At 42.5% G+C, this 71,796-nt stretch overlaps 2 protein-coding genes across 3 annotated transcripts; one reads left to right on the top strand and one right to left on the bottom strand.

Moving 5' to 3' along the window:
- The first annotated feature begins 23,294 nt into the window (after nucleotides 1-23,294).
- On the top strand, nucleotides 23,295-53,403 carry LOC121635610 (glycoprotein hormone beta-5-like). 2 transcript variants are annotated; one of them, XM_041978886.1, is made up of 4 exons: nucleotides 23,295-23,443; nucleotides 23,770-23,968; nucleotides 25,544-25,746; nucleotides 53,299-53,403. In XM_041978886.1, exons 1-3 carry the CDS (start codon nucleotides 23,415-23,417, stop codon nucleotides 25,733-25,735), a joined length of 420 nt encoding a protein of 139 aa, XP_041834820.1. In that variant the 5' UTR covers nucleotides 23,295-23,414; the 3' UTR covers nucleotides 25,736-25,746; nucleotides 53,299-53,403. The 2 variants fall into 2 exon arrangements, with proteins under 2 accessions (XP_041834820.1, XP_041834819.1); XM_041978885.1 differs by lacking the exon at nucleotides 53,299-53,403 and having other exon boundaries at nucleotides 23,301-23,443; nucleotides 25,544-26,200.
- Nucleotides 45,505-46,901, bottom strand: LOC121635161. The gene is made up of 5 exons (XM_041978246.1): nucleotides 46,735-46,901; nucleotides 46,501-46,645; nucleotides 46,052-46,353; nucleotides 45,735-45,942; nucleotides 45,505-45,630 (listed from the first exon to the last, which is right to left on the bottom strand). Exons 1-5 carry the CDS (start codon nucleotides 46,899-46,901, stop codon nucleotides 45,505-45,507), a joined length of 948 nt encoding a protein of 315 aa, XP_041834180.1.
- Nucleotides 53,404-71,796: the final 18,393 nt, after the last annotated feature.

The following is a 71,796-nucleotide window of genomic DNA, read 5'->3' as shown; positions in this document are numbered from 1 at the left end:
TTTGCCTCACTGACGTGAAAGCGTGTATAGTGGTCCCTTGTTTATTGTGGGGGTTACGTTCTGAAAACACCCCACGATAAATTAAAGCTGCGAAATGACGACCTTATTAGTTTTTCACAATTCAAATGCATGTTAAGGCCTAATTATCCCTCCTTGGAGTGTTTATAGACATTTCCTAAACTGTAATAAACAGTTTCACCATTCTCACACATTTTATACACTCTCAAAAACATACATATATTTAACAATATGAATTTCTTAATACTTACTCACCCCATAATATATATTACAGCTTCTCTGCTGGTGCTGTGTCCCCACCCTTGTCTGTAACATCATTTTTCACAGAAGGCCCGGGTGTTGTCATTTTCAGAGTGGAGAGCATAGTTATGGGAATTTGCTGGCACTCCTTTTTTTCTGGTCGATAATTTTCTTATACACCGACATGCCACTTTCGATGACATTGGAGAACCGTAATGAGCGGAACATCAAGGGGTCCCACTCTTGTGCAACTTGCTAAAGTTCATAGCGATCAGGAATCGATATGTAACACAGTTAAAGAACACAGGACACGAAGTAGACTGACTCTGGACAGAGTCCTTTGGCCAATCAAGAAACAAAGCACAGAGCGTTGATGTTTACTGACTCAAATACGAAACAAAGCACAGTGGGCAATTCTGACAGTAAAATTGGGACATAGCATGGTTCAAATAGGATTTACATATACTTAAATATGCAGTGCTGCATACAAAATCAATCCGCGAAACAGCGAGATCGCACAAGATGAATCGCGATATGGCGAGGGACCACTGTATAGCTGACTCCTCTCAGTGAGCAGCGGGAGCTGCCGTAGGCCTCTATTCCATCTAAAACCGCTCACAGCTGCAGACAGAGCAGGACGTTATCATCTCTGCTCCATGAGCAGACTGAAAGTGAAACATGCAAAGTTTCCACTAGCTGATCCCGTCCTGTTTTATCATATTTTATATATCAGATATTAATGCCTGTTAATGAAGAGTGTGGACAAAAACATGTAGAAAGTTAAAAGTCCTGTAACATGTTGTAGAATAGCTGGAGCTCCTAGTTAAAGTACTTAAAAGTACTTTAACTTTAAGTCTGTTAAATTTTTGTCAGTGATATTTTGTATTTTTTCTGTACTGTTTAGAAGTTAAATGCATTTGTTTTGTCCAGGCGTTTCTAGAGTTTAAGTTTAGAGTATTAATATCTGTGTCTGTTATTTGATTCAGTCATTCAAACACACATGCTCACAAGAAAAAAAATCTGACTTGGTCAACTGTTGCCTGCAGTCAGGACCAGTCTTTTTTTTTTTTTTTGTAAAACCTCTAAGAACAGGTGTGTGCGGCTGAGTGATCCAAATAGTTTACACTGAATATTTATACTAAGTGTGTATTTTCTCTATTTTCAGGTCAAAGTAGACTATAATGCTTCTGCGTGTCATAGAGTCAGAAATTTTCAACATTTCCCTGCTCCAGCACACCTGACTTAAACTAATGAGTCATTGTGCAGATCCTTATAGGCTGTTGGATCATTTAATTTAATTTGAGTGAGAGAGTAGAGATAAATTTGTTTGGTTACTTCATGGATACTGAATGGGGTATAAAATAGTATAAAGGTAGCCACAGACTGGGAAGAAAACCTTCAATAGAGAAAAAAAGATGCATTAAAAATCGTGATAATTCTTTAATAATCAAATGGCACCATCCTGAATTGAAATCAGATTGTGAGGTACCTAAGATGGCCCTAATCCCCTAATATTGAGGATATTTTCAGAGCTTTATCTTCCTGATCTTTGGTGTAATACAGTATACAACAGGCACAGCAGATTGTATCATCCTGTCTCTGTGCTCTGCTTCCACAAACTGGAAGTGTGCTGTCTGCTCTCTATCAGGTAATACACTGACTGAACAGAGCTACATCATAAAAAACCTCAAAAAACTGAACTATGCCTTAAAGAGTCAGGACATACAAGACGTTAAACCTCACAATAGCATCAAGCAACTTGTAATATATCTGCCTTAGAGTAATGGCATCCTGTGCTTGTACAGAAAAATGATCTTAAATTATTTATTCTTTTTTTTAAGGCTCATGTTGAGATTCTGGGTGAAGCCATGAAGAGGATGCAGCTTGGTCTTCTGAAACTGAAGGCTGTGAAGGTGGTGAACTGGGTGCCGTTCCACACGAGGTCTTTGATGTGGCAGTTGAGGTGGAGGAGACCATTGTGCTTCACAACATTAAAGATGTGGCACATAGCTTTGCCAGGCTTATGGGTGTCATCTACTGTGTCAATCTCAAGCATCCAGATGCCATGAAGTATTCCTTTGAGTTTCTCCAGAGAGTGGTGATGAAGATCAAACCAGACCAGACCTCAGCTCGAGTACATGGATTGAGAAACCGAATCCTGAGATACAAACTGTAACATTTGCTAAGTTCCCTCCATTTCAGTTCCTCATCTGGAGAGTTCCTGTAAGAATTTTATTCACTGTTCTTTTCAATACACTAAAACCTTGAGTTTTGTGCTGATCTTATGTACTATGAAAAACATCCCTCTCCTCTCAGGGTTTTCATTTTGAGATTGCTAGAGAAAAGACTGATCTTACATTTCTTTATATCGGACTGATTATGAGAGATGATGGTATTGACAGGTCAATACAGACTTGTGATGTTAAAATGCAGGAAACTTTGTGTTAAGTTGGGACAAAAGACTTTCCTTGAATATTTTCAGACAATACAGGCCTCAGAAAGTTCCATCTTTTCAGTGGAATAGGGCCTGACTGTTGGAAGCTGGTGCATTTTCTTACTCATTACTCACATTGTTGTAATAGAGTACAATGAGTGTCACGATTCAGCAAACTGGACCACAATAATTGTCAGAACTGATGATTGGGTGATAAAAGGTTTTTATTGTAAAGATGAGAGTATATCCAGGGGAGCCGAGTCTTGTCTCGCAGTCCACTAGCCTGAGAGGGTAGGAGAACCAAGGTCAGATAAAGCGTGATCAGGCGGGAATGTGTAAGATAATTTGCTCACGTACCAGCAGAGGGGATGGAAGCCGGCCGGGAGGTTGTCAGGAACCAAGAAGGCAGCAATGGGGCTCCGCTGGGGCTGTGGAAACTGCTGAACCAAAAACAGTTAGTTGGGTCTGATAGTGACAAGAGCTGAATATCCACACTGGATAAAACCTCCGGAAAGATCCAGGTAAATCCTCCAGATTTTCCAGAAGTGAGAGAGACAGGTTCCGTAATCCAAATCCAAATCCTGGGGACAGTCCAAGGGTCAGAGTACCAGCAGAATCAAACGACAGACAGAGTTACCAGACGGGGGGCAGGCAGAGTCAGGATATACAGGTCAAAAACAGGTCAAAGATCAGAACACAGGTTTGGCAGGCAGGAGATCAGGGCTGGAAACGTGCAGGGTTAAACCAAGACGATCCGGCAGGGAAGAGTTGTCAACCACTGGTATTTAAAGCGCAGGTGGAGCGCATCAGCAATCAGAGCTGTGCTGGAGGGAGAATGCCTTCAGGGACGGCTGGGAAATCTCAGTGCCAGCTATACACTGTGACAATGAGTCTATTTTGGTTTTGTTTTATTCATCTGAAAACATTTTAGAGATCAGGCTCAGGATTTTACGCACTTGTATTGACCAGTTTTGTTAAACCAACTGAAAAGTGATGGTTTCAACTGTTATCTGCTTAGACAGTCTGGTTTTAGGTAGCATATACTGGGTTTTATAATGATAACTGCAATAATGTGAAGTTTCAGCAGCCTCAGGATTTAGAGGCACTGTTACTAAACCCTTTCATGATAAAATATGATCGTCTCAACTGATCTGTTTAGCAGAATTTGTTTCAACAAATTTGAAGTTAGTTGGCTGGACTTTTCAGTGCAACTGGTATTTAATGTGTGGTTAAAATATTCTTATTCATCAAGTTAACAAGCAGTAAGTTGAGAAATTTGTAAAATACATGTTTTTGAACATTTAAGTAGAAGCTCACTGTAATCTTTTTAAATCAAATCAAACTTTATTTATAAAGCTCTTTTCATACCAAAAGCAAAACAAAGTGCTTTACAAGATTAAGAAATTTAAATACAAATAAAACAAGTCTTTACACATCAAAACTGAATTACCTACAAGTTAAAAACACTCCTTATGATCTTTCAGTCGCGCACACACAAACACACACACACACACACACACACACACACACACACACACACACACACACACACACACACACACACACACACACACAAACACACACAAAACTCTATAACTTCTGTTTCCAAGCTGAAAGCAGGTATAAAATATTAAAAGTAATAAAGTAATAAATACCTGGCTTGATGCTGCTTTGAGGGTAACTCAGAGTATTAAGTTCAAACAACTAATAGTCATTAATTAAACAACTGGTATAATTGAATTATGTGAGTTGAAATGACATAAACTTTAAGTTTACTTGAAAGTCTTCTTCATTAACTGTAACTCTTCTTTTTCATCCGACTGTAAATCTTCTTTTTCATCTCATTGTAACTCTTGTTTTTCATCTGACAGTAACTTTTATTTTTCATCTCACTAACTCTTCTTTTTCATTTGACTGTAACTTTTCTTTTTTATCTAATAGTAACTTCTGTTTCTTCTGGTTGTAAGTACAAGAGGAATTGCAAGAACTTGGATTATTTTGTTTTTCATCACATCGATTCCGGAGTTGGACTGCTTTAGTTCTTGGAAATCCTCTTGGGAGTTTCTGAGTTTATCATCAATTGAGTTTATTATCAATGTCCTCATTTTTTATCTGCACTGGATTGAATTTGTTTTTCATCACATCAAATGCGGATTCGGAGTGCTTTCGTTTTTGCAAATCCTCTAAGTTTCTGACTTTGTTCTTTGTATTTCCTCTTCATCTGCATCTCAATTCTTCTTCATATCTTCCTCTTCATCTGGTTCTCGATTATTGTTCATGTCTTACTCTTTGTCTACTTCTCGATTCTTCATCAGGACTTTCTCTTCATCTATTTCGTGATTCTTCTTTATGGGTTGCTTTGCATATTCTTCCCCATCTGGTCCCCCATCTGCTGCTATGTTTTGCTTTTGACTGTTTCTCGATCTTTCATCATGCCTTTCTTTTTGTCTGATTGTTGTTTCTTCTTCATGACTTTCATTTATCTTATCTTGAGTCATCATCATGTCTTCATCTTCCACTGTTTCTTGATTCTTCTTCATGTCTTCCTTTCTATCTCCTTCTCCATCTGGTCCTCCGTGTGCTGCTATGTCTTGTTCTTCATCTGCTTCTCGATTCTTCTTCATGACTTTCACTTCATCTGTTCTCGATTCCTCTTCATGTCTTCTCTTCATCTACGTCTCAATTCTTCAAGTCTTCCTCTTCCTGTGCTTTTCAATTCTTCTTCATAAATTTCGGTCTGCTCTGGATTCTTCTTCATGTATTTTCTTTTCATCTGCATCTCAATACTTTTTCATGTGTTCCACATTCAGCTGTTTCTCGATTCTTCATCATGTCTTCCTCTCGTCTGCTTGTCTATCTGGTCCTTCTATTGGTCGATAATTTATGACTTTCTCTTCATCTATTCTCGATTCTCCTTCATGTGTCCCTCTTTGTCTGTTTCTCGGTTCTCTTCCATGTCTTCCTCTTCATCTGTGTCTCAGTTTGTCTTCATTTCTTACTCTTCATCTGCTTCTCAATTTTTCTTCATGAACTCCTTTTTGTTTGTTCTCAATTCTTCTTCATGTATTTTCTCTTCATCTGCGTCTCAATTCTTCTTCATGTCTACCTCATCATCTGCTTCCTGATTCTTCTTCATGTCTACCTTATCATCTGCTTCCTGATTCTTCTTCATGTCTACCTTATCATCTGCTTCCTGATTCTTCTCCATGTCTTCTCTTTCTCTTCTTCTCGATTCTCCTTCATGTCTCTTTCATCTGCTTCTCGTGTCTTCTTCATATCTTCCTCTTTATTTTCTCGATTCTTCTTCATGTCTTCCTCTTCATCTGCGTCTCAATTCTTCTTCATGTCTTCCTCTTCATCTGCTTCATGTTTCTTCTTCATGTCTTCCTTTTAATCTGTGTCTCAATTTTTCTGATGTCTTTCTCTATATCTGCTTCTCCATTCTTCTTCATGACATTTTGTCCGTCTCCTCTCGATCCTTCATAATGTATTTTTTCTCCCTCTGCGTCTTCTTCTTGTCTTCCTCTTCATCTGCTACTTGATTCTTCTTTATGACGTTCTCTTTGTTTCTGGATTCTTCTCCTTGTCTTCCTCTTCATCTGTGTCTCAATTCTTCTTCATGTCTAAATCTCCATCGTTTTGATTCTGTTTCATGATTTTCACTTTCTGTCATCGACTCTTCTTCCTAACTTTCTATTCGTCTGTTTCTCAATTTCTTTATACGACTTTCACTTTCTGTTCTCAATTCTTCTTCATGTCTTTATGTTCATCTGTTCTTTGAGTGTTTTACATGACTTTCCCTTTCTGTTTTCGATTCTTCTTCATGTCTTACTCTTCTTCTGCTTCTTGATACTTCTGTCATGTCTCTCTTTCTGTTCGTTTATCATTTCTTTTTTCACTTTCTGTTGTCGATTCTTCTTCATGACTTTTTGTCCATCTCCTCTTGATCCTTCGTAAAGTATTTTTTCTTCCTCTGCGTCCTCTTCATGTCTTCCTCTTCATCTGCTACTTGATTCTTTTTTATGACGTTCTCTTTGTTTCTGGATTCTTCTCCTTGTCTTCCTCTTCATCTATGTCTCAATTCTTCTTCATGTCTAACTCTCCATCGTTTTGATTCTATTTCATGATTTTCACTTTCTGTCATCGACTCTTCTTCCTAACTTTCTATCGTTTGTTTCTCAATTTCTTTACACGACTTTCACTTTCTGTTCTTGATTCTTCTTCTTGTCTTCCTCTTCGTTGGCTTTTCGATTCTTTTTCATTACTTTCACTTTCTGTTATCGATTCTACTTCACGTGTTTCTATTCGTCTGCTTTTCGATTCTTTTTCATGACTTTCACTTTCTGTTCTCGATTCTTCTTCATGACTTTATGTTCATCTGTTTTTTGAGTGTTTTACATGACTTTCCCTTTCTGTTTTCGATTCTTCTTCATGTCTTACTCTTCTTCTGCTTCTTGATACTTCTGTCATGTCTCCCTTTTTGTCCATTTGTCATTTCCTTTTTCACTTTCTGTTGTCGATTGTTCTTCATGACTTTATATTCGTCCGTTTCTCGATACTTTTACATGACTTTCACTTTCTGCTCTCGATTCTTCTTCATGTCTTCCTGTTTATCTGCTTTTTGATTAGTCTTCATGACTTTCACTTCGTCTGCTTCTCAGTTCCTCATGACTTTTACTTTCTGCTCTCGATTCTTCTTCATGTCTTCTTCATCGACTGCTTTTGATTCTTCTTCATAACTTTCCCTTTCTGTTTTCGATTCTTCTTCATGACTTTCTATTCATCTTTTTCTTGAATCCTTTACATGACTTACACTTTCTGTTCTTGATTCCTCTTCATGTCTTCCCATTCGTCTGCTTCTCGGTTCTTCTTCATGACTTTCACTTTCTGTTCTCTGTTTTTCTTCATGTCTTCGTCTGCTTCTCAATATTTCTTCATGTCTACCTCTTCGTCTGTTTGTCATTTCTTACCTTCATATTCGTCTGCTTCTTGATTCTACTTCATGATTTTCACTTTCTATTGGTTAATTCCTCTTCATGACTTTCTATTTTTCAGTTGTCGATTCTTCGTCATGACTTTCTATTCATCTGTTTCTCAATTCTTTTATATGACTTTCACTTTCTGTTCTCGAGTCTTCTTCAGGTTTCCCTCTTCGTCTGCGACTCGATTCTTCTTCACATCTTCCTCTTCTTCTTCTCTAGATTCTTCTTCATGTATTTCTCTTTATCTGCGTCTCAATATCTATTCATGTCTTGCTCTTCATCTGCTTCTCGATTGTTATTTATGTCTTCCTCTTCGTCTGCTTATTTATCTGGTCCTCCGTCTGCTCCAGTGTCTTCCTTTTCATTTGCTTCTCTGTTCTTCTCTGACTTTCTCTTTGTCTGTTCTCTATTCTTCTTCATTTGTTCCATTTTATCTGCATCTCGATTCTTCTTCATGACTTTCTATTTGTCTGTTTCTCAATTTTTCTTCATAGTCTTCCTCATCATCTGCTTCTCGTTTCTTCTTTTTGTCTTCTTCTTTGTCTGCTTTTCGATTATTTTTCATGGCTTCCTCTTCAACCATTTCTCGATTTTTCTTCATGTCTTCCATTTTATCTCCTTCTCCATCTGGTCCTCTGTCTGCTGAAAAAGAAGAAAAAGAAGTGTTACAGTTAGATGAAAAAGAAGAGTTAAAATCAGATAAAAAAAGAGTTACAATTAGATGAAAAAAGTACAGTCCAATGAAAAAGAAGTTACAGTCAGAAGAAAGCTTCGGTCAGGCTACTAATGTTAAGTAATCACTTACTTAAGATCAGGTAAACACTACCTAAGGAGATACACAGCACAACATTAGTAATGATTACTCAGCATTGATTATGATGTCAGTTTACATGTTAGTAAGCCCTTAAAAAACATTAACATCATAATGTGTCTGTTGTTGTTTTTTTAATAAATAATAATAAATAATGAATATAACTATATATAACTATATATGAGAATCACCATTATTATTTCTCTGAATATTGTAGAAAATATTCAGTATGCATGTGGGTGTGTGTCTGAGTATGTGTATGTGTATGATATAAATAAAAAAAAAAGGATCTGTTTCATTATAAATATGTGTAACATTTATAATAAAGCAAACTGATTGAAAATCTTTTGAAAATTCAGCCAGTTATGGTGATTTTAATCGTTGATAGACCTCTGCCTCTGTTGTTTAATGCAGTAAGTAGACGCGGCTTCCCCCGGCCCAAGATGGCGGCTGCGTTGACGCATCGTACCTATGGACAGCAGTGTCAGAGGTGGCATCTCTTTGTATATATATCTTTTATATACAGTCTATGGTATATAGCTATGGTATTAAGTCATCACTGCTTTTGCGATTGTTTTACGACAGTTGATTTACATACACTTGCAAACAGGCGGGAGAGTGAGAACGGGTTCAGTGTGCCACAGCTGCAGCAGAAAAAGACATGCGTATCAGCAAGTTGCCTCCTTGATAAGTCCGGCAATCTTAAGCCACCTGCTGTTTCTCAGATATTTTCCTGCTAGGTGAGAACATGTAACTCTGCACATGATTTCTTTTGTTGTGGTAAAGTGTAACCATGATCGAATGTAATAACTGGTTTGATGTTTATTGTAAAGTTACTTAGCTAACCGCTAATTAGCCACAATGCTAAGTGGACTTTGGAAGATAAATCAGTATTGCTAAGGGTACACATTTAAACCCACCTGGTTTGTACTGTTTCTAGATGAGTGTATGAGTGAATGTGTTCTTTGGACTGTATTGCAGTGCAGACAACTGGACTGCATATGACCACCATCTACCATTGGTGCCTGGACCGTGTATAGAATGTATTAGCTATGATAATATAGATCTCTGTCATTATTTTGTATTTTAGGAGGTGTCAGCAATACAGCTGCAAGGACAGACGAGTGAAATCTGTTTGGTATAAGTTGATTTTCACAAGATCGAAGGTTTCTCTGTTTAACTGGATGAGATTTGTGTATAGGTTTGATTAATAATACATTTATTTTGTTTGGTGTATGAATGTGTTACTCACTAAGCTTGTGTTGTCACAAAACAGAGATTGTAATATAATAAGTCAGACGGAGAATAGACAGTGTGTGTAGGAGAACATCTTTACTACCAAACCCCTCAAACTATACACGAGAACTAGAAATATCCAGGCATGTTTGACATAATGTTTCATGTTGGATGTTCATATTTTTTCAGTTCTTAAGTTGTGAGTTGGTCTGTGTATACAGTATCTGTTTTGATTACTTATAAATAAAATTTATAAAATGCTTTGTATGTGATTTCTTAAACTACGTGGTAACTAAAAATGTCTAAGTATGGACACTGTCTCTTGTCTGGTAGCTGCTGGGATAAGCTCCAACCCCCCGACCATGACCCTGCAGTGGAATAAGTAAATATGGGCAATGGATCAATCAAATTTTCTGAAGGTGGATGGTAGAGGCTGAAGGTGGAGGATGAAGGTGAGTTTTACCTGGATGTTAATGCCAGAAGGTGGAGGCTGAAGGTGAAGCTTCATGTACAAAGATAGATGGAAGATGATGGAGGCTGGAGCTGAAAAGAGGACGTTACCATGGAGACTATTCAGGAAGAGGCTCAATCTGTAGATTTGTTTGTAAATAGTGTAAGTTGGAAAGTACATGAATAGATGGAGGTGTTTTATCTCAGGGTGGTGATAGAGTCTGCAGGTGGAGGATGAAGGTGAGCTTTACCTTGAGGGTGATGCCAGAAGGTGGAGGCTGAAGGTGGTTGTAGTTTCTTGATGCCAGAGGTTACCAGTACAGAAGGAAAGTTGATTTTTCTTCCTGGAGGTGGATGCTTTGCAGGTGGGTGTCAGAGTCTGCAGGTGGAGCTGTGTCATTTTAATCTGAAAGACATTTAAAATTCTGAGTGTCAAAGCAGAAGGTGGAGGACTCCATCAGCCAGGCTGCAGGTACAGAGGAACATAAAAATACCTCAAGTTAATGGAGCTAGATGGAAGATGAGATGGAGCTGAACAGAGGATGTTACCATGGAGACAATTCAGGTGGAGGTTTAATGTGTAGTTCTTTTTGTAACAGTGTAAGTTGGATGATGGGCTGGATGGAGGTGTGGGGGTTAGTACTGTGGCCTCCCAGCAAGAAGGTTCCTGGATTGAAGCTCAGCTGGAGCCATTCTGTGTGGAGTCTGCATGTTCTCCTTGTTCATGTGTGGCTTCTCTACAGGTACTCTGGCTTCTGAGTGAGCGTGGGTGCTTGTTTGTCTCTGTGTTTGTCCTGCGATGGACTGGTGACTTGTCCAAGGTGGACACCGTCTCTTGTCTGGTAGCTGCTGAGATAACCTCCAACCCCTCCCCCCCATGACCCTGCAGTGGAATAAGTAAATATGGGCAATGGATCAATCAAATTTTTTGAAGGTGGATGGTAGAGGCTGAAGGTGGAGGATGAAGGTGAGTTTTACCTGGATGTTGATGCCAGAAGGTTGGAGGCTGAAGGTGTTTCTGGAGATGGATCGCAGAGGTTACAGATGGAGACTCTAACGATCCAGGTGGAGAAGGGAGGCTGGTGTTTAGGAAGCCGATGGTGGTGGCCGCAGGTGGAGACCGGAAGCTGGTGTTTAGTAAGCCGATGGTGGTGGCTGCAGGTGGAGACCGGAAGCTGGTGTTTAGCAAGCCGATAGTGGTGGCTGCAGGTGGAGATGGGAGGTGGATGGTGGACACTGCAGAGGGATAACATAAATAGAAAAGAAAAAAACTCACTTATGGTGTTTCAGAACTAGTTACGTATAAGAAGAAAACAAGAAAACATTAAAGAAAAATGGTGAATTATATAAAAAGTTAAACTAAATGTAAAACTTAGTGAAGTGGCTCCGATGGTGATCTCAGTCGCTGTCCCAAAGGATGGAGACTCTAACGGTCCGAGCTGGAAACTGGATGGACTCACTGAAGAGAAAAAACAAACTAAATAAATAAATGAAAGAAACTAAAGACCTTCTATCCTCTAAACATAAGTGACACTTCTTCTGTTTACCTTCAGCCATTGGCAATGTTCTCCTCAGTCAGGACGTCTTGGGCACCGGGACACCCCCCCGGCACCCGGAAAAGAAAAGAATATTACACAGTTTACTCATGTGGCACATGTTAAATGTACAAAAGTTATTGTGAAGAACATTTGATGGTGTGTGTCCATCACAGGGATGGAAGGTGGATTCTTACCTTGGGGGACAGTACTGTGCAAAAGTCTGGAGCCACTCCAGGAAAAAAAAAGTAGGAAAAAAAGCAGATTTACAGAAACACGTTGGCTGCTTTTTGTTCTGTTCTCTGTCAACATGATTCCACATTTCTTCATGATTTTCAGGTCTGGGCTCTGAGGAGGATTCATCCCTCCATCAGACCTGTTACCACTGATTTTCAGTCCGGTTCTGCCGTCACCTGGCACGCCTCAGATCCACTACCAGCTCTTTGCTGGATTTCAGATGCTGTCAATAGCTTTCAGCCCAACCACCAGTTGAGATATGTGAACTTCTTTATCAACTTGTCCAGTTAATTTGAGGACACACTGTCCACCATGCTGAGACATGGTTTTGTTGCTGTAGATTATCCATCATCACGACGCCACTCAGCTGGTGTTTGGCTGCTTTGTCCTTGGGGTGAAGCAGCCTCTGTCAGAGACTGATGTTTGGTCACTCCTGTCAGATATGGAACGACAACATTCTTCCTCCTGTTCTTTCTGTCTTCTACGTTTGTGCTGTTTCCAGAAATGTAGCTGATTTGATGAAATTCTGTTTAGATAAAACAGGCTGAAATGGATTCCTTGACGTGGTTTTGTTACGTTTTCCCTCCGTCCTCAACATACAGATTGTGATCCAGTGGGTGGTGTGAGTTAAAAACTAAACCTTCATTAAATCAGCTGAAATGTCTGGAAAAGCATCACAAACAGAGAAGAATGTTGTCATTCCATATGTGGCAAGTGTCTGAGAAACTCAGGATCTTCTCCAAACACAACATCCTGGTTCATCTCAAACCAAAACATCACTCTCATACAGAAGCAGCTTCACCCAAATGACAAAACAGCTGAGTGACGTTGTGTTGCAGAGCAGCAAGGAGTGTTCAGACCTTCATACGGGAGAGACCAAACAACCACTTCAGACACAGATGAACACAACACCTCCACATTCAGACGTCCGTCTGCATCTCAAGCCTTAAGAAGTTTACATATCTGAACCAGTGGCTTGGTGGATACCATGCTGAGATATGCCAAGATTTCTGCTGATAACTCTGGTAATCACCTTGCTGGGTCAAAATACAATTTTTATGCCTGTCAAACTACTTTATATTTGTTATTTTTTTATAATTAAGAAAGAAATCAGAATGAATAATAATATCTTTTTGGCAGGCGGCTAACAAAGAACATAAAGATCCACATTAAAATCAGTTTTAAGTTTTCTGTCGTGTCGACGTAACACTGGATCATCGTTGAGCTAGAAGCCTTTATGCACCTGAATGATTCAGAGGTCAGTGTTAAGAGGCAAACAAACATAAATATATAAACAAACTAACACATGAATAAAACAAAGACACATTCCTCTTAAACCAGTCAGGTCCAAGAACTGGATTGAAAACAAGCTAAAAAGCAGCCAAACATCTAAGGAAAAACTCCAAACATGCAGAAAGCCTGGACTACTGATGATGGAGGAAACTAGAAAAGGTTCCAGGTTTAAAATGTTTCAGGAAAAGTTGAACTTGTCTTGAGCAACAGAAACTACTGCTCAAGACAAGTTCAACGCTGGAGGTGGAAAGGAAAGGAGTGGCACGAGACTTTTGCACAGTACTGTGTTGGAGGAAGATGACGGTGGTTCCTGCAGGTGGAGAAGGGACGATGGTGTTTATCAAGAAGATGGTAGTGGCCGCAGGTGGAGACCGTAGGTTGGTGTTCAGGAAGCCGATGGTGGTGGCTTCAGGTGGAGACCGTAGGTTGGTGTTCAGGAAGCCGATGGTGGTGGCTGCAGGTGGAGTCAGGAGGGTGGTGATTTGCACGTCGGTGGTGGTGGCTGCAGGTGGAGACCGGAGGCTGGATTTTAGCAAGCCGATGGTGGTGGCTGTGGGTGTAGACAGGAGGCTGGTTTTAATCAAGCCAGTGGTGGTGGCTGCAGGTGGAGACCAGAGGCTGGTGTTTAGCAAGCCGATGGTGGTGGCTGCAGGTGGAAAGCGGAGGCTGTTCTTTAGTACGCCGATGGTGGTGGCTGCAGGTGGAGAGCGGAGGCTGGTGTTTAGTACGTCGATGGTGGTGGCTGCAGGTGGAGAGCGGAGGCTGTTGTTTAGTACGCCGATGGTGGTGGCTGCAGGCGCAGAGCGGAGGCTGGTGTTTAGTAAGCCGATGGTGGTGGCTGCAGGTGGAGACAGGAAGCTGGTGTTTAGTAAGCCAATGGTGGTGGCTGAGGGTGTAGACAGGAGGCTGGTTTAAAGCAAGCCGATGGTGGTGGCTGCAGGTGGAGACCAGAGGCTGGTGTTTAGTAAGCCGATGGTGGTGGCTGCAGGTGGAAAACGGAGGCTGGTGTTTAGCAAGCCGATGGTGGTGGCTGCAGGTGGAGACCGTAGGTTGGTGTTCAGGAAGCCGATGGTGGTGGCTGCAGGTGGAGTCAGGAGGGTGGTGTTTTGCAAGCCGATGGCTGTGGCAGCAGGTGGAGTCAGGAGGGTGGTGCTTTGTACGCTGGTGGTGGTGGCTGCAGGTGGAGACCGGAGGCTGGATTTTAGCAAGCCGATGGTGGTGGCTGCGGGTGTAGACAGGAGGCTGTTGTTTAGTACGCCGATGGTGGTGGCTGCAGGTGCAGAGCGGAGGCTGGTGCTTAGCAAGCCAATGGTGGTGGCTGCAGGTGGAGAGCGGAGGCTGGTGTTTAGCAAGCCGATGGTGGTGGCTGCAGGTGCAGAGCGGAGACTGGTGTTTAGCAAGCCGATGGTGGTGGCTGCAGGTGGAGAGCGGAGACTGGTGCTTAGCAAGCCGAGGGTGCTGGCTGCAGGTGGAGAGCGGAGGCTGGTGTTTAGCAAGCCGATGGTGGTGGCTGCAGGTGGAGAGCGGAGACTGGTGTTTAGCAAGCCGATGGTGGTGGCTGCAGGTGGAGAGCGGAGGCTGGTGTTTAGGAAGCCGATGGTGGTGGCTGCAGGTGGAGAGCGGAGTCTGGTGTTTAGCAAGCCGATGGTGGTGGCTGCAGGTGGAGAGCGGAGGCTGGTGTTTAGGAAGCCGATGGTGGTGGCTGCAGGTGGAGAGCGGAGTCTGGTGTTTAGCAAGCCGATGGTGGTGGCTGCAGGTGGAGAGCAGAGGCTGGTGTTTAGCAAGCCGATGGTGGTGGCTGCAGGTGGAGAGCGGAGGCTGCTGTTTAGCAAGCCGATGGTGGTGGCTGCAGTTGGAGAGCGGAAGCTGGTGTTTAGCAAGCCGATGGTGGTGGCTGCAGGTAGAGAGCGGAGGCTGGTGCTTAGCAAGCCAATGGTGGTGGCTGCAGGTGGAGAGCAGAGGGTGGTGCTTAGCAAGCCGATGGTGGTGGCTGCAGGTGGAGAGCGGAGTCTGGTGTTTAGCAAGCCTATGGTGGTGGCTGCAGGTCGAGAGTGGAGGCTGGTGTTTAGTACGCCGATGGTGGTGGCTGCAGGTGCAGAGCGGAGGCTGGTGTTTAGTAAGCCGATGGTGGTGGCTGCAGGTGGATAGCGGAGGCTGGTGTTTAGCAAGCCGATGGTGGTGGCTGCAGGTGGAGAGCGGAGGCTGGTGTTTTGTAAGCGGGTGGTGGTGGCTGCAGGTGGAGACAGGAGGCTGGTGTTTAGCAAGCCGATGGTGGTGGCTGCAGGTGGAGAGCGGAGGCTGGTGTTTAGCAAGCCGATGGTGGTGGCTGCAGGTGGAGAGCGGAGGCTGGTGTTTAGTAAGCGGGTGGTGGTGGCTGCAGGTGGAGAGCGGAGGCTGGTGTTTAGTAAGCGGATGGTGGTGGCTGCAGGTGGAGACAGGAGGCTGGTGTTTAGCAAGCCGATGGTGGTGGCTGCAGGTGGAGAGCGGAGTCTGGTGTTTAGCAAGCCTATGGTGGTGGCTGCAGGTCGAGAGTGGAGGCTGGTGTTTAGTACGCCGATGGTGGTGGCTGCAGGTGCAGAGCGGAGGCTGGTGTTTAGTAAGCCGATGGTGGTGGCTGCAGGTGGAGACAGGGAGCTGGTGTTTAGTAAGCCAATGGTGGTTGCTGAGGGTGTAGACAGGAGGCTGGTTTTAAGCAAGCCGATGGTGGTGGCTGCAGGTGGAGACCAGAGGCTGGTGTTTAGTAAGCCGATGGTGGTGGCTGCAGGTGGAGACCGTAGGTTGGTGTTCAGGAAGCCGATGGTGGTGGCTGCAGGTGGAGTCAGGAGGGTGGTGTTTTGCAAGCCGATGGCTGTGGCAGCAGGTGGAGTCAGGAGGGTGGTGCTTTGTACGCTGGTGGTGGTGGCTGCAGGTGGAGACCGGAGGCTGGATTTTAGCAAGCCGATGGTGGTGGCTGCGGGTGTAGACAGGAGGCTGTTGTTTAGTACGCCGATGGTGGTGGCTGCAGGTGCAGAGCGGAGGCTGGTGCTTAGAAAGCCGATGGTGGTGGCTGCAGGTGGAGAGCGGAGGCTGGTGTTTAGCAAGCCGATGGTGGTGGCTGCAGGTGGAGAGCGGAGGCTGGTGCTTAGCAAGCCGAGGGTGCTGGCTGCAGGTGGAGAGCGGAGGCTGGTGTTTAGCAAGCAGATGGTGGTGGCTGCAGGTGGAGAGCGGAGTCTGGTGTTTAGCAAGCCGATGGTGGTGGCTGCAGGTGGAGAGCAGAGGCTGGTGTTTAGCAAGCCGATGATGGTGGCTGCAGGTGGAGAGCGGAGGCTGCTGTTTAGCAAGCCGATGGTGGTGGCTGCAGGTGGAGAGCGGAAGCTGGTGTTTAGCAAGCCGATGGTGGTGGCTGCAGGTAGAGAGCGGAGGCTGGTGCTTAGCAAGCCGATGGTGGTGGCTGCAGGTGGAGAGCAGAGGGTGGTGCTTAGCAAGCCGATGGTGGTTGCTGCAGGTGGAGAGCGGAGTCTGGTGTTTAGCAAGCCGATGGTGGTGGCTGCAGGTGGATAGCGGAGGCTGGTGTTTAGCAAGCCGATGGTGGTGGCTGCAGGTGGAGAGCGGAAGCTGGTGCTTAGCAAGCCTATGGTGGTGGCTGCAGGTGGAGAGCGGAGGCTGGTGTTTTGTAAGCGGGTGGTGGTGGCTGCAGGTGGAGACAGGAGGCTGGTGTTAAGCAAGCCGATGGTGGTGGCTGCAGGTGGAGAGCGGAGGCTGGTGTTTAGCAAGCCGATGGTGGTGGCTGCAGGTGGAGAGCGGAGGCTGGTGTTTAGTAAGCGGGTGGTGGTGGCTGCAGGTGGAGAGCGGAGGCTGGTGTTTAGTAAGCGGATGGTGGTGGCTGCAGGTGGAGACAGGAGGTTGGTGTTTAGCAAGCCGATGGTGGTGGCTGCAGGTGGAGAGCGGAGGCTGCTGTTTAGCAAGCCGATGGTGGTGGCTGCAGGTGGAGAGCGGAAGCTGGTGTTTAGCAAGCCGATGGTGGTGGCTGCAGGTAGAGAGCGGAGGCTGGTGCTTAGCAAGCCGATGGTGGTGGCTGCAGGTGGAGAGCAGAGGGTGGTGCTTAGCAAGCCGATGGTGGTGGCTGCAGGTGGAGAGCGGAGTCTGGTGTTTAGCAAGCCTATGGTGGTGGCTGCAGGTCGAGAGTGGAGGCTGGTGTTTAGTACGCCGATGGTGGTGGCTGCAGGTGCAGAGCGGAGGCTGGTGTTTAGTAAGCCGATGGTGGTGGCTGCAGGTGGATAGCGGAGGCTGGTGTTTAGCAAGCCGATGGTGGTGGCTGCAGGTGGAGAGCGGAGGCTGGTGTTTTGTAAGCGGGTGGTGGTGGCTGCAGGTGGAGACAGGAGGCTGGTGTTTAGCAAGCCGATGGTGGTGGCTGCAGGTGGAGAGCGGAGGCTGGTGTTTAGCAAGCCGATGGTGGTGGCTGCAGGTGGAGAGCGGAGGCTGGTGTTTAGTAAGCGGGTGGTGGTGGCTGCAGGTGGAGAGCGGAGGCTGGTGTTTAGTAAGCGGATGGTGGTGGCTGCAGGTGGAGACAGGAGGCTGGTGTTTAGCAAGCCGATGGTGGTGGCTGCAGGTGGAGAGCGGAGGCTGGTGTTTAGTACGCCGATGGTGGTGGCTGCAGGTGCAGAGCGGAGGCTGGTGTTTAGTAAGCCGATGGTGGTGGCTGCAGGTGGAGACAGGGAGCTGGTGTTTAGTAAGCCAATGGTGGTTGCTGAGGGTGTAGACAGGAGGCTGGTTTTAAGCAAGCCGATGGTGGTGGCTGCAGGTGGAGACCAGAGGCTGGTGTTTAGTAAGCCGATGGTGGTGGCTGCAGGTGGAGACCGTAGGTTGGTGTTTAGCAAGCCGATGGTGGTGGCTGCAGGTGGAGACCGTAGGTTGGTGTTCAGGAAGCCGATGGTGGTGGCTGCAGGTGGAGTCAGGAGGGTGGTGTTTTGCAAGCCGATGGCTGTGGCAGCAGGTGGAGTCAGGAGGGTGGTGCTTTGTACGCTGGTGGTGGTGGCTGCAGGTGGAGACCGGAGGCTGGATTTTAGCAAGCCGATGGTGGTGGCTGCGGGTGTAGACAGGAGGCTGTTGTTTAGTACGCCGATGGTGGTGGCTGCAGGTGCAGAGCGGAGGCTGGTGCTTAGAAAGCCGATGGTGGTGGCTGCAGGTGGAGAGCGGAGGCTGGTGTTTAGCAAGCCGATGGTGGTGGCTGCAGGTGGAGAGCGGAGGCTGGTGCTTAGCAAGCCGAGGGTGCTGGCTGCAGGTGGAGAGCGGAGGCTGGTGTTTAGCAAGCAGATGGTGGTGGCTGCAGGTGGAGAGCGGAGTCTGGTGTTTAGCAAGCCGATGGTGGTGGCTGCAGGTGGAGAGCAGAGGCTGGTGTTTAGCAAGCCGATGATGGTGGCTGCAGGTGGAGAGCGGAGGCTGCTGTTTAGCAAGCCGATGGTGGTGGCTGCAGGTGGAGAGCGGAAGCTGGTGTTTAGCAAGCCGATGGTGGTGGCTGCAGGTAGAGAGCGGAGGCTGGTGCTTAGCAAGCCGATGGTGGTGGCTGCAGGTGGAGAGCAGAGGGTGGTGCTTAGCAAGCCGATGGTGGTTGCTGCAGGTGGAGAGCGGAGTCTGGTGTTTAGCAAGCCGATGGTGGTGGCTGCAGGTGGATAGCGGAGGCTGGTGTTTAGCAAGCCGATGGTGGTGGCTGCAGGTGGAGAGCGGAAGCTGGTGCTTAGCAAGCCTATGGTGGTGGCTGCAGGTGGAGAGCGGAGGCTGGTGTTTTGTAAGTGGGTGGTGGTGGCTGCAGGTGGAGACAGGAGGCTGGTGTTTAGCAAGCCGATGGTGGTGGCTGCAGGTGGAGAGCGGAGGCTGGTGTTTAGCAAGCCGATGGTGGTGGCTGCAGGTGGAGAGCGGAGGCTGGTGTTTAGTAAGCGGGTGGTGGTGGCTGCAGGTGGAGAGCGGAGGCTGGTGTTTAGTAAGCGGATGGTGGTGGCTGCAGGTGGAGACAGGAGGCTGGTGTTTAGCAAGCCTATGGTGGTGGCTGCAGGTGGAGAGCGGAAGCTGGTGTTTAGCAAGCCTATGGTGGTGGCTGCAGGTGGAGAGCGGAAGCTGGTGTTTAGCAAGCCGATGGTGGTGGCTGCAGGTGGAGAGCGGAGGCTGGTGTTTAGCAAGCCGATGGTGGTGGCTGCAGGTGGAGAGCGGAGGTTGGTGTTTAGCAAGCCGATGGTTGTGGCTGCAGGTGGAGAGCGGAGGCTGGTGTTTAGCAAGCCGATGGTGGTGGCTGCAGATAGGAAGAGTGGAGGCTGGTGTTTAGCAAGCCTATGGTGGTGGCTGCAGGTCGAGAGTGGAGGCTGGTGTTTAGTACGCCGATGGTGGTGGCTGCAGGTGCAGAGCGGAGGCTGGTGTTTAGCAAGCCGATGGTGGTGGCTGCAGGTGGAGAGCAGAGGCTGCTGTTTAGCAAGCCTATGGTGGTGGCTGCAGGTGGAGAGCGGAAGCTGGTGTTTAGCAAGCCTATGGTGGTGGCTGCAGGTGGAGAGCGGAAGCTGGTGTTTAGCAAGCCGATGGTGGTGGCTGCAGGTGGAGAGCGGAGGCTGGTGTTTAGCAAGCCGATGGTGGTGGCTGCAGGTGGAGAGCGGAGGTTGGTGTTTAGCAAGCCGATGGTTGTGGCTGCAGGTGGAGAGCGGAGGCTGGTGTTTAGCAAGCCGATGGTGGTGGCTGCAGATAGGAAGAGTGGAGGCTGGTGATTAGCAAGCCGATGGTGGTGGCTGCAGGTGGAGAGCGGAGGCTGGTGTTTAGCAAGCCGATGGTGGTGGCTGCAGGTGGAGAGCGGAGGCTGGTGTTTTGCAAGCCGATGGTGGTGGCTGCAGGTGGAGACCGGAGGCTGGAGCTTAGCAAGCCAATGGTGGTGGCTGTAGGTGGAGAGCGGAGGCTGGTGTTTAGCAAGCCGATGGTGGTGGCTGCAGGTGGATAGCGGAGGCTGGTGTTTAGCAAGCCGATGGTGGTGGCTGTAGGTGGAGGTGGCAGGTGGATGTTCTGCAGGTAGATGGTCCACACTGCAGAGGGACAGTTTATACAGAAAAGAAAAACTATTTTGAAATTTTCAAATTAAAATTTTAAATTTTAAATCCACGAGGGGGGTCCTACTAAGCCCCCTCGCAGAGCTCCACAGTGGGGTCTACTAAGCCCCCTCGCATAGTTCCACGATTGAACCTACTAAGCCCCCTCGCAGAGCTCCACGATGGGGCCTACTAAGTCCCCTCATGGAGCTCCATGGTGGGGCCTACTAAGCCCCCTCGCAGACTGCACACTGACCTGTGCTGACTCCAGAGTTGGCGATGACTGTGGCGTCGGTTCACTGGTCAGCACTGGAGACGGAGTAGGAGTGTTGGTGCATGCCCTCCAGGCCGCGGCTGTTGAAGGACACCAAGCTGACACCGCTCGCCATCTGGGACGCCGACGAGCTGCTAGTCACCGCACCTGAGGAGGAGGTCAACAAGGAGGTTACCATGGCACTGTCCTCTACAGGCGGGAAGAGGAACTGGAAGCACATGAATCCAAGCGCTTTTTATAAACACATGAAGCCCTACAGTAATCAGGAGGAATAGGAGGGTTTCCTGCCGTTGCTCCAAACACACAAATCTTCCTCTTCTTTGCATCCACATCTCAGCCTCACATAGGGCTCATAAAAGCAGCCTCTCACTCTGATCCCGGCAGCTGAAATCAAACGAGGCTTTGGTGGGGCACCCACTGCAAACAGGTCTTTAGGGGAGGAACCAGACAGGAGGCTAAACACCACCTGCAGGAGGGGCCATAGGGGTCGGGTGCAGTGTGAGCTGGGCGGTGGCCGAAGGCGGGGACTCTGGCGGTCTGATCCTCGGCTGCAGAAGCTAGCTCTAGGGACGTGAAACGTCACCTCTCTGGCAGGGAAGGAGCCTGAGCTGGTGCGCGAAGTTGAGCGGTTTTTGCTTCAGTGTTTGTGCTTCAGCACTGAAGAGCAGTTGAGAGTACCCACCCTTTTTGAAATCCTTGGATGGGTTGTTGCAGAGAACTCCTTCTGGGGACGCCTTAGTTCTGCTGGGGGACTTTAATGCTCACGTGGGCAATCACAGTGAGACATTGAGGGACATGTTTGGGAGGAACAGCCCCCCTGATCTGAATTCGAGTGGTGTTTTGTTATTGGACTTCTGTGCTTGTCATGGATTGTCCACAACAAACACCTTGTTCAAGCTTAAGAGTGTCCACATGTGCACTTGGCACCAGGACACTCTAGGCCGCAGCCAGCCATGTTCTAGCTACTTTCTACCTACATCACAAACATCATGTCTTGGCTGGGCTACAGTTCATGGATGAAAAAACCCAATACAACATTTCCACCATCAAACTGACAGAATTTTTGTGCGTCTACGTTCCCCTTCTGAAATATTAACCACATTAATGTTTTGAGGTATTTTCCTAATTACTGAACCCATTTTGTGGAATGTGGGTGCTAGTGTGGTCCAAAGTTCTTTAAAGAATTCTGCTGGAAAACCTTCTGGACCTGGGGCTTTATTACTGGTCATGTGTTGTAGAGCTTCATGGAGTTCACCTATTGAGATGGGTAAATCCAGAACCAATCCCTGTTCCTGTTGTAATTTCATTAGCTTTAGGTTAGTAAGGAGTGAGTGTAGTGTTTCATAGAAGTCCCTGAAAAGGTCATATTTTCTGTCAGGATTGTGGGTGACATGTCCTGCTGAATCCTTAACAGAGGAGATGGTTGTTTTCTCCTTGTTGGCCAAGAATCTTCCAGATTTGTTGCCATGTTCAAAGTTCTTAAAGTGAAGTCTTTGCAGCAAAAACTTTTCTTCTCATTTATTTTATTCATCTCAAATTTAGCTTTTCTTATATTGTTCAGCATGTGCTCTTCTGGAGAAGCCATGTGGGCATCTTCTAGAGATTTATTTTCTAAGCTCTAGTTTTTAAACTGTCCTTTTTCTTATGTGTGAAAATGATAATATTTTCCATCTCATTTTTCCCTTTCCTGCTTCCCAAAAAACACATGCTGATGTCCCTGGTAGGTCATTATTTTCTATATATAAAGACCATTCCCTTTTGAGGTGACTGATAAAATCAGGATATATAAGTAATAATGTATTAAATCTCCAGTTTCTAGAAGGTGGTTTAATTTTCATATCAAATAAAATGAATGAGACCTGTGTATGAGGGGCCGTTTGAGACATTATTCAGAATTACCCTCTCACAGACACATGTGAAATTTAAGTCATTCACACGTTATAGTAAATCCTCTCACACACTAAACTGAAATGCAGGAACCAGTGGGGGGAGGTTTGAACAGTTTGCCGTTCTGTGTGGAGTTTGCATGTTCTCCCATGCGTGTGTACAAAGACATCCCACCGTACAAAGACATGCATGTTAGGAATGGATGTGAGTGGGTGTTTGTCTCTCTGTGTTGGTTTTGTGATGGACTGGCCACCTGTTCAGGTCCATCTTCCTCTCGCCTGTTAATTCCTTATGAGCCTAACATTGCTAACCCTAACACGTCATCCGTTCTGTCTGAAGTGATAAAGTAGCCACAGCCTAAGTAACAGCTAGCTTGTAATTTCTGTGTGAATACATGCCATGAATGTCACTGACAAAAACGTGAAGCTAAATGAGAAACAGGCAATAAGTGTGGGTGAAATTGTTGCAGCTACATGTGAGAACAGGAACATGGCCGGTTTCTGGAGCCAGCTAATTGAGCTTGCATGAGTGAGAGTAGACAGGGGTAGGAACAGTGTTTGAGTGTGTTCTTCCCCTTCTTCTGTGTGAATGACTATCAACAAAAGGACAGACTCTTTCCCTAATTAAGGTAATGGAGTGGGAAGAAGCTGGTGACTAACCTGGATGTGCATTGACAGGTATGAAGGCCCTCCGGGGGGTTCATGGAGCTGGGAGAAGAGGAGGAGTGAGGTGAGGACTTAAGCTGTTGGCTGTCATGACATGAGATGATAAAAAGTCCTGGCTTGCACCGTCAGATCCATCAGCAGTTAGTTCAGGACTGAGGAACACACAGCAAGAGAGTAGCTTTGGAACAAACTCTAACATCTGAGAATTAAAAATTATCAGTGGCTGCTCATTAGACAGAAACTTCAACTACTTTTTATAGTGTTGTCAGATTATTTTTTATTTTTAATCAAACAGCAACGTGAGTTACAGCTGAGATGACCCTCCTAAGGAAAAAGCAACCTGGGTGAGTGATACAGAAAATAATGTAGCAAAGTACAGATGATTTTTACTGATTTAACACAAGTAACAACCAGGAAAACATTTACACTGAAGAAGCTCTGCAGTAAGGATTCATTGTTGTATTACCTCTGACACTTTTGTTTACTATCTAACTGATTCTTGGCCAAGTTACCAAAAATGTAAACCAATATTAATCTTAAGTTCCTTTAGAAAACTCTGTTGAGCTAAAAGATGCATTTTTCTTTTATTGTTTTAAAGACAACATATTGTAAACGTTTGATATTTGGCCTGAAGACATTAATATAACACATTTTCTCCTTCATCCCACAGGAGGTCTGGACTGATGCTCAGCTGCTTCCTGCTCTGGATGTATCTGCAGCCAGATTCCCGTAATCATGTGTCAGCAGTCAACCTGCAGCGTTTCATTGGTTGTGCAGTTCGGGAGTTTACTTTCCTGGCCAGGAAGCCCGGATGCGGCAGCCTGCACATCACCACCGATGCCTGCTGGGGGCGCTGTGAGACCTGGGAGGTGAGGAGAAGGGAGGCATTTGCTCTGCTGACCTCAGCACCCTCTGCAGGGCCCTCCAGTCACAACCAGTACTGTTCCCGTACCACTGGGTGATGTTACCAGTCAGAACACTCTCCACCACTCCAGTGTAGAGCATCCTCATGATTTTCAGACTATGAACCTCCTCAGTTGTCTGAGGTGAAAAAGGCGCTGCCTCATCTTCTTCACCTGGCTGTCTATGTGCAGAGTCCAGGAAAGATCCTCGGTGATGTGCACACCCAACACTTGAAACTGCACACCCTCTCCACCAGAGTCCCACTAATACTCAGAGGGGTGTAGTTCCTCTGCTTTCTCCAGCTCCCCTGTATACGCCCGCTCATCATTGTTGTTGATGCAACCAACCACCACAGCGTTGTCCGTGAGCCTTACCATGGTGATGGAGCTGTCCATGGCTACACAGTCATGAGTGTACGGGGAAAACAGCAGAGGGCTGAGGACACTGAGGGAGCTTGGAGTGGAGTGTGGTGGGGACTATAGTGTTGAAAGCTGAACTTAAGTCAGTGAACAACATCCTTACATAGTCCCCTGTGTCCCGTTGTCCAGGTGGGTGAGGGTGGTGTGCGGTACCTGGGACATCGTCCGTGGATCTGTTTGGCTGATAAGTGAACTAAAGTGGGTCCAGAGACTCAGGGAGGGAGGCACAGATTAGCTTCAAGATTTACATTTTTGCTTCCTCTTAGAATTGAATTCAGAATAAACTCTCTTAAAGCAGCAACAAAATTAGATGAAATACATACAGGAATATATTAACAGTTACCAGTGACTTTGCAGGTGGGTCAGAAATTCCCATGAAAAAATGATTTGATAAGAAAATGAAGGTTAGTCATGTAACTGGTCACTAAAACAAGCGGAATAAAATAATCCATAAAATGTTAAATGTGCAATAAAGTGGATTAATTTCCACTTGAAGTTTGTTTAATCTGATAGCCAGTTTGGAATTACCAAGTAAACCAATATGCATAAAGGGAAACCAGAAAATCTGGAGAGAACCCACACAGGCACATGGAGATCATGGAAACTACACAGAAAAGTTCCAGCTAAGGTCCCAGAATCAGGAGACAAAAGAGTAAAACATTTAGTTTCCCAGAGGTGAGGTCAGTGTTTTATACTCAGTGGTGGCTGCTGGTTTCCTGAGTCCTTCTCTGCTTCTGATCCTTGTAGGAGGCATCGTTGCATGATTGCACTCATCATTAAACACAACTCATTCCTGATATCTTTCTCTCTCACTAACATGCATGCTTAAACAGTCACTGTGTTGTCCTGCAGCTTTACTCGCTGATACCTACAGTCATGTTTTTCTCAGTTTGTCTTCCTCTAGGTGCTCCTGATGATTCTCTGCTCTACAGAGGCTGTAGGATGTTTTCTTTAAAGTTTCTTTTCCGGTGTATCAGCTGATTGTCTAGTTTTTGTCTTTGGCTTTTGGTTGTTTAGTTGTTGTTTTCTATCTGGTGCATCTTTGTCTCCTTCTTCTCTTCAATCTCTACTTTTCTCTTCTGTTCACTCTCCCTCTTCAAAAGATGTTATTTTTATTCCCAGAAACCGGTCCTTGAGCCTCCGTTCATCGAGTCCTACCAGCAGGTTTGTACCTACAACAGGACTCGTCTGGTCACTGTGAAACTACCCGACTGCCAGCCCCATGTGGACCCCACCTACACCTATCCTGTGGCCCTGAGATGTGACTGTGGGGTCTGTCTGACAAGCACCACTGAATGCATAACATCTGTGTGAAGAGAGGGTACATTTAGCTTTATTTACTATTTACCACAATTTAGAGCCATGTTGTTGTTTGGCTCAGTACCAGCCAAATAAATCAGTTTAAAGCCACGTGTCTTCAGAAAGTTGAATTTCATATCTTTTATAAATGAAATAAATCAGATTCCTTATCTTTCTGATTATCTTAGAAAGTGAAACAAGGGGAAAACAGTTATCTGTCCATTTCACATTTATTATTATGGCTCTGAACATTTTAATTCAAATATCAGTGTATGAAAAGTATTAAAATGGGACGTTTCTATAACAAATGAATTTGTTTTAAATTTAGATTGTTTTCCACATGGAGGTCATGTTATGTAATTGATGATCATTGTCCCTGCGATGTTCTCTGTGTAATCTTAATCTGCAGAGTTTATATGCTGAATGTGCAGTTGTGAGAGTTCATTAAACTTGCTTCACTTCACAGTTTTAAAGATCTAACCACCTTTGTTTGTATAATTTCTTTATAAATAAAGCAAAAACTGAGCATTTTAAATGTTGCAGCATTAATCAGTTTTTCCCCCGAGTGCTTGAAATGATCACTATTTAGGAGGAAAAGGTTGATGTAATCCGCCACGTAGTCACATGATTCTGAGGAGCTGCAGAACTGAGAGGGAACCAGAACTACAGGAAAGTGCATCAGTCCTTCCTGTGATAAAAGATCAACCAAAAAAGTCGTTTCTTTATATCTGAGTTACTTTCAGTTAATAAGACAACACATACTCTTTACTAAGAAACTTTTCTTTCTAATGTGTTTTCATGAGCATCTATGTGGCTGAAAAAGTTTAGTGCATCCCAGCGTTTTCAATATTAACATTTTGATGTAACATTATAGACGTTATGACCTTTAGAAAAATGTTATTTGGGGGAGGTGGGGGAGTGCACTGTAGGCCCATGTGCCACAGTTTGAGTTTTAATCTTTAATGCTATTGTTTCACCCTGGCATTACTTTTACTTTTATACTTTAAGTATTTTTAAACCAGTACTTTTACACTTTTACTTAGGTAAAAACTTTGAGTTGATACTTTTCTTCTACAGAAGTCTTTTTAAACCTGAGTAATGAATGTGCGTAACACCGGAGCAGGAGAAATCCTCCATCTGCTCCTGACTGGAGCAAGTTGCTTCCATCTTCACCTGCTGAGAGACTTTAGGAAACTCTTATTTTTGTCATATTTTCAGCTGGTGTTTTCCGACGAATGCACTCTGTCCTCTGACGGAAACCTGTGTGTGCGTGCACGTGTGTGTGCTTACTGCCATGGACACACGGAGCAGCTATGACATGTCGTCATGTAAAACAGATCAATAGCATCAGACTGTTTATGTTTTTATAAAAAGGAGGACGTGTAAACTTGTTGTAGAGGAAATGTGACTTTAAATGATCATGTCGGATTAATTTTAGAGTACATACGTGTGGTGACATTGTTATACCCCTGAATTAGGGAAGAAAAAATCACGCGAGTGATTAATACTGCTTCCCTCATGCAGTGGGTTCATTGCAATGTACAAATAAACAATATTGAACAAATATACATTGCTGTTCTTCTGCCATTACAATCAGTGGGAGAGAAAAACAAGACATATTGTATAAAAACTACAAATAAAGTTGTAAACAAAATAAGTAGGCTACTGCTATATATACAGCTATATATATATATATATATATATATATATATATATATATATATATTAGGGCTGGGCGCTTTAACGCAATGCTTCATTAATGGCATTAAAAAAATTTTTTTTTTTTTTTTTTTTCTGGCCTCATCTTTGGTGACAGAAACATGGCGTCCATGTCTCTCTTCCCTGCTGCAGCGGTGATGATGTAATCAGGAGAGAGCACGTTTATTAAAATGAAGAGACGTTTTCTTTCTGGAACTTAGGAAAGAAGAAGAACCAACGTTTCTCTTTGTCAAAACTCATACAGATGGACAGAACATCGTGATTTCTGGATGAGAAACTGCTCCCAAGAGACAATGAGAAACTGTTTATTATTATTTTAATTTTTTAATAAATGCAGTTTTAATTTATGCAAGACAGCAAATGTAAGACATGTTTTCTGTCTTTTACAAACGTAAAGCATAAATCGGGCCTTCTTCTGCCTCTGGTTCGGTGAATCTTGGTCGTCGCGAGATGAAACTTCCAGCTGTGGAATCTGTGAGATGTGAGCTTTCAGTAGAGGAGTCGTTTGTTCGTGTTCATGGGGAGACATCATCTGTGTTTACATGTTTTTCGGACTTTGTGTACCAGGTCTTTTGTTTGTTCTCTTAACTGTGTTTGTTGGTGATAGAAATGGTTTCGCTGAGCCGTTAGCTGAGATTCTGGACCTTCTGTGGATACCACACACGTTTATAGCAGCACATCTGACGCTAAACCCGGAAACAAGATGCCTTAACTCCCGGTAGCGAGGCTGCAGGTGCAGAGGTGAAGCTAAACAGTCAAGCTAAGAATGAAAGTTTAGAGAATTTATAGGCCAGAAATCTGGATATCGAAGCACTGAAGGTGCATGGATGGAAGTTATTGTGCATATTGTGAATATTTCTCTCTCCTCACCATCTAGAAGCTGTGAGATTCTAATCCTGCTTTCTGTCTGTTCACCTGATGCTGATATTCATCACATATTGTTCCTTCTGTGTTTAGAAGGAAGCAGCTTCATAGCTTTAAATTCATCCTGCTGACTTTTTACCTTTTAGTTAGTAAATGCTAAACATTTCATCCTTCTTTCTCATAAATTTTTGATTTTATAAATATATATGAAGAAACTTTTTTTAATAAGGGGCCACCATATGATATTTGTTATTTTGAAGAACCACATTTTTATTATTATAATATTTATTTTTAGGTTTTAAAATAAAGAAAAACATAAAACCTTTATGAAAAAAGAGGATAAACAGACTTTCTTCTAAGGGATGTAGATATTTGTGGAAAATGCTGTAAAAGAAAAAAAGTCCCTGGTTTCCAACCTAATGACAAGAAAGATAGATTTAAAAAAATATTTTAGCCACGTATTTAGAGGCATTGTGGAAGGTCCAGAGTCGCAGGTTGGAGACCCCTGATGTCGTGCTTGTAAACCAAAACTTACAGGACTTCTTTTAAAGGAAAGAGACATTTTGCGCGTAACAATGCGATTAATTGTGAATAAAAATTTTAATCGTTGCTCAGCATATAAATATATATATATATAATCAAGCTCCTCTAAATTTTAAATGTACATCTGGTCTGGGCTAAGCCCAGGATGTCCTCAAAAGCTGGAGACGCCCCTGGAAATATCACTGGTGATATATTTACTTTGTCATATAACAGCAGCTCCTGCATCCCAGGTGTCTGTAAAAAGGCTGGGTGGTAAGAGAACACGACTGAAATTAAGAAGAAACACTCGCCATCAGAGAATCGAACCCCAGTCTTTTTCGTGACAGGCAGAGATACTGGCCACTATACTACTGAGGAATGCCATGTGGCTCTGAAAGCTTCATGGACAGCTACTTCGTCATGGTGATGTTCAATGGTTGAGTTGCAGCAAAGTGCTGTAGCGTTTTGTTTACCTGCCGCCTGAAATAAAGATGTTTCTGTCAAAAAGGAACGGGGATCATGATAAAGTATTAAATGATGTGTGGCTATCACATTAGCCTAACAAACAAAAGGTCACCAGCTGGGCAGAAACATACCTTTACTGAACCTTTTTTTAACTGACCTTGGACCTTAGAGTTGGCTGCAAGGGGTGAAAATTCAGCATTCTCAAATTGGCACCATTTTCACACTACAGCTTCCTGCTCCCCCCTGAGGTCCCTATTTTCAATTTTGAGCCCAATTGTACAAAGTGCAGGCACCTTATGTCCTCTGTATACTTGCCCACTAAAGTTGTCCAAAGTTGTTACGGCCCCTGGCCTGTTACGCTGGAGCCGTGTATGCAAATCCTGCTGAGCTGGAGGAACTCAAGTATTGGCTGTGAAATCTGCACCGATACTCCTCCCTCCTCCATTGGCATTGGTTGACTACAGTTCCAGATCATTTCAGCTGAGTCAAGCAGATGGACTCCTCGCCCATATAAGCCTGTGAACAACTACAGTTGTGGCAGATATGTACCCTTCAGCACACAAGTAGTAGAGATGGGATTTATGGCTCTTTGAAGGGAGCTGGATCTTGAGGAGCCGTTCCTTTCAAAGAGCCATTCAAAAGACTGGCTCGTTCTCACAATATCTTACAAAGTTTCACAATATAAAAGAATGACAAACAATCAAAATATGTACCTATATGAAATCTACTATACAAGATAAAAATTTTTTAGGAAAAATATAGATAAAAAAAGGATAAACCTGAGCAGTCAGTGCAAATTCTTGTTTTGGATAGAACTCACAGTATTTGTTTCCAAACAATACTCTCTGCCCACAGATGCTTCACATGAATGGAGCGTGATGTCTATGATGTCACAAATGTTATTTATTATATTTTTATTTTACTCAACTGTACTATTTCTTATTTACTTATTCATTCATTCATTCAGTAATTTTTTGCTGGAAAGGGGGGATAGAGATATGCACTGAGATATGCATAAATATGAGATACGATAAATGTTTTTAATCATGTAAAGAACTTTGTGTTGCCTATGGCATTAAAAGCGCTTTATAAATAAAGTTTGATTTGATGAAGGCAGTGTCAAAAATTTGTATAATTTGTACATAAAAAGAATGGCTCACAAATGAACGGCTCACAGCCGTGAATCGGTTCCCATCGTTCATTTAAAAGAGTCGTTCAAAAGAATCGATTCGTTCATGAACATCACATCTCTAACAGTTAGCCAGTTTGGGATTGCTCTGAGTGTTTCAACCTGTTGTGGTGTAATAGGAGCTGTGTTTTGTAAGAGCTTTCTGTGAATTAATATTTAGTTTGGAGAAAAGACGCTATCCTTAGGTTTTGGAGTAGCTTTGGAGTTATTGTAAGTGAGTAGATAATTAATGCTATCGTTATTAAAAAGCTGGTTGAGTTGTGTTTTGTCTGTTATTAGTGTAAAGTCCCAGAGTTAGTCTGGTTGACCTTCTTTTGTTTTGTTGTATTGATTTTTAGAGTATTGCCGTAATTGGACACCTTTTGTTAACTAGGTTTTGTTTATTTGTAGTTTTTGTTGTTTGCCGGTAATGGTATAATTTTGTTTATAAGATCCTTTGTGTTAAGTGATAATTGTTCATTTTTTTTTTTTTTTTTTGCATTTATAGGAAGAGCGTGTTTAAGTTTAATTGTTAAATAATTTTTTACAATTTAGTTTTGACCCAGCCTGATTTGTTACTAACCCTTTTGTCCTAGATGTGAGTCACAATTAAAGGTCCCATATTATGCAAAATTCACTTTTTAATGGTTTTGGAACAGTCATACTGGTCCCCCCGCATGTGTAGGAGACCCGTAAGTGTGAAACTCTTTCAGGCGCTCTCTCTCCCCCCTGCTCCACCTCTAGGGAAGTAAGCGCTGAAATGAGCTTGTTTGAAAGCGTGTACGTTATGACGTCATAAGGGACAATAACCACTCCCCACAGAGCGATGGACCCGTCTACCGGCTCTCAAAGCCCGCCCTCTAAAAATCACCTAGCGCCCAGTGTTTTTCCCTCTTCGGCAACCCTCGTTAGCGGACATGGCTAAGCGACAGAAGCACTGTTCTGTTTGTGGCTGCATAAATGAACACGAAAACGTTTTTTTTACTTCCATCCACTGAACCCACGAGGACTGAGTGGATTAATTTTATTTTTGGAGGAAATGTACCCGGAAAACTTCCAAAGGTTTTGCATGTCTGTGGCCAGCATTTCAAAGAGGACTGTTTCCACAACATGGGGGCATGGAAAGCAGGCTTCGCCAACCGTTTGAAGCTGAAGCCAGGTTCAATACCAACTGTCCGTGACACAGCTGGAGAGGTAAGAGCTGGCAGTTATTTTATCGTTTCGGCCTTATTAGTCTGATAGCTTGAAAATATATTAACCTGTCAATCACCTCATGACGGGCGATGCGATGGGCGGAGCCAACAGCTGAGCTGCTCCACCGGGGTTCCGCCCACCATAAATGGCACATTTCTGAAGCTGCTAAAAAGAGGGGGGTGAAGAGAAGCCGCTGCACTCAAACTGAGGGTCGATTTGTCCATACCATGGCGGAAATATTTCATTTAGATATTAATGAATGGTCTCAGATTGGGAATAAAGTGTATAATATGGGACCTTTAAGGGTTCGTAACAGTGAAGTTGCAATCCCTTAACACTGGAAGTCAGGGAGGGCTAGTGGACGGAGGCCCAGAAAGCAGAAACTCGCTGGGTCCCTTCATCCAGGCCCAATGAGTGTATCCCAAGAATATCAGTTTGATATCTTTAAAGATGACAGAGTTTTGTCCATTAGCCCTCACTGGAGCCCAATGTCAGGCGACTGGAATTGGAGAACTTTTTTTGACCAGCCACAAGTCCTCCATAGTTTGTCCTAGAGTGCTGAAATCAGGTCGAATGTGCACTGTTTAAGTTTGGGTAAAAATATTAAAGTTTGTCCGATATGGACCATTTTGACACCACAATTTCTCAGTGCCCCAATGGAACGCCAGTTCAATTTCCAACATGATAGCATGAAGTATAGTGCAGTTATGGCTCCGTCTGTCTGCTCACCCCAAGGTTGTCCAGTGGCAATCCCTTAACATGTGAAAACAGGGCGGGCAAGTGGACAAAGTTTGCTTATCCTGCAGCATTCCTGCAGAAGATACCCAAACCTCACCCGTCTGCATTGAGCTGTGGGCAGAGTCGGTTTTGCTACTAAGCAAAAGAAGGAAGAAGGTTGTTTCAGTGAGTCGTTTATGGGCTTTGTTATGAAGAGGAATTATCCAACTGGGGCAGCAAAAAGGGAAAAAAAGGGCTGACGAGGCAGATGTGCAAGGACAAGGTAATTTCTTTTGCAGATATACTGTAAAGTAAGAAATTAGTGCGGCGATGATGAAGATTAGACATGTGACAGCACTTTTTGATTTAGCAGTAGGTGCTAACAGGTTTAGCAGCTGGTTGGGTGTTGTTAGCTAGTAAAGCAGTTGTAGCTCAAGCTAGCGGTAGGGTTGCCAACCATCCTGTAAAATATGGAATTGTTCCTTATTTGACAATTAAACATCTCCTCCCGACATTTTATTGGTTCACTGTGGACGGTATTGAACGCAATTTGTTCTGTATTTTCATAAATTCTGAACAAAACACATCTGTCACACACACACATCAACACTAAATTTAACAATTATGGACTAAATAAAACACAGGAAATACTCAGGCCAGCAGGATCTAGACAGGACCCCCACCTTGCTGCATGTGTTGCGTTCACGGTTGCCTAGAGACACATTCCGGTGCTGCTCACAACACCTGCGCCTTTTTAAAACGTCCTCTGCACCCGAAACTCCACCACGTCCTCAAAGGCGAAAATACTTTCATCCTTGGCTGGACAGCGTCAGTGGAGATGTTTACAAGACAGATTGTAAAATGTGTTGGTGCGTGTTTTCAGTGGCGCGCGGTGGGCTGTCTGACATCAGACATCATGCATCAGGAGAACAACACTGGAGGCACGAACACAGAAGACTAGAGCTCAGTGTACCAGTTTTTCATCCCCCGAATCATCTCCTGAGACTGATCTGGTATGGGACATCATGTCATGATTGATCCATGTCCGGAATTTAGGATGATGAGTTTTTAAAGTCGAAGGAATGACCATTTATTTAATATAGAGTAGTATCAGCCATCATAAATATTATATATATGTCCATTTAAAGAAAAGTCAGACTAATGGATTAACAGTTAATAAATGTTGTTCAGAGAAAACATTTATTTTTAAAATATAACTAAACTTTAACTTTAAAAATTACATTAAGTTCTCAATGTATTTAGTTTATATTTTAAAAATTCATTGCTGCACACTCCACACAAACAGATCTCCTTTAGTTGTTGGTGCTATTGTTGCATGGTAGATTATACAGTATCTCTTTAACTAAGTGCAATAACTAAGTTGTGTGCATATGGTATTTTGTTAGATATTATTTACCTCTTGTATGTTAAATGGGGATGCATGTTGCGGGAGAGAGTGAAGGCTGCTTAAGGGTGGGTGAGTGGATTCGGCTGGTGAGCCTGGGGCCGCTGTAGTGGTAGGATGGCCGGTGGCCGGCAGGAGGCCAGGGTGGATGGAGGAGGTCCTGTGAGATGCAGCTGGTTGGAGGTGAAAGACTGAAAAAAAAAAATCTGTAACTTCCCAGATGGCCAAAATGACACTTTTTGGAGAAAGATTAGGGCTTCTGGACAAAGTTAACATTACAGGCAGTGTAAATGGACAAAATGATACATTGCGGACAGTTAAGGGCCAGGAGCCCCCTCCCCAATGGGGTGAATGTCACAAAATGGCGCTTGATAGCCACACATCATCTGATAGTTTATTGTGATCTTCATTCCTTGTTGACACAAACTTACTTTATCTGTCAAAATCTTTATTTCAGGCAGCAGGGCAACAAAACACTAGAGCACTTTGCTGTGACTCAACAATTGAACATCAGCATGGAGAATGTTACGGCCCTCGCCGTTATGGATTCGCTACTGGACCTGCCCGTCAACACGACAAGCGGATGGGGGAGGTGTGATCACTCTGATCCTCCGGATTGGCTGCCGGACCCGTCAATCAGAGGGTGTGAAAGTGATGTCAATGGTCCTCCCCTTCGACTCACGGATTGGTGGCGGTGCCAGTACTGCTGCAGCTGATCCTCATCGGGATGATTGTCCTTTTTGTTTGTGTGGTGGTTAAATAGGGGAACTAACTATTCATCTGGAGCGATGTCATTAGGGCATTTGCTCATTCAGTGTGTGGTCCTCTGAGAAAGCCGTTTAAGAAAGTCAGTATTTTGACAGTGTGTAAAGCTAGAACTTGTGGGTTCAACTTTTGTATCATTTATGGTTATAATCCTGAGTGTCCAACAAAGTGGTTGGTTTTTTTCTTTTTTGTGTGTATTGGTTGTTTGTGCTTCTGGTTGTACTTTGAGAGTCAGCCAGGGGCTTCTCACTAGGAGAAGCTCCCCGCCTTTTCTTGTTAGACCTTAAAAAGAATTGTTTAGTTGGTTTTTGGTACAGTTAAGTTTCCTTTGTGTTTATAAAGCTCCACATTTTGTTCGTTGTTTGTTAATTATCCTGAACAAGGACACTTTATGTTAGTGTTGTTAATACATACTATTGTATTGTAAATAAATATTGTGAATAAATTCTTGGTTAAATTTACCCTTTTGATTTGGGTTGGTTATGTTACACGTCCCTTCACACCCCTGGACAAGAAGGGGCCGTAACAGAGAAGTAGATCTCCATACGCGGAATAAACAATATGCTACTAAATTGTATAGTTTATCTTTGGTAGCGGTTATGAAGCTTTTGGAGCTATGCAGCCTTCCTCGTTAGTATAATGACCAGTATCTCTCTCTGGCATGCAGAAGACTGGATTTGCCACCTGGATACTCCTTATACAGAGCAGGACATGACACATACTCTGTACACCACAACATTTAATGCTTTGTTTGCAGGATGTCCAAAATGCCTGATGAGAGTCTCTATTGCCCCAAAATCAACAGTACTTCCATATTGATGTCAGCACTGTTTATTTGAATGCATGGGGAAGAGACAGTCAGATAGGGTTTGATGAACCAACTGCTTTTTTTGAACATTTGTTTGCAGTGTATCTTCAGAAGCGTTACCTGTGTGTTGGCCCATCTTCTTGCTCTGAAAGATGGGTATCGTTACCAGGGAACGGTGGTGTGATCTCTGGCTCAATCTGCCCACTTCTTGTAAGAATTTCTTTTAGAATATTTCATCTGTATGTGTGTAGTGGTTTCAGAAGGACAGAATGTTTCTGCCTGGTTTCGAACTCAGTGTTGGCTGATAGATGCTACACCACAGAAACCGCTCGAAAGCTGATTCGTCGCTGGTTACTTTAACACTTTGGTCCAGCTTTCAAATAACACTGTTATAATTAGGCAATCACTGTTTGGTCTATAACAGATGAGGTGGCTTGGGTACGTCCCACTGGAAAGAGGCCCCGGGGAAGACCCAGGACACACTGGACAGACTACATCTCGCGGCTGGCCTGGGAACGCCTCAGTATCCCGCCCGGATGAGCTGGTGAATGTGGCTGGGGAGAGGGAAGTCTGGGTTTCCCTGCTTAGGCAGCTGCCCCCGCGACCCAACTCTGGTTAAGTGTCAGATAATGATGGATGTAAGGTGTAGGACGTGAGTGTGCATGCTTTAATAAATCTGAAAGTTTTTGTGCGCCACATTTCCTTTTTGTGTTTTAGATGCCACCTGTAGTTTGCTTTGCTATGGACAGTTTGATGAATGAGGCACCAGAACTGAAAGAAATAACAGACTGGAGACACAGACTTTATATCCTTCCTTGCTCTCCAGTCATCTCAATCTCTGACTGGCTAAATTCCGTACCTGTTGCACCTGTGAGTACGCTGTAAAGACAGTCTCATAGCTTCATCCGTTGAAGGTACCTGACCAAGTATCAGTTTTTGATCAAAACTTGTACACCTGACGTGGGGCTCAAACCCACGACTATGAGATTAAGAGTCTCATGCTCTACCGACTGCGCCAAGGACATAGCCTGTTAGTCGAGGTAAAACTACCATGAATGCGTGAACGTAACCCGAGATCGCGAGTTCGCGTCCCGCATTCGGCAACCCCGCAAATACGCGAAAATGACCAGATGCTGCCAGAAAAATAAACATATATACACCCATGTAAAAACGTATTCGTGTACACACTTGTCCACGTGCTTACACAACATATTACTTTCAAATATTTGTCCCTTAACCATGCCTTTTGTAGTGTTTCTAATGTTTGTTTATAATGTAATGATCTTGCAATTAAATAAAAATAAATAAATGAATAGATAACCTCTACTGCATTAATTTAAAAAGAATAGCAATGCCACATTCTTGTGACCTACATTTTTTTTATTTCTACAAATTTCTACAAACATGTACATTAGTCCTATTGCATTAGTGCTATTTATTTTCATATTTAAATATTTTTTAATATTATTTATTTTTATTCAATTTTTACTTAATGTATCATGTATTAGTCCAGGTTGCATATCACTGTTCTGTGTGTGTGTGTGTGTGTGTGTATAACATTTTTAAGAAAGAGAATAAAGAAAGAATTAAAAGAAAAATTAATATCTTTAATATACAGAAAAAACTATTTACAAATGGAGCAGAAACAATACAAATAGAAATCACAATAACAACAGTACCCATAAATTTCCCCAAAAAACAAGTATTAAATAGAATAAAAAAATAAAATGGGTATAAAATAGGATTAAATAATAAAAGTCTTTGCCACATGACAATAATAAATTAAATTAAACTGCACTGCAAATGAACTAAACAAAAAGCAGATTTGCAGCGTACTGTGTACTGAAACTGCAGTACTAAGTGTTCCTCATTTTCTGCTTTATTTTTTTTTTCTTTTGCCATACTCGCGTTTCTCCAGTAAAGCCCTCCACTCCTCATAGGACTGAGTCTCAGTCTCTTCACAGTACCAGTTACCGAAATACTGCCGATGTGTCGGTGGCTTCCTGTCCTTTTGGCACTTGCTGCAAACTATTATGGCTGTCTTCTTTTTGAAATGCCTGCCTGCTCTGCCTCCATTTTTATGCGTCTGTACTGCTGAGTGGTGTAAGGAACAGCTTGTGGTGTTGACTGTGTGGGAGATGATGGTGGTATGGATATATAAATGGGTGTGTTTGCAATATTTGACAGTTTAGGCATTGCTGGAAGCTGGGGTACCATAATGGGCAGAGGAGCAGGCGGAGCAGGCTGAATAAACACAAATTGCTGTGGAGGTGCCTGATGTTGTGGCCTCCCTTTCAGCTGGGCCTGCCCAGCAGTGTTCGGTGGCAGAACGAAAAGGTGAGGCTGAGCCAAAGTGCCAAAAGCAACAGTTTGTCCTTTCTGCAGGGCAGCCGGAAGTTTTGCTGGGGCTGCCATGGGTGCTTGTTGAGCTGGAAAACCCTGTTTAAGAATGTCTCGCTCCTGTGCCTTGCACCGCCTGCAGTACCTATGAAAACACAAAATAATGTATATGGAAAACCAAACTTTTCACATAGTATAATGTTCAAAAAAATGAGATCTTTCTTTTGATGTGATTCATATATATTTTTGCCCCAGACTGGAATATGTCATCACGTCTCAAAAAGAAAGTCTCATAATTAGTGGTCAACAAAATCACTTCTATGCAAAGCGTAAATATGTACATTTATATAAATCAAACTCACCGCTGTGAAACTGTAGCAGCATTTACTTCAGGCAGCTGGATTGTGGGCTCACTCATCAGCCTGGCATTTGTGATGACGCAGTCCCTGATGTTTTTGTAAGCGCGTACCACCACAGTGTATCTTGAGTCCCTCAGCGGACAGTGCTTGGGTATATGGCAAAGAGCTTCACAAAAACAGCCTCAACCACTCTGTTGCAGTCGGGCCGCTGTGCAGGACTGATCCCAATGAAACTCCTGTAGTAAAAAATTATATGTGCAAAAAAAGTATTAGAGTGATGTGACAATATCTTTGACTTTTTACATTATCCTAATATTGTGTTTTCTTAGTTTAACTCACCTTCTGGTGCTCTCCACACCTGGAGCCACATGGGTGGGGGCAGAGGAGGGTCCTGGGACTGCAGATGTGGATGGAGTTTCCTCCACAAAGGCAGGGGAGGGTCCTGGGGCTGGAAGAGTGGATGCAGGAGGGTGACTGACAGTGGATGAGGGCTCGGTATGTGACTGCATCAAAAATAAATCAGTAAAAGACCATTTCAGCACTCTGCTGCTTAGTTGTAATAGATGAGCAAATTATTATGTATTACAAAAAAAATTTGCAGACACTACATATACACAATGACTTACAATTAATGTATTATTTCTACTACAGTTAACTTAGAAAGGGCAAATTGTTAAAAGGTTTAGGTGCAAACCTCAAATCAATTTAAATAAGTGCTGAACTATCTATATATATTTGCCCTGTGAAGGGAAAATGTCAGAGCAATGAATGAATGAATGAATAAATGAATGAAAGAATGAATGAATAATATACACCCATCTACAAAATAAGAGTAATATATAAGTTTAGGTTAGTTGTCAAATTAACAGAGCTAATGTAAGCCCGCTAAGTTACTGTAGTAATAGTGACTGTGTCCATCCAAAAAATATACATACGTCTGTTTGTAACATTATATAACATTATATAACATTTAGGTCATTGATGAACTAAACTAGCAAAATATGCCGCCGGAAAATTTATTTTACCACTTAGCCACGAGTTCAACCACGGTAGACAGTGGATTAAAGTGCGAAAACAACCCCAGGAAAATAACCTGAGTGGGGGTTGGCCCAGGTAGTAGTCTCGTTATTACTAGCGTGGATATAATTTAAAAGCTACCGCCAGACAGTCACCCCAACAATTGATACAAAAAGTGTATAGATACGGTATGTTAAACGTACTTACCTCGTAGATGTCAGTATAAAATAGAACGATGCCGTAGAAAAATAAATGTACGCTACTTTTGCGCTCCAAGTCCGATTCCGCTAGCCAAGAATGAGGGGAGTTCTCTGATTGGTCCATTCTTGGTAGACGTGGGCGGGACTTCAGACCGCCGAGATGCGATTGGTAGATGAGTCCAATTTTTGGTCAATTCTTGGTTACAAGCCAACAGGTGATTGGCCATCACGCCAGCCTGGCTGCTTATGAGACAATATATTCAGAGTAAAGCTCATAAAACAAAATGTATAATTAGGAGGGGTTTGCTGAACGGCCTCACATGACTCTAAGTGGATTTATGGTTGTCTGCGTAACCGCCGTAGGCTCAGCATAGCTCCACAGAGGCTCGACACACACCCCTGGTAATTGATCAGTTTGGGATCACGTGTTGCCAGATATCTGGATGTTCTCGCTGAATTTGTGTGGTAACCACCATTTTCAAAAACAATAGCCAATGGAAGTGTACATCTACAAAGTGTAGCATTCACCCCATTCAGGAGGAGGCTTCCGGCCCTTACCAGTCAGCAAAATGGCATTTTGTCCATTTGCAATGCCAGCAATGTTAAATTTGTGTCCAAAAGGTGGAATTTAGTCCAAAAAGTGTCATTTTGTGTGTTTGGGAAGTTACAGCTTTTTATATGTGAGTCTTAATCATCCTGCAGACTGGATTTTCCAAGATCCAGTAAGTGGCTGGAAGATCTTTGAGTGATGAATGAGACTTCTTTAAAACGGCTATGGGCTGTGCTTTACAGGGACGTATGAGTGACCAAAATCACACTGTATATAAAGTTACAGCTTTTTTTATGAGAGGCTGGAGACCAAGCAGACATCTAGCCTGCTTGTGCATGGCTGCTGCAGGCCCACCCAACCACCAGCTTCTTTCCATGTCTGCTGGAGACCCAGCAGAACTCCAGTGGCTCTCCATGCCTGTGTGTGCCTGCTGCAGGCCCATCTGGCCCCCAGTTTCACCCCCAGTAACAGCCAGGACCCTACTCGGCCACCAGCACACCTTCAGCAGCTCCTGCATACCTGCAGGAACACCAGCACACATCCATCAACCACTGAATCCCTGTTAGACCATCAGCCTGCTTCAACCCTGCCGGACCTTGAGTACACCTTTGGCCCAGTGCATCCCTGCTGGACATACCAACCCCTTGCTGCTTCCTCTCCTACTGATTTAAATCTGAGCATTCAGCAACAAACATAAAGACGTGTGGTTCACGTTTCGAAGGCTGAGTGTAGAGGAGGCCACCAGGCTCTCTCCGAGGAGGCGGGGAGGGGAGCAGGGCAAGAGCCTTGAGGAAGAGAGGGAGATGCCCGGTCAAAGCTCTGTCTAGCATGGACTAAAACAGCACTGACAGTCCAGAAAAAATTCGGAATGAAGGAATTTTTAAACACAAAGTAGTTTTCAAAACTGCATGTTGCTAATGGATCTATTGTCTGACCCAGAGTGCAGTCATGACTGGTTCTGGCCTTTATAACAGGCAGCCACTCTCCATCTTCCTGGTACTGCTACCACCAGTGAATCTTTTAGTGGTACGCAGTACCGGACCGTACCGGCTTACGTTCACCCCGTTTATTGTTCGTTTGAAAAGTAGAAAAACTAGCGGTTCACGGTTCACACCGTCAATGTTTACTTCAAAGTATTGTGTTTGGCAGGACCTTCTCTAACACAGTAGCTGCTGGTGGTTGACAGGGTTTATACTTCACATATGCAGGGGCGGGTCTAGAAAAGTTCTGATGGGGGCCAGGCAGGAGCACATTTAAGTGTTATTTTTAATGAAAATATTGAACTAATTATTACAACTAAAGTGATCATCTAATGTAAACAAGTGAAGAAAAACTTGTAGAAAAGGTGTTTTCTTTCGGTGATGCTGCTGTAGGACTTTTATCACTGCTGCACAAACACACTTCAGTGATAAAAGAAAAACATGTTTTTATTCAGATCATCAGTTTTATCAGAGTTTCTTCACCAATGTTGGCTGTTTAACTTCAGTCGTGACATCTGCTGGTTTTATGACAGATATTATCACCATGGAGACGGTTGGTGAGACGATGATACATGAATTCTAAATTATAATATAGATCATGGTAAAGATGATTTAGAACAACAGATTAAAGTACTTTACATGCTGCATTTACTGACCATTGTACATCTGACAGTTATCCAAGGGAAGGTTAGTTAACAGTAAATATCTGTAGCATTGGCTCTTTTTGTTGATGTAAAACAGTAAAAACAGAAAGATTTCAGGCATATAAAAACTTGTGAATGGTGATTAATCATGAGCAATTTGGAAGCTGTTATTAATCTGATTAAATATTTTAATCATTTGACAGCCCTAATTATATTATATTATATTATATTATATTATATTATATTATATTATATTATATTATATTATATTATATTATATTATATTATATTATATAGATGTTTTTATAGCTGAATGGAAGACTGCTGGCCTGGATAAATTAAAACACCATTATGGATTACATAAAAAACAGCTTTCACCCCAAGCACACCTTTGCTGGATTAGTTGAATCGCAAGTATTAAGTTTCCACAGAATCTGCACACAAATGGAAGATTTTAAATTTGCCACCCAAACGCTGTTCTCCACCTTGTCCAGCAGGGGGTACTCTTGGACCTTCCTCAGGTCCTGTTTTAAAACATTTCTCCAGGTAAATCCCATCCAGGTCTCAGCTGCTCTCCCGTTTATCACCACCTTCTCAATCCGCAGTGGACTGATGCTCAGAGGAGGGCTGAGAGGGACTGGGTTGGCAGGCTGGGAACCACCTTTTCTCAGGGCCTGAACAAGTGGATGTTTCTCCATCCTTGATCTGGTCCCCTTCCTGCAGTCCCCCCTCCCTCTACCTCACTTAATCACCTGACTTACTGACAACTCTGATTATTAGGTTGTTGTGGTAAATACAGTCAGCTGATTTTATTTTATCTTACCGTCTGACCTGAATTAGGAAGTGAAAATGCTCATATATTTATTTGTGGGGAAAATAATAGTGTAATGGTTGGATACTAGACTAAATTTCTTGTTTATGTTCTGGATGCAGATGATTTGCTGGAGTCACTGACTGCATTTAGCAGCTCTGTCCTGCTTGCTTCAAATGCTGCACGAGCTCTTCGCTATCCTTACTGCTACCGAGTCAGGTGGTGTCATTAGGAGACACAAACACCTTTGGAAACCTGCCGGTTGGTGCTGAAGCTCATTTTCCCAGTGAAATCAAAGTCTGCAAATATCAGCTCATACATGACTGTAGAAGTCTCTGTTGCAGTGAGGACCCTGGTTATTTATTGAAATCTAGTGCAGTGCATAAATAAGGTGCTCTTCTTAAGCTTTGTGGAAGTGAACAAAGAAACATGAGGGCAACAATGGAAAAGTTACATTTTCTGACCAACCTTCAATTACTTGCTGCACTGACAACACAATACTTCAAAATGTTGATTCTGGATTGTTTACCAGCCGTAGGGCTGCAGTGCAGTGAGGCAGATTTCAGCCTGAGGTGTCTTATAGCAGCTAAAGCATGACGCGTTACATAATGATCGACAGACTAGAAATATATCACGTCAACTCTTTATTTGTTTGAGTCTCAATATTTTATGTACATTTTACAGCAGAATCTTGAACTTTGTTTTGTGTTGTTTATTGAAGGTTGAACTGTTGAATCCCCCACCTGAAGGATTTTTTTCCTCATCCCATAGTCAAAAAAGTAGTTCCTCATTTACTTCCAGATCCTTCATTGCTCTGAAAAAGATGACATGTGTTGTGATCCTTCGGGAAACTGCATTAAGCAGATTTCAGGCCTTATGTTTGTGTCCCATTTGGAGTGATTGATAATCCTCCCAAAAGTCTCCATGTGAGGGTGGCACGAGCATGGGACGTTGTGGGCATCAACACAGAGTTCCTTAGAGCCAGCCTTAAAGAAGAAGGAATAATCTGTGTCACTACTTCTGTTGGCCATCCTTCTTCTCCCCTCTGCGCCTGTGATGAGCTCTCCATGATAATCACACAAGATGGAGTTCTTCGGGAAGCGTTTCGTGGTTACCACTCCTGTGTGTAGGAGGCAAGAACATCAGTTTTCTTCATGTTTTTCTACGTAGCTTAACCATAAGTGCCTGGATGATGAGATTGGTTGTGGCATAAAAACAGAAGTGAAGGAGTTTTACATGCCCAGAATAAAACAGTGTTACCTTTCCCCTTCGCCAGCCCATGGCGATGGTTCAACAACAGCCAGATGTTTCCACTTCTGCGTGCGAACCAGCTTCATGAGTGAGATGCTGGACTCCACTTCCTCCTTCTTCGGTGGACTCCACTTGCTCCTGATGGCCTGAGCTGTCGGGCAGTTGGAATACCACCGTTCTTTTTGGATAATGCTGCCGATCTTTGGGATGGTGGGGGGGCGCCTTGTCCATTTTGCTGTGAAATAGATCAAATATAAATTGAATATGATAATATTCTTTTAAAAAAGTGTAGGTAATGATCATCACAGATATATATGACTTGTTTATTATTCCCCACACTGACCCAGCAGATGTTTCTCTCTCATCTTGAACTGCAGAGCTCTCCACTTGTCATACAGAACCCTGTCAGCACTGAAGCCAGCTGCAGTTCTTCTGACTTTGCTGGGTGGCTTCCCATCCAGGGTGACCGGGAACATCACTTGAAATTTAGTAAAATCTTCTTCTTCAGGGGCCTCTCTTGCTCTTTTTGATGCAGGACAACGCTGGTCATCTCTTGATTCATCAGAACTGCAGAAAGAAGAGACCTGAGTGAAAAAGCGAACATGAAGCAGCTGGGAGAGACTCTATATATTTCACCTTACTTACCTTTGTGTTAAGAAGTGTATGAAGTTGGCAGTGTTCACCATGTTTTCTGGGTCTCTCATTTGGTAGTGGTCTTTAGCAACCTTGTCCGTGTGCGCCAGATAATGGGCCAAACCAGTTTTCTGCTCATCCGTCAGCATGCTGTTGCATTCTGTTTCCACAGCCCGGCGGATTTCCTGGCTTGTGATGTTTTTCAACTTGTAACTAAAAATGGAAGAGAAATCGAAATGTCTTTAGTTCATCTCATAAACTTGGTTCAACTTTATACATCACACGCTAGAAAGAAATGTATTTAGATTCATAAACTCACTGTTCATGCAGACACCGGAGGTCGTTGGTGGCACTGTTAATCGGTCTTCCATTTCTCGCCAGAAACAGCCGATCATGTCCATCTGCGTCTTTGTCCACCACGTCTTTAATGCAGTCTGGTCGTACTGACATGTAGTACTGGTCAATTATCTGTGAGGACAAGAAGTTGAAGAAATGAATGAAAGAGAAGAAATGCAGACATAGATCCTGGTCCACATTTATGGACAGTGATGTTCATGAATCGAATCTAATTTTATTTATAGAGCACTTTTCATGCACAAAGCAACACAAAGTGCTGTACATAATAAAAACCAAATTATGCATATTAAAAACATTAATTTAAAAGCCTTCACACTCCAAAGAATAACAAAAAATAAGAAGGCACACCTCATAAAAGCTCACACATAATTGCACACAAACTCACACACATACAAACAAAGCACATGTACCCTCCCTCCACCCACCAGACCCCATTCTGTACAGACATGAACTCCCATCACTAATTACTCTCTGAACTGAAAGTAAGTATAAAAACAATGATAAAATGTAAACATCTGGTTTGAAGATGCTGTGAGGAAACGATATCTTGGGGATCCAGTCACACCAGATTCCAGCCCACCCATGACCACAGAGGTGCGCCACCACAGTAACCACCCAGGTCAGGGCAGGCCGGGGTCCACACCACAACCACATGGCTGCAGTGCAGGACCTCCTGCCATCCAGACAAGGGCAGTCTCCATGGCAACAGCCCCGCAGACAGAGCAGGCTACTGGTGTGAAGGATCCGCAGGAGGAAACACTGGAGTTAAACAGTAAAAACAAGATTAAATAAACTTAGAAACAATAACTGATAAAAGCCACAAGAATAAAAATACAGATAAAAGAGTTCAGAAAAATAATAAAAATAAAATGAAGGCCTCTATAAAAACTGTACTTGGGTAAAAATAAAATAAAACAGAAAGCCTTATAAATAGGTGGTAAAAATAATAGAAAGATATATTACTAAATAAGCAAAATTTTAAACAATAACTATTTAAATTTAACTATAAGTTAAGCTACAAAGACCAGCCTTTAATATTACTTACTGCAGCTTCTTCCTGTGTCAGGGCAAATGGAGCCACCTGATTGTTGGCCAAGACGACCCGTCCGTTGCAGTCTTCCTTCTGAAGCCATTCTGTGACCTGAGAAACAATCATGAACACATTAATGGTCTGAACAAAGTAGCTTGTCTGTTTTAAGATGTCCACTGCATGCTGAGAAAAACCTGGCCTGGAAAAGCACTTACTGTCAGTTCCTCCACTGCTCCAGGCCTCTGGAAATGACCCAGGAGGAGGATGGCTTCACAGTAATAACGGTACTGCGTCTTTTCTTCTTCTGTAACAGGTTCATGACTAAGAAGTCGCCTGTAAATTCCAAGAGCATCCTTCTTGGCCTCTCGGAGGACTTTCTGGTAGCTATGAACTGCCGTCTTCGGACCAACAAAGTAGTCATGTCTGAAAGATGAGACGGGCCAGAACACCAGTGAGAAGGAGAGGCTGAATTATTTGGATAACCTTTAAACACCAGACAGAAAATTAAGTTTGGGGGAAGTTAAAAACTCACCTTATACTGCACAGGTCTCTGTTGTGTGTCTTTGAAATTGGCTTTCTCAGAACAGTCAGAAACTCCAGGTAATGACTGCAGCTGTTTACTAAGCCTTGGTCAGATGAGCCATGCTCCAGCTTCAGGAACTTGATGAATTTGATCATGCTTTTAATGTAGTTGATCCTGGTGGCTGCTGACTGCCCCACTCTCTTCAACTCATTGAAGTAGTCCCCCAGCATTGTGGTGTCCTGGAGGAAGTCCAAGCTGACCTCATTTCCAGTTGGCTGCATGTACCTCAGCATTCTGGACACGTTGTCTACCTGTAAAGACACAGCAATTAAAAACAAATCAGGCTGCAGTTAGTGACTGAGTGAAGCCTCCATACATATGGTAATGAACATGCAGAGAGAGGAGCAGAAACCAGCCTGGTCTGCAAAAAAGAAAAAGAATAGAAAACAGACGCCTACCTCCTGCTGGCAGTTTGGAATCTGAAGCACAGAAACCAAATGATTTCTAAACTGCTGCAACACTGATGTCTCAGGAGGAAACTTGGCATACAGGTTTTCTTCCTGCATCCGGATTCTCAAAGATGTGGAGAACTGGGGAGTTGACCTGAGAAAGCACAGAGAAATGTAGTTCATACATGTCCACAGAGGAGACCACTAATTCAGTCCTGTCTGTGTGGAAGTTGATGGACTCACCTTTGCCTGGTGGGATCACTGGAGCTGCCTTCCTCTGCTTCAGAGGCTTGGATGAGGCTGCATTCACCGGTGTTGTTTTCTGCAGAGGGAAGTGGGGGAGCAGAGGTTGATGGCTGCTCAGCTACTGTTGTCTCCTCTGCTTCTGCAGAGTCTATGTCTTCGGACATGTTTGGGACAAAGAAACCTCTTCTTTTCAGCTCTTTTACAAGAGCACACCGGGAAGGACCATGAGGACACCACTGGCAGATTTGATCGTAATCCCAGGTCCTCCCCTCACGAGTCCAGGCCTTGGTTGACTCTTTGGCCTTCAGTAATTCCTGCTGCTGCTCCTCTGGTGTGTTTGTTTTCATGCAGACCCTGGCGAGGTGCACGGAGAGGGTCTCATATGGCTTAAAGCACTTCAGGCAGTGAACCACACGGCGATCGTAGCTCCTGTAACAAAGAGATGAAACACATTGTTCATGTACAGATAACTACACTGCTGTTTTCCACAGGTATGTGACTATAAAACATGTTTAACAATAAAATACAGGAAATAAGAGCAGTGAAAAGGTTTGGTCTGACTTACTTGTTGTCTTGAGCCATAGCAAAAAGCCTTGAGGAAGCAAAAGCAAAATGAGGAAAAAAATCCAGCGATGTCCAGCAGCGTACTCTGTGCCTCTCAGGAAACAATGAGCAAGGTTTATAAAATCAGACCAGTTTAAACTAAACTCTGCCATTGTGATGTACCTGGGTTACGCCCACCCATCAGAGGCCCATTTAGAGGTCTTTGTCTCAGAGCAGAGCAGCAATCTCAGGCATGGCTTCTCTAACTGAAGGTGCTTTCACTGATAGCTGGCAATAAGGAAAGGAATTTGAATCTTGGTCTTAACTGTTTCAAGTTGTGGAGAATTCAAAGTTTTACTTGCATTGAACTGTGTTTATCCAAGAGATGCTTCAGTTTTATCTGGGTAATAAAATACTCAGTCATCTGCAGCAGAAATGATTATACTTGTTTCTGAGTCTGTATCGTGGATGATTTAATTTGACAGTCAGTGAAGGCAGCTCAGCTGGTTGAAGTTTAAATACAACTTAACCCAAGTCAGAAAACAAGTTAAATGGATTTAAATATCTGTATAAATAAGTCATGTTACCTGCCTTCCTCATTGTTTCCTGAAACATTTCATGAATTTATTCCTGGTTTCAGTGTTATTGCCTCAGTTTCTTGTAATCCAAAAAGCACTTATCTGACTTATACGTTTTCCTTTGTCCTTTAAAATATCCTTGAATCAAACATTACAGGGTGGAGTTTTTTATTGGTTCGTGTAAATTAATGACCAAATGTGCTGGAAGGGAAGTTAACCCACAGAAGAGGTAGAGAAGACTTTTTCTGCTAAGATGTTTGCCATGCTGATGTGGTGACATGACACAGATCCACAATCCTAACCATATCAAGGAAATCAGACAGCATCCAGCTCAGCTAAAGCAATCCTTGATTCACTGAAAGAACATGGATTTCAGTGTGCAAGTATTTTGAGTCTTGAAGATATATTTGAACATTTATGGATGTGTGGCCTAAACTGCTGTGCAGTAAATATTTAAGAGGGTCAAGAACGAAATTATTTGAAGATACTGAAGAGATCAAAAAATCTTTGGGCTTCATGTCACAGGAAATAACTCATGTAGCAACTGGAGAAAGAAGCCTCGAGGAGCTGCTGGAGGAAATCAAATCACTTCAGAAACTGGTAAAAAAATAAAAATAAATAAGACAAGAAAATCAAAGAACTGGAAAAAAGAATTGATGGCTTGTAAAGTTATTCAAGAATGGAAGATGCCCTGATATCAGGGCTTGGAATACAACACACATGCACCGGCTACAACCGGTGGTGGGGTAGATGAAAATCTGCAAAATTAAACTCTGATTTGCTCACAATTCAACATGTAATAAAGCTTATTGACAGCAAAGACATTACAACAGGCATTAAAAACATTGCTGCTTGCCAGATTTTGCCTTCAGAAATACAGTAAAAAGCCAAACATTATGATTGGCTTTACCAACAGGAAGCACAAAATGGAGGTGCTTAGAAATGCCAGAAAGTTGAAGGGCACAGATGTTTATGTGAATTAGCACCTAACCAAGAGAAATGCCAAAATTGCAAGAGAAGTAAGGATTCTGAGAAAAGAAAGGAAGATTTAAGAAACCTGGACAAGAAACTGTAGATAGATAAATAGATAAAGTCCTGATTAATAATTAATGTGTAAGGATTTCCACAGTGTGAGATCATCCTCAACTATTTTTAGAAGCTGGACATAATTTAGCTTTGTTAGTTCTGACAACCTGGTAGAAATGTTTATTTCTAAGTATCTAATATATCCTGATTGAGCAGTATCAGGATTAATCTGGAAAGTGCAGTTAATGGGTAAAACAATGGTTTTAGGCCAATTAATGGAGTAGTCAGAGATTGATAAGAATATATTAATCAGTGTGATTCCTTGATAAAGACAAGATTGAGAGTTTTGGAGGAAGACACATGTCAAATTTAAGTCATCCACACATCATAGTAAAACCTCTCATACACTATACTGAAACTTCCTCTCATTTACTATACTGAAATGCTCTCACATAGTAAAATCTCCTCTTATATTCTATACCGAAATGCTTTTAGACACTATATTGAAATCATTCACACACTATAGTGAAATTTCTGAAATCACATTTCCCCAGTATGTATGAAAAGAATTCTACTAGTGTGTGTGAGAGCAGATTTCACTTGAAAAGAAAGTCATTTCAGTTGAAACGGAAGTCACGTGGTAGAAAACAAAACAAAACAAAACAAAAAAAAAAAAAGCAGGAGCGCCTTTTCAGTACAAACCAAAGCAGTAAGGATTCATTGTTGTATTACCTTTATCACTTTTGTTTACTATCTAACTGATTCTTGGCCAAGTTACCAAAGATGTAAACCAATATTAATCTTAAGTTCCTTTAGAAAACTTTGTTGAGTTAAAAGATGCATTTTCCTTTTATTGTTTTAAAGACAACATATTGTAAACATTTGATATTTGACCTGAAGACATTAATGGAACACATTAGTGTCCAGTTTTCACTCTGCTTTTAATTTTGTAATTATTAATGAAAATAACCAAACAAGCTCACAATGTGTTGCTATATGTTGAACTTATAGATCTGCTATTTTCTTGTGTGACATTTTTGTATGATGAAGTAGGAAATCAATTCATGAAAAAAGTTGAAATGTAGAAATAAAAGGTTTCTGCCCAACAGCAGTTAAGTAAAGCACAGCAGCATTTCATCCCTGTTGATGGGAAAGTCTCGGCTAAAGCTGGTAAAGGATCTGGTTATTATGTAAAAGCATTAAGGTTAACTTGTTTTATGAATTGCAATACTTGTTATAACCTGTCAAGCGTGATTCCACTTTTTAATATGTATTATTGACATGAATTATATTGTTAAAAAGAACCAATACCTTATTTTATTTAAATAAAACTAGACTAAAATCTTTTAAAGTTTTTGTCGACTAAAACTATCAAACTTAGAAATGACTAAAACTAATAAGCATTTTCATCCTGAAGACTAAAACTAAGACTAAAACTGAGATGCCTGCCAAAAACAACACTGTGCACCAGTGCACTAAGCAAGGTCCATAAGGACATGGATGAGCGAGTTTGGTTGGATGAACTTGATTCGCCTGCACAACCTGATAGAACACCTTTGGGATGAAGTGGAGCAGAGGCTGAGAGCCAGGCCTTCTCGTCCAACATCAGTGTCCGACCTCACAAATGTGCTTCTGGAGGAATGGAGTAGCTGCCCACCTTTTATTCATGAATGGTTCAGTTAAAATACAGAACTATGGAATAATGAATGAAGCCATGAAGTCATTGGTTCGATGTCGACTGAAGTCAAAACTCTTCTGCTGCTAATGTTAATTTCCATGATGATGTTTGCTCCCTGGTCCAGCAGCAGAAGTTAAATCTTGGTGTGATGTTAATATCAGGGTGTTGCTCATTTGATGGACAGTAAATTAGAAATTGGGGTAGAAATTGTTAGAACATCCATTTATCTGTTCATCTCTATAAAATTTAATATAAATGAACAATAAGAAACATTATCAGCTGACTGTGTTGATCAGAAGTCAGTCCCAGCATTACATTCACTCATATGTAAAATCTTCATTGTGATTCAGAAAATATAATATTTTTTTACTCCTGACATCAAGCTGGTAAGGATTTAATGTATTTACATCTAGTTTGAAGTTGTCTGAAACAACTAAAAGCTTTCTTGAAACGGCCTTTTCTCCTTCATCTTCACTCCTCTTCATCCCACAGGAGGTCTGGACTGATGCTCAGCTGCTTCCTGCTCTGGATGTATCTGCAGCCAGATTCCCGTAATCATGTGTCAGCAGTCAACCTGCAGCGTTTCATTGGTTGTGCAGTTCGGGAGTTTACTTTCCTGGCCAGGAAGCCCGGATGCGGCAGCCTGCACATCACCACCGATGCCTGCTGGGGGCGCTGTGAGACCTGGGAGGTGAGGAGAAGGGAGGCATTTGCTCTGCTGACCTCAGCACCCTCTGCAGGGCCCTCCAGTCACGACCAGTACTGTTCCCGTACCACTGGGTGATGTTACCAGTCAGAACACTCTCCACCACTCCAGTGTAGAACATCCTCATGATTTTCAGACTCTGAACTTCCTCAGTTGTCTGAGGTGAAAAAGGCGCTGCCTCGTCTTCTTCACCTGGCTGTCTATGTGCAGAGTCCAGGAAAGATCCTCGGTGATGTGCACACCCAGGTACTTGAAACTGCACACCCTCTCCACCAGAGTCCCACTAATACTCAGAGGGGTGTAGTTCCTCTGCTTTTTCCAGCTCCCCTGTATACGCCCGCTCATCATTGTTGTTGATGCAACCAACCACCACAGCGTCGTCCGTGAACTTTACTATGGTGATGGAGCTGTCCATGGCTACACAGTCATGAGTGTACGGGGAAAAGAGCAGAGGGCTGAGGACACTGAGGGAGCTTGGAGTGGAGTGTGGTGGGGACTATAGTGTTGAAAGCTGAACTAAAGTCAGTGAACAACATCCTTACATAGTCCCCTGTGTCCCGTTGTCCAGGTGGGTGAGGGTGGTGTGCGGTACCTGGGACATCGTCCGTGGATCTGTTTGGCTGATAAGTGAACTAAAGTGGGTCCAGAGACTCAGGGAGGGAGGCACAGAGTAGCTTCAAGATTTACATTTTTGCTTTCCCTTAGAAGTGGAATCAGAATAAACTCTCTTAAAGCAGCAACAAAATAAGATGAAATACATACAGGAATATATTAACAGTTACCAGTGACTTTGCAGGTGGGCCAGAAATTCCCATGAAAAAATGATTTGATAAGAAAATGAAGGTTAGTCATGTAACTGGTCACTAAAACAAGCGGAACAAAATAACCCATAAAATGTTAAACGGGAGAGAAAAACAAGACATATTGTATAAAAACTACAAATAAAGTTGTAAACAAAATAAGTAGGCTACTGTTATATTTCTTGAGACAAAGGCACATGTCGAGGTAAAGCAATTATGTCTCAAAACAGTATAAAACCTTGATTTGATTTCACCAAGCTAACATGAAACAAACTATAATATGTTTAAACACTGTAATTATCGTGAAGACATTCTTATTATTCACCATTATCTGAATTAGGGTAGAAAGAATCTGCTTCCCTCATGCGGTGGGTTTATTGAAATGAGGAAACAGCGCCGCAATTCCCTCTAGTGGTAGGTGAACCAATTGTTCCTAGAGCAGGATTTAAGGCTTATGAGCTGCTCACCCGTGCATAATGCATTATACTGAACAAAATGACAACATCCTTATAAAGGAAATATGAAATATACAAGTTTTTAACTATATTTAACTCTTAATTTACTATTATGCTTTACTATTTATTGCAAACCTTGTTACTGTTTTTAACCATTTTACCTCTTTTAAAATGAAATCACCTTATGAATTACTCCATCTTAAGAAGGTAGAAAATATGGTTGGGGGGTATGCCTGTGTTATATCAACCCATCACAACATCACTTCCTGTTGTGGAACTTGATGGCGCCTGTTAACATTAGTTGCTAATACGAGTGCCAGAGGTCTTAGCATTTACTGCTAATGTGAGCGGAAATACGACTTTATAGACAAATGTAATCCACACTGGTGCATGAAAACATTTGAGTTTGACATCATCTCGGCAAGAGAAGCTGATTTTGGACGGAGGCAACACAGGAAACCAGTTACATGCAAAGATCTCGCCGAGCCTCGATAATTCACACGAGAGTAGGATCACGGTACTGAACCAACAGCCATCCAGCATCCTACCTGTACTGTGTTGTAGAAAAATGAATTAGTCTGGTTGAGAGAAAGTGTAACAAAGTTTATTTAGGAAAATGAAAGGACAAATACTTGCAGCAAGGAGAGCGTCATCTGACTCGCATGGAGTCAGAAGAGGCTCTGAGGAAGCAGGAGAAAAACAAAAAGTTATACTTTTCTGTTGAAAGAATCCTCCCTTCCTCAAGACCTTGGGTGAGCACGTAAAGAGAGGGTACATTTAGCTTTATTTACTATTTACCACAATTTAGAGCCATGTTCTTGTTTGGCTCAGTACCAGCCAAATAAATCAGTTTAAAGCCACGTGTCTTCAGAAAGTTGAATTTCATATCTTTAATAAATGAAATAAATCAGATTCCTGATCTTTCTGATTATCTTAGAACGTGAAACAAGGGGAAAACAGTTATCTGTCCATTTCACATTTATTATTATGGCTCTGAACATTTTAATTCAAATATCAGTGTATGAAAAGTATTAAAATGGGACATTTCTATAACAAATTAATTAGTTTTAAATTTAGATTGTTTTCCACATGGAGGTCATGTTATGTAATTGATGATCATTGTCCCTGCGATGTTCTCTGTGTAATCTTAATCTGCAGAGTTTATATGCTGAATGTGCAGTTGTGAGAGTTCATTAAACTTGCTTCACTTCACAGTTTTAAAGATCTAACCACCTTTGTTTGTATAATTTCTTTATAAATAAAGCAAAAACTGAGCATTTTAAATGTTGCCGCGTTAATCAGTTTTTCCCCCGAGTGCTTGAAATTATCACTATTTAGGAGGAAAAGGTTGATGTAATCCGCCACGTAGTCACATGATTCTGAGGAGCTGCAGAACTGAGAGGGAACCAGAACTACAGGAAAGTGCATCAGTCCTTCCTGTGATAAAAGATCAACCAAAAAGTAGTTTCTTTACATCTGAGTTACTTTCAGTTAATAAGACAACACAAACTCTTTACTAAGAAACTTTTCTTTCTAATGTGTTTTTCATGAGCATCTCTGTGGCTGAAAAAGTTTAGTGCATCCCAGCTTTTTCTATATTAACATTTTGATGTAACATTATAGACGTTACGACCTTTAGAAAAATGTTATTTGGGGAGGTGGGGGAGTGCACTGTAGGCCCATGTGCCACAGTTTAAGTTTTAATCTTTAATGCTATTTTTTCACCCTGGCATTACTTTTACTTTTATACTTTAAGTATTTTTAAACCAGTACTTTTACACTTTTACTTAGGTAAAAACTTTGAGTTGATACTTTTCTTCTACAGAAGTCTTTTTAAACCTGAGTAATGAATGTGCGTAACACCGGAGCAGGAGAAATCCTCCATCTGCTCCTGACTGGAACAAGTTGCTTCCATCTTCACCTGCTGAGAGACTTTAGGAAACTCTTATTTTTGTCATATTTTCAGCTGGTGTTTTCCGACGAATGCACTCTGTCCTCTGACGGAAACCTGTGTGTGTGTGCACGTGTGTGTGCTTACTGCCATGGACATCACGGAGCAGCTATGACATGTCGTCATGTAAAACAGATCAATAGCATCAGACTGTTTATGTTTTTATAAAAAAGGAGGACGTGTAAACTTGTTGTAGAGGAAATGTGACTTTAAATGATCATGTCGGATTAATTTTAGAGTACATACGTGTGGTGACATTGTTATACCCCTGAATTAGGGAAGAAAAAATCACGCGAGTGATTAATACTGCTTCCCTCATGCAGTGGGTTCATTGCAATGTACAAATCAACAATATTGAACAAATATACATTGCTGTTCTTCTGCCATTACAATCAATGGGAGAGAAAAACAAGACATATTGTATAAAAACTACAAATAAAGTTGTAAAAAAAATAAGTAGGCTACTGTTATATTTTTTGAGACAAAGGCACATGTCGAGGTAAAGCAATTATGTCTCAAAACAGTATAAAACCTTGATTTGACTTCATCAAGCTAACATGAAACAAACTATAATATGTTTAAACACTGTAATTATCGTGAAGACATTCATATTATTCACCATTACCTGAATTAGGGTAGAAAGAATCTGCTTCCCTCATGCGGTGGGTTTATTGAAATGAGGAAACAGCTCCGTAATTCCCTCTAGTGGTAGGTGAACCAATTGTTCCTAGAGCAGGATTTAAGGCTTATGAGCTGCTCACCCGTTCATCAAAAAAACAAAAAATAGGGTTAGGGTTAGGGTTAAAAAAAATGAACAAAATGACAGCATCCTTATAAAGGAAATATGAAATTAGCATGTTCTTAACTATATTTAACTCGTAAATTTACTATTATGTTTTACTATTTATTGCAAACCTTGTTACTGTTTTTAACCATTTTACCTCTTTTAAAATGAAATCACCTTATGAATTACTCCATCTTAAGAAGGTAGAAAATATGGTTGGGGGGTATGCCTGTGTTATATTAACCCATCACAACATCACTTCCTGTTGTGGAACTTGATGGCGCCTGTTAACATTAGTTGCTAATACGAGTGCCAGCGGTCTTAGTATTTACTGCTAATGTGAGCGGAAATACGACTTTATAGACAAATGTAATCACACTGGTGCATGAAAACATTTGAGTTTGACATCATCTCAGCAAGAGAAGGTGATTTTGGACGGAGACAACACAGGAAACCAGTTACATGCAAAGATCTCGCCGAGCCTCGATAATTCACACGAGAGTAGGGTCACGGTACTGAACCAACAGCCATCCAGCATCCTACCTGTACTGTGTTGTAGAAAAATGAATTAGTCTGGTTGAGAGAAAGTGTAACAAAGTTTATTTAGGAAAATGAAAGGACAAATACTTGCAGCAAGGAGAGCGTCATCTGACTCGCATGGAGTCAGAAGAGGCTCTGAGGAAGCAGGAGAAAAACAAAAAATTATACATTTCTTTTGAAAGAATCCTCCCTTCCTCAAGACCTTGGGTGAGCACGTAAATCTCAGGACTGGCACCACAGACAACCTGTGCTGTCTTGGAGGAGTCCAGCCATAGTTGTGTCTGCACAAGAACCAGACTGCACCACATTACCAAGGTTCTGAGGAAGGACCAGATAAAGGTCATCTTACCCTCGTAGTGAACTTTTAACAGAGAAAATGTATTTGAAGAGAATAAACCTTAAAAGTGAACTAAAACATGATGAGTAAAAATCTACTATGTCTAATATGGAACAATCAATGTATAAATGAATAAATGTATATAATGGAAGAAGTAATGGAAATATATGAAGCAATAAGGGATAATATGTCAAATTTCTTCTTCAATTACACCGACGTTACGACACGGCGTTGATTTCACAGTCATGTCCTTTTTTTCTCATCCTCGACTTTTATAGCCCTTAAAAACAAATCACTTCACGGGGCTTAACTGTTTATATATACAGTCACTGGTATTAACTATCACGTTTTTCTTTTTTTGTTAGTTTGTTTTTAATAATGTGGGAAAAGGGGAGTCATCCTATAACCGATGTCCTTGATCCAGGTCAGTGTGGTAGTTCTGTCAGGTAGCCAAGCTAACTTTGTTTATAAAGCACTTTGACAGCAACCACGGACCAAAACGCTGAACATATAAAACAAACTTGGGAAAAAATAAACAAAATACAAGAACAATTTATTTTAATTTTATTTTTATTTAACCAGAAAAGCCTCACTGACATTAAAATATGTTTTCCAAGGTGTCCTGGCCAAGACAGCAGCAGAGCAGCTAAAAACTGAACTGCTCTGCTGTACTGAGACAAAACAGGGAGCTGAAGGCCTCACAAGCTTAAAAACACACTACAGACCAGATAAAAGCCAGTTTTAGTAACGTTATTATGCCAGCTGATGATTGACAGCCGGCCTGTTTGACAGAGCTGATTATCATAAAACATCATTTCACTGATTGCAGATCCCAGATCTGATGAACCAGCCTAGAGGAGATCAGATTAAGTGGCTGTACATAATATTTTATATTATTTTATATATTCATTATAGAAATTAGGTCTTTTCATTGAGCACAGTGCCTAATTATTATTGTCATATTTTATTTTTAGTATAAGCTTGATAATCTCTCATGTTGTTACCATTTAATTTAATTTAACTTTAACCAAAGGCATGAAGGTCCCACAAGGCGATGCCAGACACTGTCTGGATGGCCGCCTGAGGAGCTTCACCACCACAGGGTCATGGTCTGCAGGTGAGGCCAACAGGCCAGCAGCCAGAAGAAGAGGTGGGACGAGCTGGATCAGAGGGTTTGTGTCTATTTAACAGGTCTTTACTTTTACAGTTCTTTTGGTACCAAATGCAACAACATAAACTGTTTTTTGGGCATTGTTCTTTTTAGATTGAGAAATGTCCAATGATGCAGCAGAAGACCTTGTTTGGTGGTGGGAGGAGGTGTGTGTGTGGATTCTTCATCTAGATGGTAAGAGGCCTAACACAGTAGTTTTGTAGTATAGTAGAAATATCACCTCACAAAGTGACCAGTGATATATCTACTTTGTCATGGAACAGCTGCTCCTGCATCCCAGGCGGCTCCGACGTCGCAGGCTTCAGCTGCTGCTGCTGCCCAGTCTGCTGCACTGGGACCAGTACAGGGAGCTGAAGGCCACAAGCAGCGACCACCACTGAGTTTGTCCATGGTATTAGTTTAGTTGTTAATGCTCCTAAATTTACTATAAATATATTTAGTTCAGTAAACAGCCTCTCATTACACAGTTATTACTTTTCAGTTTACCAAACCAAGACTTGGTGGTTCACATGTTGCAGCTGCAGAGCCGAATGTCGCCATGGCCAGAAAAGTGTCTCAGGTAAACTGCAATCACACGTCAACTGTTTAAAAGTGGGTTGTTAATACAAGTTACTTAGACTCTGTTTTACAGAAACAAGTCATTGAAGGCCAGGAGATTACTGGTTCTCTGGTCAGCACTGCATCTCAGTGAGTGATGACCTTTTCAGGTAAAGCAGTGGTTCCCAACCTGGGGTCCGGGACCCACAAAGGGGGTCCCCTGCAGCAGGCACACACAGGCATGGCACAGCTGATAGAGCTCTGTTGGGTCTCCAGCACACACGGAGAGCTGCTGGCGGTCAAGCTGGAGGTCAGGTGGGACTGCAGCAGCCATGCACAAGCAGGCTGGATGTCTGCTTGGCCTCCAGCTTCGCATAAAAAGCTGTTACTTTATATAAAGTGTGATTTGGTTACTCATATGTCCCCGAAATGCCCAGCCCATTACCTTTCTAAAGAAGTCTCATTCATCACTCACAGATCTTGACATTTACTGGACTTTGGAACATCAGTTGAAAAAAGTGTTTACTTTGGGTGATGCTGCTGTAGGATATTTATCACTGCTGCAATCACATTTCAATGATAAAGGAACAAATGTGTTTTTATCCAGATCATCAGTTTTATCAGTTCCTTCATCAATGTTAGATGTTTTACTTCAATCATCACATCTGGTGGTTTTATGACAGATACGATCACCATGGAGACGGTTGGTGAGATGATTATATTATACTGCAGATGTTTCTATGATTGAACGGTGCTCTGGATAAATGTATTAAAACCACCTGAACTGTTTACAATCCGCATCTACTTTCTATGGTGAACAGCTGTAATTCAGCTGCTCGTCTGGGATTTGAACCAACGAGCTGGCGCAGCAGCATATAAGAATAAGCGGACTAGTTAAAACTCTTTTGGGAGCATAAGGAGGACACAGTCAGTATTATGTGGATTGTTAAACTCTTATGGCAGATTGGAGCCTTGTCCAGTTTTGTTGATACCCTCATTGTCACTTCTGTGCTTAACCAAGTCTTCTAGTTATGTAATGCAGGCCTTTAACGTGATTGTAATGGAATCATTGCTTCCCCAGCCCCATGTTGATACTCTTAGCTTCATGCCAACTGCAGAGATATTATTACCTCCCATTTATCCCCAAAGGCCTTGAAAACATATCTTGTATGAGCTAGCAGGTGAATTAGGAAGCAAGTGTTTGTCTTAAGAGTTTCAGTGTGGATGAAGCATGCACCATGGTAATGAAACTGTTTTAGGTGATAAGATAGTTTTGTGACAAGAAAGGTTTCTGTGTGGTGGTCCTGGAAATCTGGTCTCCTGATTATTCCCAAATCAATGAACACATGAATCCTTGACCAGGTAAAGGCCAGGATTCAACAGGGCTCATGTCACCCTTTCGGGCTGAGCCCGTCTGAGCCCCATGTGCAGAGGCCCAGTCATTAAGCACTCGCCTCTGTGCCCCACCTCCAGGCCTGGCTCCAGAGCGGGCCCCAGTGACCCACGTCCTGAGAAGGGAAACCTGTCTGGATGTGATGTCCAGATCCATGGTTTGCCGTCATCATAGGGGTGTTTCAAGCCGCACTTCATTTGGTCTCTCCCCTAGACACCTGTTTGCCATGGGTGACCCTGCCAGGGGCAGAAGGCACCTGTAAGGATTGTCAGGACGCACAAACTCCTCCATCACAGTAAGGTGGTGGCTCAGGGATAAGTGTGTGGTAACCACCATTTTTAAAGTGCAGTTAAGGGCCCTTAGCTACCCAGTGGATCAAGTTGATGAGAGGCTGATCGAATTATTTCTTCTTTTTCTTTCACAAGCTAATAAAGACACTGAACCATACTGGATGCCATTGTTGTTTTAAAACAGAAAATACCCACGAAGTGAACCATCAAAAGAACTCCAACCTGGTGAGTTTGCCAGCCAATGCCACCCCTGCTGCCATCTTTAGGTTAGGAGGAGAACTGCAACATGACACCAAAACGACACGGACCCCCTACACTTGAGTGTGAGAGTAATCTCACCAGCATCAGCTACGTCATAACTGACCACACGCAGACACCATGCGAATATAAAACTGCCTTGAGTACTGCATGGAGGTAGGGAAATGTATGTGAGAAGACAACACAGACCAAACTAAACCAAACTAATAGAACAAAACATGCCGCCTGCACAAAGCCTAGGTCAGGGGTGGCCAACGTTGGTCCTCAAGAGCCACAATCCTGCATGTTTTCCATGCATCCCTGCACCAACACACCTGATTCAAATTAAATGGATCCAACAGCTTATAAGGATCTGCACAATGACTCATTAGTTTAAGTCAGATGTGTCAGTGCAGGGATGCATGTAAAACCTGCAGGATTGTGGCTCTTGAGGACTGACGTTTGCCACTCCTGGCCTAGGTGATCTCCCAGCCCAGGCCTGGGAGACACAGTGAGCTTTGGCTGGTAAAGCTCTTAACTAGCTTGCAGACCACACTGGCCCAGGTGAGGCTCGTGTTACTTATCACCAGAGAGGCACCTGCAACACAAATTCAAAGCGGTGGTGGAACTGTCACACGAAAGCATGGACGAGTTTTTCTGTATCACTCTGAGACAGGATGTCCCTAAATTTTGCAAAATTAGGTAGGTGGAAGAAGACGGTTCTAGAAACCTGTTTTCTATGTGAGCGAAAGTCCTGGTCAAGATTCTTCACTGTAGCACTGTAAGCCACATTAATGCTATCCAGATTAATTACATAGCTAGACAACCTCAGTCTTGTCTGAGTTTAGAAGAAGAAAATTCAGTCATGCAGGTCTTTATCAAAGCAAAAAAAAAAAAAAAAAAAAATTAAAGCACTTTTCATACATAAGTAGCACAAAGTGCTTTATATAAAAACAATGTTTGCAAATAGAAAATAAAATAAAACAGCAATTAAAAATCCACACCTCCTCTTTCTCTCTATCACACCCCCCATGAATCCAGACAAGAGTCCTTTATCTGAGGCCATGAGAAGTTTACTGGTAACCTTTACCAGGTCTGTCTCTGGGCTATGATGAGCTCTAAATCCCGACTGAAACTCCTCAGATTGTTTCTACTCAAATGAGAACATAGTTGAGTTTAACCTATTTTCTCAAGAATTTTAGACTTTAAGGGGAGGTTGGATATAGGTCTATAATTAACTAATACTCCTGGATCAATGGCTGGGGATCCAGGTGGAAACTTCATTCATTCATGGTTTATCTAATCAGCCTGTCCTCAATTCAGACTATCATTTAAGTCTAACGATGACCCCGTTTTCAGCTCATTTTGACACGGACACAAAAGTTTCAGTAGCCTAAAGTTAGTGTTATTTGGCTCATGGGTTTGCATCTTTATTTTATAATTATTGCTAAGAATATTGTTCCAAGAATATAGTTAATGATCTCATCAGTCGTATTTTACATAATTCTTAAATTTGAACTCTGTAAAGCACTTGGTGTTACATTTAGTTCTGTGTTAAAAAAGTATAAAAAGTTAATTAATTTGAGTAACAAGAATTCCTTTTTCTTAATATCAAAGGGAAAATCTAATTTGCATGTTTAAATGACATCATAAATCTCTATGGTAACGGAACATTCCAAGAGCATATGACCGTGTGTTCTATAGTACAGAGTTCCATTTCAGTCAGACACCAGACCGAGAGAAAGCACTTGCTTTGTTTCAGAGCTTTTTCACCAAAGATTTTGGAAAATCATTGCGACACTCATGGATTTTCTAGGAAAAAACTTTTTCCTGCATCAGCAGAGAGTTGAGAATCAGCCTGTTTTTGACTACAATGAAAGTAACCAACTTAGTACACCGATCAGATCGTAAGATCACAAATTACAAGCACTAGTATTAACACATTAGTATAGTAGTATATAATATATTAGTGTAGTATATGTAATTATTTACAACTGGCTCAACTAACGAAATGAAAAATATAAAGTGAAAAATGTAAAAATGAAGATGTGAGGAACTGTACCAAACAATCTTTCGGCCACCATCCCAACGATTAAAGCTTAGGGAGGTGATACATTGCTTACCCGTATACACTCAGTCTGTCTCCCTCCCAGGGTATTATGTTTTAAAATTTACGTTGCTCAGTACTTTTGCCTCACTGATGTGAAAGCATGTATAGTGGTCCCTTGTTTATTGTGGGGGTTACGTTCTGAAAACACCCCGCGATAACTTAAATCTGCGAAATGACGACCTTATTAGTTTTTCACTATTCAAATGCATGTTAAGACCTAATTATCCCTCCTCGGAGTGTTTATAGACATTTCCTAAACTGTAATAAACAGTTTCACCATTCTCACACACTTTATACACTCTCAAAAACATACATATATTTAACAATGTGAATTTCTTAATACTTACTCACCCCATAATATATATTACAGCTTCTCTGCTGGTGCTGTGTCCCCACCCTCGTCTGTAACATCATTTTTCACAGAAGGCCCGGGTGTTGTCATTTTCAGAGTGGAGAGCATAGTTATGGGAATTTGCTGGCGCTCCTTTTTTTCTGGGCGATAATTTTCTTATACACCGACATGCCACTTTCGATGACATTGGAGAACTGTAATGAGCGGAACATCAAGGGGTCCCACTCTTGTGCAACTTGCTAAAGTTCATAGCGATCAGGAATCGATATGAAACACAGTTAAAGAACACAGGACACGAAGTAGACTGACTCTGGACAGAGTCCTTTGGCCAATCAAGAAACAAAGTGCAGAGCGTTGATGTTTACTGACTCAAATAAGAAACAAAGCACTGTGGGCAATTCTGACAGTAAAATTTGGACATAGCATGGTTCAAATAGCATTTACATATACTTAAATAGGCAGTGCTGCATACAAAATAAATGCGCGAAACAGCGAGATCGCACAAGATGAATCGCAATATGGCGAGGGACCACTGTATAGCTGACTCCTCTCAGTGAGCAGCGGGAGCTGCCGTAGGCCTCTATTCCATCTAAAACCGCTCACAGCTGCAGACAGAGCAGGACATTATCATCTCTGCTCCATGAGCAGACTGAAAGTGAAACATGCAAAGTTTCCACTAGCTGATCCCGTCCTGTTTTATCATATTTTATATATCAGATATTAATGCCTGTTAATGAAGAGTGTGGACAAAAACATGTAGAAAGTTAAAAGTCCTGTAACATGTTAAATCCCGACTGAAACTCTTCAGATTGTTTCTACTCAAATGAGAACATAGTTAAAAGTACTTTAACTTTAAATCTGTTAAATTTTTGTCAGTGATATTTTGTATTTTTTCTGTACTGTTTAGAAGTTAAATGCATTTGTTTTGTCCAGGCGTTTCTAGAGTTTAAGTTTAGAGTATTAATATCTGTGTCTGTTATTTTATTCAGTCATTCAAACACACATGCTCACAAGAAAAAAAAATCTGACTTGGTCAACTGTTGCTTGCAGTCAGGACCAGTTTTTTTTTTTTTTTTTGTAAAACCTCTAAGAACAGGTGTGTGCGACTGAGTGATCCAAATAGTTTACACTGAATATTTATACTAAGTGTGTATTTTCTCTATTTTCAGGTCAAAGTAGACTATAATGCTTCTGCGTGTCATACAGTCAGAAATTTTCAACATTTCCCTGCTCCAGCACACCTGACTTAAACTAATGAGTCATTGTGCAGATCATTATAGGCTGTTGGATCATTTAATTTAATTTGAGTGAGAGAGTAGAGATAAATGTGTTTGGTTACTTCATGGATACTGAATGGGGTATAAAATAGTATAAAGGTAGCCACAGACTAGGAAGAAAACCTTCAATAGAGAAAAAAAAGATGCATTAAAAATCGTGATAATTCTTTAATAATCAAATGGCACCATCCTGAATTGAAATCAAATTGTGAGGTACCTAAGCTGGCCTAATCCCCTAATATTGAGGATATTTTCAAGCTTTATCTTCCTGATCTTTGGTGTAATACAGTATACAACAGGCACAGCAGATTGTATCATCCTGTCTCTGTGCTCTGCTTCCACAAACTGGAAGTGTGCTGTCTGCTCTCTATCAGGTAATACACTGACTGAACAGAGCTACATCATAAAAAACCTCAAAAATTGAACTATGCCTTAAAGAGTCAGGACATACAAGACGTTAAACCTCACAATAGCATCAAACAACTTGTAATATATCTGCCTTAGAGTAATGGCATCCTGTGCTTGTACAGAAAAATTATCTTAAATTATTTCTTCTTCTTTTTTTTAAGGCTCATGCTGAGATTCTGGGTGAAGCCATGAAGAGGATGCAGCTTGGTCTTCTGAAACTGAAGGCTGTGAAGGTGGTGAACTGGGTGCCGTTCCACACGAGGTCTTTGATGTGGCAGTTGAGGTGGAGGAGACCATTGTGCTTCACAACATTAAAGATGTGGCACATAGCTTTGCCAGGCTTATGGGTGTCATCTACTGTGTCAATCTCAAGCATCCAGATGCCATGAAGTATTCCTTTGAGTTTCTCCAGAGAGTGGTGATGAAGATCAAACCAGACCAGACCTCGGCTCGAGTACATGGATTGAGAAACCGAATCCTGAGATACAAACTGTAACATTTGCTAAGTTCCCTCCATTTCAGTTCCTCATCTGGAGAGTTCCTGTAAGAATTTTATTCACTGTTCTTTTCAATACACTAAAACCTTGAGTTTTGTGCTGAACTTATGTACTATGAAAAACATTCCTCTCCTCTCAGGGTTTTCATTTTGAGATTGCTAGAGAAAAGACTGATCTTACATTTCTTTATATCGGACTGATTATAAGAGATGATGGTATTGACAGGTCAATACAGACTTGTGATGTTAAAATGCAGGAAACTTTGTGTTAAGTTGGGACAAAAGACTTTCCTTGAATATTTTCAGACAACACAGGCCTCAGAAAGTTCTATCTTTTCAGTGGAATAGGGACTGACTGTTGGAAGCTGGTGTATTTTCTTACTCATTACTCACATTGTTGTAATAGAGTACAATGAGTGTCACGATTCAGCAAACTGGACCACAATAATTGTCAGAACTGATGATTGGGTGATAAAAGGTTTTTATTGTAAAGATGAGAGTATATCCAGGGGAGCCGAGTCTTGTCTCGCAGTCCGTTAGCCTGAGAGGGCAGGAGAACCAAGGTCAGATAAAGTGTGATCAGGCAGGAATGTGTAAGATAATTTGTTCACGTACCAGCAGAGGGGATGGAAGCCGGCCGGGAGGTTGTCAGGAACCAAGAAGGCAGCAATGGGGCTCCGCTGGGGCTGTGGAAACTGCTGAACCAAAAACAGTTAGTTGGGTCTGATAGTGACAAGAGCTGAATATCCACACTGGATAAATCCTCCGGAGAGATCCAGGTAAATCCTCCAGATTTTCCAGAAGTGAGAGAGACAGGTTCTGTAATCCAAATCCTGGGAACAGTCCAAGGGTCAGAGTACCAGCAGAATCAAACGACAGAGTTACCAGACGAGGGGCAGGCAGAGTCAGGATATCCAGGTCAAAAACAGGTCAAAGGTCAGAACACAGGTTTGGCAGGCAGGAGATCAGGGCTGGAAACGTGCAAGGTTAAACCGAGACGAACCAGCGGGGAAGAGTTGTCAACCACTGGTATTTAAAGCGCATGGCGCAGGTGGAGCGCATCAGCAATCAGAGCTGTGCTGGAGGGAGAATGCCTTCAGGGACGGCTGGGAAATCTCAGCGCTAGCTATACACTGTGACAATGAGTCTATTTTGGTTTTGTTTTATTCATCTGAAAACAATTTAGAGATCCAGCTCAGGATTTTAAGCACTTGTATTGACCAATTTTGTTAAACCAACTGAAAAGTGATGGTTTCAACTGTTATCTGCTTAGACAGTCTGGTTTTAGGTAGCATATACTGGGTTTTATAATGATAACTGCAATAATGTGAAGTTTGAGCAGCCTCAGGATTTAGAAGCACTGTTACTAAACCCTTTCATGATAAAATATGATTGTCTCAACTGATCTGTTTAGCAGAATTTGTTTCAACAAATTTGAAGTTAATTGGCTGGACTTTTCAGTGCAACTGATATTTAATGTGTGGTTAAAATACTCTTATTCATCATGTTAACAAGCAGTAAGTTGAGAAATTTGTAAAATACATGTTTTTGAACATTTAAGTAATAATTTACTGTAATCTTTTTAAATCAAATCAAACTTTATTTATAAAGCCCTTTTCATACCAAAAGCAAAACAAAGTGCTTTACAAGATTAAGAAATTTAAATACAATTCAACTCATGCATGTTAAAAGCAAAACAAGCCTTTACACATCAAAACTGAATTACCTAAAAATTAAAAACACTCCATGTGATCTTTCAGTCGCACACACACACACACACACACACACACACACACACACACACACACACACACACACACACACACACACACACACACACACACACACACACACACACACACACCCAGACAACTCTATAACTTCTGTCTCCAAGCTGAAAGCAGGTATAAAATATTAAAAGTGATAAAGTAATAAATACCTGACTTGATGCTGCTTTGAGGGTAGCTCAGAGTATTAAGTTCAAACAACTAATAGTCATTAATTAAACAACTGGTATAACTGAATTATGTGAGTTGAAATGACATAAACTTTAAGTTTACTAGAAAGTCTTCTTCTTTTAACTGTAACCTTTATTTTTCATCTGATTGTAAATGTTCTTTCTCATCTGACAGTAACTATTTATCTTCATTCGACAGTAACTCTTCTTTTTCATCTCATTGTAACTCTTGTTTTTCATCCGACAGTAACTTTTATTTTTCATCTCTGCAAGGGGGCTCAGTAAGCCCTATCGTGAAGCTCTGCGAGAAGGCTCGGTAGGCCCCGCCGTGGAGCTCTGCGAGGAGGCTCAGTAGGCTCCATCGTGCAGCTCTGCGAGAGGGCTCAGTAGGCCCCATCGTGGAGCTCTGCGAGGAGGCTCAGTAGACCCCACCGTGGAGCTCTATTAGGGGACTTAGTAGGCCCCACCGTGGAGCTCTATTAGGGGACTTAGTAGGCCCCACCGTGGAGCTCTGCGAGGGGGCTTAGTAGGCCCCACCACGGAGCTCAGCGAGAGGGCCTAGTAGGCCCCACTGTGGAGCTCTGCAAGGGGGGCTCAGTAGGCCCCACCAAGCGGCTGTGGGAAGGGGCTTTGTAGGCCCCACTGTGGAGCTTTGCGAGGGGCTCAGTTGGCCCCATCGTGCAGCTCTGCGAGGAGGCTCAGTAGGTCCCATCGTGAAGCTCTATTAGAGGACTTAGTAGGCCCCACTGTGGAGCTCCGCGAGGGGACTTAGTAGGCCCCACCATGGAGCTCTGCGAGGGGGCTTAGTAGGCCCCACCACGCAGCTCTGCGAGAGGGCCTAGTAGGCCCCACCGTGGAGCTCTGCGAGAGGGCCTAGTAGGCCCCACCACGCAGCTCTGCGAGGGGGCTCAGTAGGCCCCATCGTGGAGCTCTACGAGGGGGCTCAGTAGGCCCCCTCGTGGAGCTCTGCGAGGGGGCTCAGTAGGTCCCATCGTGAAGCTCTGCGAGGGGGCCTAGTAGGCCCCACCACGCAGCTCTACGAGGGGGCTCAGTAGGCCCCCTCGTGGAGCTCTGCGAGGGGGCTCAGTAGGTCCCATCGTGAAGCTCTGCGAGGGGGCTTAGCAATCCCAATCGTGGAACTCTGCGAGGGGACTTAGTAGGCCCCGCTGTGGAGCTCTGTGCGGAGGCTCAGTAGGCCCCACCATTGAGCTCCATGAGGGGACTTAGAAGGCCCCACTGTGGAGCTCTGCGAGGGGGCTTAGTAGGCCCCATCATGGAGCTCTGCGATGGGGCCTATCATTTGTCTCCTATTGATTTAGCTGCCAGAGTCTAATTCTGCTTTAACTGTTTGTCACGCTAATGAAATCTGTCTGTGCTTTTGTGTGTGTGTAGCAGTGTGTGTGAGGCAGTATTACCTCCTGAGGACCAAACACACACGCAGAGCGAGATGCAAAGACTGACAGCTGTCAGACTGTGTGTTGCCGTGACAATAAGTTTGACTGGCAGCTCTGTTGTCAGCCTTGCACCCTCCAGTCTTTCTCAAGTAACGTTTAAAGCTGTGTGCCACACACACAAACACACACAGGGGTCTTACTAGAGCTGCGGGGACACTCAGTCTTGGTCTCCGAGGAGCCTTAAAAATAAGATTCATGCCAAAATAAGGACTTAAATATTAAGATGAAGTCCTAAATCATTAACTGAAAGGCTGTAAAGCCCACACGCAAGACTGGTTTAGCATCTAGTCACAAACCACCGTTAAACCAGTCTGAAGTCACATTTCATCATTTTCTATATGTCTTAGCCCAATTCAGGGTCGTCAGTCTGAAACCTGTTTAAGAAAATATCACAAAACCACTGAAAATCCATTTCAAACCCAGATTAGCTTTAAACCAGTTAAATTCTTACAAAACTTTTACAAAACATAATTAAGACCTCTCTATAACTACACCACCCAAAGCTGAAAACCAGCTTCAGACCAAGTCCAACACTAGTTCAATTCTCCTCCGAACTGACCCAAAACCAAGCTCACAACAACTGGAAACAGACCCACAAGCAGGACGAAAACCAGTTTAAAGCAAAGCCCATGTCAGACCTTTAAAAGTGGTATAATCCTTGTCAATGTCCGATGTTTCTACATGGAGAGTAAAGAGAGCAGAGAGGAGCCCAGTGCATCATGGGATGTCCCCCAGCAGCCTCGGCATAGAGGAGTAGGACTAGAGGGATGGATCAGGGTCACCAAACCAGACCTGCTATAAGGTTTATCAGGAAGGAAGGAAAGTTAGAAGATAATCTGAAGGTGGAGAGGGGGTCTGATACCTGAAGTTAAACTGGGAGCCGGTTCCACAGAGAGGGTTCGATAACTGAAAGCTGTGCTTCCTGAAGCCAAACTTTTATATCAGATGGAGACTTTTCAGAGCATTTCTGGGACAGAACAATAATGGGGAATCTGTAATCCATGGACTAGTTTTCCTGCATCACTCTTAGACAGGATGCTCCTCATCTTGGGAATATAAAGTAGGTTGAAGAAGGAGGTCCTAGAAACCTTTTTTATGTGAGTCAAAGGACAGGAAAACTTTATTTATAAAAGACTTTTTGTGCATTTTATGAAACAGTAGAGCAGAAAATCAGGCGCTAATGAAGTGTGAACGTTTCAGATCCAGGGGCAACAAAATCTCATGGAAAGAATCAAGTGACAAAAGCTTTTCAAACAGCCATTTAATGCATCTTCATGACCTTCTGTGACAACTGTATTTTTATTGCAGTCATGTTTTCCGCTTTACTCCTTGTCAGGATTTACAAGTTTTTCAATACCAGGAATGTCCAAGTTGCATGTCAGATTCTACTCAGGCTGAACGGTCTAAGACGCCAAACTTAAGGGTTGTTTCCTTTCATAAAACAGGGAATTCTGGTCTTTTAAAGGATCTATGGGTTCAAATCACACCCTGACAGACTACTTCTACTAGGTTAATCATCTACCAGTTTCACATGTTTATCAGCACAACATGAAAATGTCATGGCACAGTGCAGGAAAGCACATGATTTTAAAATAGGCTATTCCAACTCGCCATGTAAAAAAATTGGTCAGGTACCTTAAACTAATTTCTTCATTGGAGGATATCTACAGCAGTGTGACTGTCTTTACAGCGTATTTACAGGTGCACCAGATTATGATTTGATACAGACACAACCACACTAAATAACCAGCAAAAACTAGGTGAGCTGAGGGCATCTTACATTGCTACTCCCACACACTGAAGATGTTCCAAAAACCTTGCTAAACATTTATAGTTTTGCAGCATTTTATCACTACCATCCATTATCAAGTTACATCCCATCAACAACCATAAACAGAGCAAAAAAATGAGTCTTCACCATGTCCTGATTTGTATGAGGTGTATCCAGTTTCCAGTATAGAGCATTTTGATTCTGAAAAGGCATCTGAACCATAAAAGTTGTTTGGCAAACTACAGTTATTCTCAACACACTGTGAAGACATTGCCCAGTGTTGTGTGTGTTTGTGTGTCTGAAAAAGGGCTCAGTGGTAAGAGACTATGGCTCAAATAAACAACAAAAGCTCCCCGTCAGGGAATCAAACTGGCCTTCTGCATGAGAGGCGGAGATACTGGTCACTATACTAACAAGGAATGTTCTGTAGGCCCAAAAGCTTCACATCCACTACCAAAGGTAAACTATACAATTTGGAACAAGCTCATAGTAACTGCTGAGTTGGAAGCTGCCAGAGTTTCATTGTAAAAGATTACACCCTTTACACTTGCGAGGCTTCTGCGTGAGGGCGGTTACGGCGTCATCGCCACAAACACCGAGTGTGTCTGTGGAGGCTTGATGAGCACCTCTTGTACACCTAACGTACACCCTGCTAGCAGATGGTTACGCAGATGTAATCTTACGTAGACACCAGACGAGTATAAATCCAGCTTAAGGCAGTGGTCGCCAACCAGTTGATTGCCATCAGTATCAGCTCTGTCCATTTGTCCACCGCAAGGTTGTACATGTGACAATCCCTTAACACTGGAAGCCAGGGAGGGCTAGAGGACAAAGTCTGGTTATGAGGCAGCATTCTTGCTCCAGATACCCAAATCTCACCTGGCTGCACTGTGCTGAGGGTGAAGTCCGGGTATTGTGTAGTATTAGTGCTGCAAATACCCAAATCTCACTCAACTGCGCTGTGGTGAGGGTAAAACTTTCCCATATAAAGTGTGAGTTTTGTCACCCAAAAGCCCAGCCCATTCCAAAGAAGTCTCATTCATCATTCAAACATCTTCCTGTCATTTACTGGAGCTTGAAACATCAGTTTAAAAAATTCACTTTGCAGGATGACATGATGGTTCAGTATTTTTTCAAAGTTCTTTTTGGAGTACCAGGAGAGCAAAGACGGACTTTGGAATAATTAAAGTCAGAGCAAAATTGTGAAATTTATTCAAACCCCTCCTAGGGCCCATGTTAAGGGATTGCCATTGGACAACCCCTTTTCCGTAGGCGTGATAGATTTGAACTTGAATTTTACTGTATTGTTGGGAAAAACTATGTTTCCAGTAAAAATATTCATGCTTTAGAAAAATACTTATAAGATTGACAGTTGATCACTCAAACAAATTTCCTATAGTCTTTATGGCCCCTGAAGCTCAACATTGTTCATTTTGGTTCACCCTATGGCTCTGTCACTAATCTTTGCATAGTGAAGAATTTATTACAAAACTGTGATTTTGTTTACATAAAAATGTGTCTCTACTTTTTACAGGTCCAAAATTTTACTACAAACTAATTTTATCTCTCTTTAAAATTTTAGATTTAATTTTGTTATTTGCTTGTTTATTATAATTAAAGGTGTTACTGTCAAACATTATTATTAACAATATAAATATTAGTTATTATTTTCTGTCTGGGAGCTTGTGTGTTTAACTAGAATTGCACTTCTGAAAAAGACTTACTGTCATGGACAAGTCACTTCTAGGAGTCATCGGAGGGTTTTTCCAGGAAAATGTCCAAGGCAGGTCCGTTATCTGGTAATTCCTGTAGATCTTCAGTCTGAAACAGAGCAAACAAGCACATCACTCACAGGACAACAAACCAGGTTAGAAATTATCCTCCTAACTAAGGATAAAGTCTTCCTTGCCTGCTCATCCATGTCATTTGAGAGATCCACAACCTCACAACACGCCACATGTGATTCACTGTCTGAGGACTGAACTCAGACAATAAATCCAGTTGTTGGATCAACATAAAAAACACCATCTATTTCCTGTCTAGAGAACAAAGGGTAGACTGCCTTTGTCTCAGCAGACCTTAGAGGATTATTCTGCCTCTTTTCTTCAAAGGTCTGGTCCTATCTACATTCTGGAAAAATACATTGTTAGTAAAGATCCTGTATGATACACTTTCAAAATATATTGGGGACTGTACTCAGACACTGAA

This window comes from Melanotaenia boesemani, chromosome 24, assembly GCF_017639745.1.
Source record: "Melanotaenia boesemani isolate fMelBoe1 chromosome 24, fMelBoe1.pri, whole genome shotgun sequence".
In the NCBI taxonomy this organism is placed as follows: Eukaryota; Metazoa; Chordata; class Actinopteri; order Atheriniformes; family Melanotaeniidae; genus Melanotaenia; species Melanotaenia boesemani.
The sequence above is the reverse complement of the archived record's forward strand: the minus strand, read 5'-3'. Positions and strand labels throughout refer to the sequence as shown.

Excerpts from the sequence above, each read along its gene's own strand:
- LOC121635610 (XM_041978886.1), top strand. The coding sequence starts at position 23,415 with ATGACCCTCCTAAGGAAAAAGCAACCTGG. Across the intron at positions 23,444-23,769 it reads CTAAGGAAAAAGCAACCTGG|GAGGTCTGGACTGATGCTCA; the intron begins GTGAGTGATACA and ends TTCATCCCACAG. Across the intron at positions 23,969-25,543 it reads GGCGCTGTGAGACCTGGGAG|AAACCGGTCCTTGAGCCTCC; the intron begins GTGAGGAGAAGG and ends TTTTATTCCCAG.
- LOC121635161 (XM_041978246.1), bottom strand. The coding sequence starts at position 46,901 with ATGTCCGAAGACATAGACTCTGCAGAAGCAGAGGAGACAACAGTAGCT. Across the intron at positions 46,646-46,734 it reads AGTGATCCCACCAGGCAAAG|GTCAACTCCCCAGTTCTCCA; the intron begins GTGAGTCCATCA and ends GTGCTTTCTCAG. Across the intron at positions 46,354-46,500 it reads TTCCAAACTGCCAGCAGGAG|GTAGACAACGTGTCCAGAAT; the intron begins GTAGGCGTCTGT and ends GTGTCTTTACAG.